The sequence below is a fragment of the Pantherophis guttatus genome, chromosome 2, assembly GCF_059756535.1.
Source record: "Pantherophis guttatus breed Tessera chromosome 2, ASM5975653v1, whole genome shotgun sequence".
NCBI lineage: Eukaryota > Metazoa > Chordata > Lepidosauria > Squamata > Colubridae > Pantherophis > Pantherophis guttatus.
In genome coordinates, this window is record NC_142064.1 from 133768665 (window position 1) to 133830212 (window position 61548).

The 61548-nt window shown below is 40.5% G+C and overlaps 1 protein-coding gene across 1 annotated transcript; it reads right to left on the reverse strand.

The window, feature by feature from the left end:
* Positions 1 to 885: 885 nt before the first annotated feature.
* AMHR2 (anti-Mullerian hormone receptor type 2) lies at positions 886 to 51758 on the reverse strand. The gene is made up of 10 exons (XM_034412170.3): positions 51217 to 51758; positions 42993 to 43133; positions 38769 to 38852; positions 34602 to 34741; positions 32906 to 33133; positions 29098 to 29212; positions 25395 to 25555; positions 24639 to 24786; positions 6196 to 6332; positions 886 to 3025 (listed from the first exon to the last, which is right to left on the reverse strand). The coding sequence occupies exons 1-10, from the start codon at positions 51458 to 51460 to the stop codon at positions 2897 to 2899; spliced, it is 1527 nt and encodes a 508-aa protein (XP_034268061.2). The 5' UTR covers positions 51461 to 51758; the 3' UTR covers positions 886 to 2896.
* Positions 51759 to 61548: the final 9790 nt, after the last annotated feature.

Consider the following 61548-nt stretch of genomic DNA (forward strand, 5'->3'; position numbering starts at 1 on the left):
TGACTTTTGATCACCTGACCATGGGGATGCTGCCACGGTAGTGTGAAAAATGGTAATATGTCACTTTTTTTTAGTACCATTGTAACTTCAAAAGGTCACTAAATGAACTGTCGTAAGCTGAGGACTTCCTGTACTGGGTGTGTCCTCTTGTTAAATCTGCTAGATGTTTGAATTCTGTTCATTTAGTTTATTATTGCATTCTCTGGATTCTCAAAGGCTCCATCACAGTTGCCCTGTTGAGTAACCCCAGTTGGTTAAACATGTCTCCCCATCCCATCTTTAATCCATGAACCGCTCCATTCCCCTGGCTCTCATATCTTTGGCTAGGAAACGGAAGAACATTCCCAATTTAGTGTATTCCCAAAACCTAGCTAGGAATTATGGAATTGGTAGTCCCAATATATCTGGAATGAGGCTGGCTTCCTAGAGGAATTCCTTCATCCCCTTCCTACCACACTTTCACCAACTGGTTTATCAAATTGCAAATGCCTTAAATTTCCTAATTTTTATTTTAAAAAAATGTGTGTGGGGGGGTTTGTTTTCTATGATTTTTATTATGTTTTATGCATTAAAATGGGCATACTTAAGTTGCTGTTATCCAGTGGTGGGTTGCCCCTGGTTCGCACCGGTTCTATAGAACCGGTAGTAAAACCGGCGGGAGGTTCCGCCCACTGACCCCGACATCATCAAAATGCTTCTACGGCTGCACGGCCCCGTTGTGAACTGGTAGTAAAGGTAAGTAGAACCCACTCCTGCTGTCATCTGCTTGTGAGCATCTGAATGCCAGAGAGGGATATGCATGTTTTAAATCAATGTAAAACCTAGATTACTAGCTGATATATTTGTTCAACACTGACCTCATATTACATTCTGGAGAGATAAAAATAAGCTAAAACACCCTTGGGTGAAGCTTTTAATTTTAAAACAAAGTTAGATGAAAAAGGGAACGGATCACAAAAGAATACATGACCAAAAAAAAAAAGAGTCACCAAACAACAAAAGAGAAAAGAAATATACATGTCTGCATGTGCTTCTTTATAAATCTGGATGAAAGCTAAGGAAAAAAAGATTTCTAATACAAATATAGGAGGTTTGAGGTCTCACTGCCTTATGGTGGTGATTAGGTGACTTGGTTCCCTCCTTCTGGATGGTCTGCTTGAAGACTCCCTTCCCTCCTTCTCTCCCTTTAAAACAGGTATAGACTGGACAGCCCATCAGATAAAAACTGCATCAAGTTAATGACTGTACCTCTTCAACTAGGACATTTAATCCCAAACAATCTTGAACACCAGGGCCTGGTGGCTCAGCAGACTGATAGCATTGTGATTAACACCAGCTGTCTGCAATTACTGTAAGTTCGAATCTCACCAGGCTCAAGGTTGACTCAGACTTCCATCCTTTCTAAGGTAGGTAAATTGAGGACCCAGTTTGTGGGGGCAATAAGCTGACTTTGTATAAATATACAAAAGTATGAAGGCTATTGCTTAACACATTGTAAGCCGCCCTGAGTCTCCTGAGAAGGGCGGCATATAAATCAAATTTAAAAAAACCCAAACAAACAATTTTTTGGTAACAAATTATTGCAAAGAGAGGTGTCAAACTCAAGGCCAGTGGGGTGCTTAAATGCGGCCCGTGGGGCTGGCCTGGAAATATCAAAGGACTGGCCCGCGGTGCTTCTGCTGTCCAAAAACGGCCCATTTTTCGGCTGGCAGAGTGCTGCAGGAGGCCATGGAAGGTGAAAACAAGGTTCAGGGGAGCTGCATGCAGCCCTCCCGTGCCAGTTTTGGCTGGTAGGGTGCTGCAGGAGGTGTCCGTCCTGTCTCCCCCCTCCCCTGCCTACCGGCCCGCAGAAAACTATAATGCTGATCTGGCCCTCGAAGAAATCCAGCTTGACACCCCTAGTGTAGAGGTACTGAGTTGGATGCAGACAGAAGAATGAATTTTTTTCAGTGGAAGAGAACAGCAATGACACTTAGTCTTATATACCGCTTCACAGTGCTTTACAGCCCTCTCTAAGCAGTTTACAGTGTCAACATATTGCCCCCCCCCAAACAATCTGGATCCTCGGTCTTTTCCAGTTGTATGTCCTTTAGATGTGTTGGGCTGCATCTCCATAATTTTCAGCAATTCCAGAGAAAAGTCTTTCTTAGGAATCTGAATTCTTCGTTTAAAACTAATTTTTGCATTCGGGTAACACATGCTATAAAACCAGGGGTGTCAAACTCAATTTCATTGAGGGCCACATCAGGATTGTGGTTGACCTCAGGGAGTGGGTGGGCATGGCCAACTTAGTGGGTATGGCTGACTGGGTGGGTGTGCTTGACGCCACTCCGCAAACTTGACGCCACTCCCCAAACTGCTGGCATGTTTCCTCTTCGCATTGGGTAGACCGGGCTGAAGCTACATTGTCCCGATCTTTCCTCTTCACACTGGGTAGACCAGGACAGCCCATGGGCCGGATCTGACCACACCGCATGCCAGATCTGGCCCGCAGGGCTTGAGTTTGACACCCCTGCTATAAACTATGCATCTAGTACCTGTTCAGAAATGTCCCATTGGGTTCACTTGGAGTTATTTTGAAGAAAGCGTACTTAAGGTTGCAGAAAGATATTGTGCTATATGGAGGAACTGAAGTGATGAAAATTCCAAGGTCAAAGGCTTGATATAGGATGGCCCCCAGGCTAACAGTAGTTAACAAATACAATTCAAGTTGATTCAGTGGATAGCACTTATAAAAACGCATCCACTCTGACAATGTCCCAGTAGGGTCCTATTGAGAAAATGGATCTGGATGGACTTCTCTCAAAGGCCTCTTGCTCTTCTCAGCCAAACATAAAGTTCTTCTAAGCAAAGAAGTCCAAGCAAATTTGAGTGGAAAGCCTAAAATGCTTTGACCTCAGTACTCGTTCACCAGATCCTCAGTGCCCAGTCTTTGCAGCCTTTGTAGAGCACACTCAGCTTGCAGACGAGCCTCTGGTTCAGGGTCCCAACAGTCTTCCAGGAGCTCTTGCAAGGAAATAGATACCTAGGGGACAGGAGAGAGAAGAGGAACAGCAATTGTCAGGAAGAGACAAGAGGAACTCCTACTAGAAGACTTAGAACCTTGAATAACAGAGTTGGAAGGGACCTTGGAGGTCTTCTATTGCAACCCTCTGCTTGAGCAGGAGAACCTATACCATTTCAGACAAATGGCTGTCCAGTCTCTTCTTGAAAGCCTCCAGTGTTGGGGCACCCATAACTTATGAAGGCAAGCCGTTCCACTGGTTAACTGTTCTGTCAGGAAATTTCTCCTTAGTTCTAGGTTGCTTCTCTCCTTGATTAGTTTCCATCCATTGTTTCTTGTCTTGCCTTCTGGTGCTTTGGAAAATAGGTTGAACCCCTCTTGTTTGTGGCAGCCCCTCAAATATTGGAATAGTGCTATCATGTCTCCCCTTGTCCTTCTTTTCACTAGACTAGACAAACCCAGTTCCTGCAACCGTTCATATGTTTTAGCCTCCAGACCTCTAATCATCTTTGGTGCTCTTCCCTGCACTCCTTCCAGAGTCTCAACATCTTTTTTGTATTCTACCATCTTTTTTGGTAGTATTCCAGTACTACCAAAACTGGAAGTACTATTCGAAGTGTGGTCTTACTAAGGCTTTATAAAGTGGTACTAGTACTTCACATGATCTTGATTTTCTCTCTCTCTATTAATGCAGCCTAGGATTGCATTGGCTTTTTTGGCTGCTGCCAATACATTGTTGGCTCATATTTAACTTCCTCCCTAGTGGTATGTGATACTGATATAGTTATATTGATATTGTTTCCTAATTGCTTATTTGTACCCTATGATTGGACACACAAGGAATTTGTCTTGGTGCATACGCTCTCAGTGTACATAAAAAGAAAAGATACATTGTCAAGAATCATAAGGTACAACACTTAATGATAAAGTCTTATACCTTATGATTCTTGACAAATGTATCTTTTCTTTTTATGTATACTGAGAACGTATGCACCAAGACAAATTCCTTCTGTGTCCAATCACACTTGGCCAATAAAAAATTCTAGTCTAGTCTAGTCTAGTCTAGTCTAGTCTAGTCTAGTGTCTTATTCTAGATGTTTGCCGTTTGCATCCTTCCCAGCCAGTGCTGATGAAGACCTGGGAATCCAATGCATCTGGAAGGCATAGCAAAAGCTGTTGCAGGAGGTGTGACACGGGGTGCAAATAAGCCTCCTGTATCTGGAATAAGGAATTTCAACAGAGCTTTTGTGGCTAGTCATTCTAGTGAGACCCCCATCTCTAATACAGATGTTGGGGAACGTGATTTCTCTGCGCATAACTAGGCAGACTTTGGACTTGAGAAAGCTAATTTTTTAAAAGAGAATTTTGACATCCACCCAGCTGCAAAGAGACATACAATTCTGAAATCAGGCTTTCATTTAGTGTATAAGAACCCTCCTTTTCAAAGCAAACTCTACCATTGGTTACTCCAAGCTCCTCCTCCTTCAACTATTTTTAGCACAAGGCAAGGGAGTTATTTTGTTCCTCTTGCCACTAATAAATAGGAAATGAAATTCTTAATGAACTAATGTAAAATACCCAGAGTTCTACCAGTGGATCCAGATTTAACTTCTATTCTCCTTGCTGTCATTAAAAGATCATGGTTCTGTTCACTGAGCCTCCCCTCTTGTCTTTAGCCCCAGATCTTTTCTCTCCATTAAAGTTCTCTAGGAGCTTGTTCCATCTTCTCCTGCGATAATCACCTGATGGATTTGTCCCCATGACAGTTGCTCCTGCAACATTCCTATCATTTTGGCTATCTTTTTTTTGTTAGATTAATCCAGAGGTGGGGAACTATGGCCCTTTTATGACTTGTGGACTTCAACTCCCAGAATTCACGGCTGGCTCAGGAATTCCAGGAGTTGAAGTCCACATGTCATAAAAGAGCCATAGTTCCCCACCCCTGGATTAATCCCTTTCATTCCTTTTACTGCATCTAGATTGGGTCCAAGGTTTTGTTGTGCTGCCCTAAGAGCAAAAGGGCATCAGGGCTCTTGCCATTTCCACCTCTCAATTAGGTAATACTCCCAAACCTCCATCAGCCATGCAGTATTTTTGTTCTCCTCAGCTTCTGCCTTGAACTCGGGCCACTATCTCAGGGCAGGAAAAATATTGCCCAAGGGTCAGTGGTGGAATTCAAACTTTTTACTACTGGTTCTGCGGGCGTGGCTTGGTGGGCGTGCTGTGATGTGGCTTGGTGGGTGTGGCAGGAAAAGGATCCTGCAAAATCTCCATTCCCTCCTCACTCCTGGGGAAGGATCCTGCAAAATCCCCATTTCCTCTCCACTCCTGGAGGAAGGATATTGCAAAATCTCCATTCCCTCCGCACTCTGGGGCCAGCCAGAGGTGGTATTTGCCAGTTCTCTGAACTACTCAAAATTTCCGCTACCGGTTCTCCAGAACCTGTAGAACCTGATGAATAGCACCCCTGCCAAGAGTCAAATACAGGCTTATCCTATGTGTGGCCTCCAGAACTGACAGGGCCGACTTTTCAACCTGTGTTCAATCCTTTTTCTCTTTTTTGGCAGAGGGACAGGGCTAAGGCACAAGCTGTGTTTCTTTAGCCTTGCATGGTTTAAGGGACCCAATTATATTTCTTAAACTCAACTGCTGGTCCATCCTCTTTAGGAATGTGGCTGACAACATATTGTCTAAAGCAGGGGTCACCAACCTTTCGGACCTCAGGGACCACTAAATTCATAATTTTAAATCCCGCGGACAACTAATACAAATCCAGCGTGCCGCTTGCTGAAGCGCCTGGACTCCCAGTGACAGGATGGGGTCCTTCAGGCACTTAGTTTGGCTGCCTGTTTGGACCTGTTTCCCACAGAAAACAAAACACCGCCCCCTCTTGCACCATTACCTCGTTCCAGCTGGCGAAGGCTGTGCTACTCCTTGTACATTGCACCACCTGCAAAATTACACGTACCTCCCTCTGTGGCAGAGATTTCCAACCCCACCATGAGCTGCCTGGCCGGTCCCATATTCCAGAGCTCTAGTCACAGGACTGGCCATTAATCATCCCGGAGCAGCTCCTCCACCCGGGTGCGCCACGGACCACCAAAATTTTCTCACGGACCACTGGTTGGTGACCTCTGGTCTAAAGCCTACTGCCCCATATTCAAGCCTACGTATGTTGTGGTTTAACGTACTTGCCCAAATGTTGTCCAAGTTGGTGGGACGATTGGTCTTCGTCTTTCCTCAACAGCCAACCTTCGCAGTTCACTGTACGTAGGGCTGCTGCCTAATTCTGCTTCATAGGCAAGCTGGAATGGGGGAATGTTGTTCTCTGAAGAGACAAAAATGTCCTGTCCTTTCAAAGCAGGGTTTGTGCAAACACACGTGTGGGCCAAGCATATCCAGTGCACGAAGAGCAAAGTTATTGCTTCAGCTGACTTCTTCACACTTCACAGTACCTACCCATCCCATAACAAAATTCCACTTTCAAATAATTGCGGCATTGCTGGACAGTGGTTATCCCTGGGCTCAGAGTCCCAATCTGTTAGTACAGGTAGTCCTCCATTTATGGCCACAACTGAGCCCAAGGTTTCTGTTGTTAAGCAAGACAACTGGGAATTTTGCTCCATTTTAGGACCTTTCTTGCCACAGGTGTTAAGTGAATCTCTGCAGTTGTTAAATTAATACCACAGTTGTTGAGTGACTCTGGCTTCCAACCAGTTGCCAAGCGTCTGAATTTTGATGAGGTGACTGGGGATAGTGTGCAACGGTCGTAAGTGTGAAAAATGGCCATAAGTCCCTTTTTTTTTAGTGCCTCTGTAACTTTGAATGGCCACTAAACAAATGGTTGCAAGTTGAAGACTACCAATAAAGGAGACTCGGCAGGTTGCACTGCTATTAGTGGTCACTGACACCCCCTGTGTACCGATATTGATTCACAAAAGGAAAGGCAGAAACTAGTTATCCGTTTACGGTTGTTGGTGCTGAAAATTATCAAGAGAAAGCGATTCGTAGGAGTTAATATACCAAAAGGAATCTTTAGTGTGTTGCTGCCTATTTTCATCCTGTCACCTTTTGGGGGGGTTGAGCCTTGCATGTGGGCAAAGAGCCTTGGTAGTACAGGGGTTTAAGGCACCCTGTTATTAAGCTGCTTAAGACCAGCTGCCTGCAATTACTGCAGGGTTCGAATCTCGCCAAGGCTCAAGGTTGACTCAGCCTTCCATCCTTTCTAAGGTAGGTGAAATGAGGACCCAGTTGTGGGGGCAATAAACTGACTTTGTATAAATATACAAAAGGATGAAGGCTATTGCTGAGCACATTGTAAGCCGCCCTGAGTCTCCGGAGAAGGGCGGCATATAAATCAAATTAAAAAAATGTTAGATATAAATGCCTCTTTCCCTACTCTGTAAATAATGTATATAAGGAATATCAAGGGTTAACTGACTCTCTGACTTATAATGTATTCATGACTCATCACTTGTACATATAGCTCCACCCATTGTGTATATAAGAAGCTGATCACCACTTTTACCTTGCTTCTATCTGTAAATATTCAGTGAATATAGAATGCCATCTGTGATTAAACAGAGCTTTATTTGAATATATAATTCTTATCTTAATTATTGAGTCTGATCCTGAAAATATTGCAACAATCTGGTAGCAGAGGATGGTTGGATAGACTCAATAAGGACTCGATAATGCCAAAAAGAGATAGACCCAACACCAGAGCATACAGTAAAGAGATGGAAGAAGATTCAGAAATAATAGATGAATCCACAAACGCTATTTCAAATGAACCTGAAGAATATACTACAGAAGATGAAGAAATAATAAATGAAGATGATGAACAAAGCGAAGTAGAAAACAACGAACTCAGGTCAGAAATATTAAAGATATTGAAAAGTCAAAAGAGTGATGAAAATCTCATCGCGAAACTCCAAGATGTAATAAAGAACAACGGAGCAGCGAAAGAGAAACACATCACCAATAAAAAGACTAAAGACCCAAAAACAGTAAGTGCTGAATTTGTAGACAAAAATACAACGAAGAGGGAGAACAGCGGTCCCGCGCGAAATTTTGAATGGCGGCCATCTTCATTGCAACTGACTCCCATAATGGATGAAGCTGAGCCAATCAGAAAGCCAGATTCAAAATGTCTGGCGCGAAAAACTCTGCACGACATGAAAAATGAGAAAGAAAAATCGCACACCTCTGAAGAATCAGAGACGGAAAATGAAGAAGACTCAATAAATTTACAAATAGAGTCTGCCATGAAAACGCTGTTTGCTGCATTTGGACCGAAATTAAAAATATCCAGAAAGTCACCGGAGAAGCAAGCAAGCAAACCAGCAAATCGAAGACTGCCTAACACTACCCAGAACTCGAGGACAGCGACGCCCGAGCCCAGAGAACCTTCTACGACGAAGCCACGAGCAAAATGAGAACTGCGCATGCGCGAAAACTCGAAGACAGCCCGGGAAGATTTGAATTTCTGGAAGAGCCACACAGACTTGTTGCTGACATCCCCACACCTTTCTGCAACTTTAGACATTTACAAGATCACGGACTGCCTCAAGTTGTGAGTAACGGTCAAAACAATATAGGGAACTTGCCCAGCGATTTTCCAAAATTGAAGGTGGATGGAAATAACCTGCAAGAATGGTATCAACAGCTTCAGGTTATTTTCATGAAAGAGAATCTGCTATTTTTCATTACCAATCCCCCAAGAAAACCTTGGGCTTTAAAGATAGATAACCTACACCATAGAGCCTTTTTTATAATAATAGCTAGTATATCTCCTGCAATGTATTATAGCATCAAATCAAATTTGACTGTCTCAGAAATCATTCAATATATGTTTAATTTGTTTCACAGCAACAGTGTAGCCACTACAACAAGGATGTCTAAAGATTTCTTTTCATCCAGAGTAAAACCAGGGGTTTCTATAAGTGAACATTTAATATATTTAAACAGAGTAAGAGCTGAACTACAGTTAAGAGGGGAAGTAATCTCTGACCAAACAATGAAAAGTGTTATTATCAATTCACTTGATTCATCATGGGACAATTTTATGTCACATTTAGATACCATTAACCTAGGATATCTATCAATAGAAAATCTATCCAATAAATTGATAACTGAGGATAACTACAGAAAAAGTCGCTCTAATAATCATACGGAACATAGAACTCTCAGGAAAGTAGCTTTCCAAGACAGACATAATGAATCATATAGATGTCATAATTGTGGATCCAGAGAACACAATAGAAGAGATTGTCCCAGATTTTCAAGAGAAAGGCGTAGACCAGAATACACAAACAGATATAATTATAGGCAATCTTCTGTAGACAGACACAGATATAGAAGCCCACCAAACCACAGAGAAAATAGAGGGGGCAGAGAAAATTCAAGAGATAGAAAATCTGGTTCACTAAATGGATTAAATAGACATGACAATACAAAAACAATGCGAAATGATAACAATAATTGGCTTATAGATTCTGGGGCCACAAATCACACCACCAATAATAAAAGTATATTGTCTTCTTTCACAGAAGATAAGTTTATAATAAAAGTAGCTAACCAAGAAAAGGTTCAAGTATTAGGCAAAGGAAATGTAACTTTACCTGGTTTAGGAGAAATAGAGGGGGTATTGCTAGTACCCAAAATACCACATAATATATTGAGTGCTTTAAAACTTAGCAGAGAATCTAACATTAATATTACTTTCTCAAAGGGAGAAGCAATCCTTGAGAAAAATAAATGCAACATAGGTACTGTAATGATTAAAGGGGGACTACCTTACTTCATAGCAAAGGAAGAATGGTTACATAATGTTGATTCAAATGTTGAAGAATGTATAGAAACTGATGATGAAAATGTCAGCAATAGTGACAATGATGATTGTAAAATAACCCATGATCATAATGATACACATAATTTAAAAAAACCAAAAATAGGAAAGCCTATTCATGATGAATGTGCTCATATATTGCACAGAAAGTTAGGACATGCCAGTTTTCCTGTAGTACAAAAAATGACTGAACACGCAGAAGGTATCAAAATAAAAAATTGTGAAAACTATTTAGAATGCTCAGTATGTAAATCTACAAAGCTGAAAACTAGTTCCAAACCAAAAAAATCTACTAGAACAACCAATAAAGTTTTTGACTTAGTACACATGGATCTAGTAGGACCGCTTACCCCATCAATCACATATAAGAAACGTTATTTTTTAACAATAGTGGATGATTATAGCCGCTATGGTTTTGTTTACACATTAAAACATAAAGATGAGACCTTTCAAAAATTTAAGGAATTTTATAAACGCATAGAGACACAACACAATATTAAAATAAAACAGATCATGACAGATAGAGGATGTGAATTCATGTCTCAAGAATTCTCTCAATGGTTAAAGGATAGAGGAATGCTACATTACACTTCCAGTCCATTTTCAGCATTCCAGAACGGAATTGCAGAAAGAAAGAATTCCACATTACAAACCATGATTAGATGTACATTAGAGGATGCTGGTTTAGGCAAACATTTTTGGTCAGAAGCCCTACACTATTCAAATTATACACAAAACAGGACATGGTCCAGCATCATAAATAAAACACCATACGAGGTGATGTATAATAGAAAACCAAAATTGGCACACATGCATATCTTTGGGGTCACCGCAGATGTACACATACCTAAACAATTGAGAAGGAAGGGAGAAAATGTGTCCAGAAGGCTTAAATTTATGGGATATGAAACTGGCACAAAAGGATATAGGTTCATTGATAGTAATAATAAGTTTATAGTTTCCAGATCAGCCGTGTTCCATGAACAGGCCAACTGGTCTAAATTACACCTTAATGAAATATTCCCAAACAAACACCTAGAAACAAAACACCATAAAGAAAGAACTGTAAACATACAAAATACTAACAAACATAAGAACAAAACAAAAACATGGACGAATAGCCAACACAAAATAAAAATTGATACATTAACAAAAAAGGAAGCAAGATATATGCATGACAACAATAGTAAACCAGAAAGAACTTTTAGAAGCAACAGAAATAAAATGCCAAACAAATATAAGGATTACATAATGAACATGAATAACGAACAAACAACTCCCAATACATATGATGAAGTTCTAAAACTTCCCCAGGAAGAAAAAGAAAAATGGGAGCTTGCTATGAAAAAAGAAATGGAAAGTTTGCAAGGATTAAATGTGTTTACACCCATAACTGCTCCTAAAGATAAAACTATTATTGGCACCAGGTGGATATATAAAATTAAAAATTTGGAAGGAGGCAATTCATTATATAAAGCTAGGTTAGTTGCTCAAGGCTACGCACAAAAATATCCAGAGGACTATACAGACACTTATTCCCCTACTGTAAGGACCGAGAGTGTCAAAACAGCTTTAGTGGTAGCATCAGCACTCAACCTTGATGTATTCCAATACGATATACAAACTGCGTACTTACACGCAAAATTAGATAAGGAAATATATGTAAGGGCCCCTCATAGTCAATACACTAATAGGAATGAGACTTGGTTGTTAAACAAAAGCTTATATGGATTAAAACAATCCGGTAAAAGATGGTATGATTGTTTAGTGAAAGTACTCAATACCATGGGTTTTAATGCAACCTCTGCTGATAACTGTTTCTTTATCAAAAGGAGTAATGATTGTATTGAATTTGTGTTAATTTACGTAGCTGATATATTAACAAAGCCTTTGCCCGGTAAACAACATAAATATCTAACTTCCAAACTGCATGTAATGTATAGTCCTGAACAAGAATGTAATTGGTGTCATACAACCAATCGGCATTTAGAGGGGGATTTGTTAGATATAAATGCCTCTTTCCCTACTCTGTAAATAATGTATATAAGGAATATCAAGGGTTAACTGACTCTCTGACTTATAATGTATTCATGACTCATCACTTGTACATATAGCTCCACCCATTGTGTATATAAGAAGCTGATCACCACTTTTACCTTGCTTCTATCTGTAAATATTCAGTGAATATAGAATGCCATCTGTGATTAAACAGAGCTTTATTTGAATATATAATTCTTATCTTAATTATTGAGTCTGATCCTGAAAATATTGCAACAAAAAAAAAAAAAAAAAGATTGTCTTTAGTCTTAAAAAATGTGCACTTTCTTGCTCTTACCTGCAGAGCAAGCAACCTTTCTCAGCCTTGTCAACTTTAAGATTTGTGGACTTAAACTTCAAGAATGCTGACCGGAGAATTCTGGGAGTTGAAGTCCACATATCTTAAAGTTGACAAGGTGGAGAAACACTTCTGTAGAGGGATAAAATCTTTCACATTGCTGACACATACTGCTATTAAACGTTGGTGGCCTCTCAGTAACACATGCTCAGCCAGTGTACAAGTAGTTCTCAACTTACAACAGTTCACTTAGTGACCGTTCAAAGTTACAGCGGCACCGAAAAAAGTGACCTACAACCATTTTTCACACTTACAACCATTGCAGCTTCCCCATGGTCACGTGTTCAAAATTCAGACTTGGCTTGGCAACTGACATATTTATGATGGTTTTGCACAGGGGAGAAATCTACTTTCCTTCCCTACCGGTTTGCCAATGTGCACGTGCCGTCATCTGCGCATGCACAAAGCCTTCTGCGCATGCGCAGAAGCTTAAAATGTCACAAAAAAGTGACGCCATGATGTCCGCATGGGTGGGCGGAGCTTCCCGCATCTGCTGCTACTGGTTCGCCTGAACCGGATGGAACCGGATGGATTTCACCCCTGGTTTTGCAGTGTCCCGGGGCCATGCAACCCCCTTTGGTGACTTTCTGACAAGCAAAGTCCATGGGAAAGTCAGATTCACTTAACAAATGTGTTACTCACTTAAGAGCTGCAGTGATTCACTCAACAACAGTGGCAAGAAAAGTCATAAAATGAGACAAAACTCACTTAACAAATGTTTCATTTAGCAACAGAAAACTTTGGACTCAATTATGGTTGTAAGTCAAGGACTACCTGTATTCCAATCCAGCCTCTACTCTTAAGAAAAATACTTTTTGCATGGAGGACTCTGCCCATTCCCTGGATACAAGCTCCAATTTATTGACTTGGAACATGCAATATTTTTCTCCTTCCACAATCTTTTCTCTTTAGCAATAGGTCTTGCTAGGAGACTAGGGGTCTGGCTAGCGCCCAGATAGCCTGGGGTGCTTTTGCTCATGCTGCTCCATCAATGACTCCATCTCATTGTACAGAGATGAGTCACTGTACTGCTGGAAATGATGTCTCGAAGCAACAGAAGCCTCTTGTCTCAAGTGATTTAAAAGGTCATACAAAATCTGAAGAAGAGAAGGGGGAAGAGGAAGCAGAATGAGACTGAGTTCAATAAGACCAAGATCATATAATCCCACCCCGGAAGTCTACGGTTCAGCTTTATCCTTTCAAGCTGAACGTGTCAGCATTTGTTGTTGATCAAGGGCAGGATGTGCTTCTAAATTGCCACCAGATGGCAGCATACCCCACACCATGATCACCGCTGCATGCTCTCCCTCTTTATATCTTGGCAGAGCTGGCTAGCCAAGGTAGGAGAAATTTGTCCTTCTGCAACAAAACAGGAATAACTATTGCCACTATCCGAAATCAGACCAAGCTATAATGTGGTGCCTCAAACAGGCAAGGGGTGGGCCATTCATGACTTCAGCATGTGAAACTGTTCTCGGTTATTAGTGCAACCGGTTGAGACCATAATAAAGGACGGAAATCAAGTTCTCTCCTGCCTCTTCAAAAGGAGATATGTGGGAATGGAAGAATACCAGGTTGTAGCAGCCCTTTGCTACCATACCCGTTATAGATTGGCCGCATTTGTGAAGAAGCGCAGGACTATGGATCAGTTTCTCTTTATCGATCAGAAGAACAGGGCACGATTTCTGTTAATAAACAAAAATAGGCTTACCAAGAATATTTGTAGATCAGGGTTGAAATGAGGGGTCCTTGGTGCTCTCTGAGCTTAGTTTTCTTGGGGGTGTTTCATTACCCAAACTAGGTAATATTGCTCATGATGTTATCTAGTTTGCGTAATGAAACACCCCAGTGGTGAAATCCAATTTTTTTTTTACTACTGGTTCTGCGGGCGTGGCTTGGTGGGCTTGGTGTGGCTTGGTGGACGTGGCAGGGGAAGGATACTGCAAAATCTCCATTCCCACCCCACTCTGGGGCCAGCCACAGGTGGTATTTGCTGGTTCTCCAAACCACTCAAAATTTCCGCTACTGGTTCTCCAGAACCTGTCAGAACCTGCTGGAAACACCCGCAAGAACACCAAACTCAGAGAGCACCAAGGACTCCTCAAAAATAGGCTTAATTTTATTTTTTTTTAACTTGCATACCAATGCAGGGGGTATACAAATAGTGAAGGCAAAGGTGACTGCATCTTGGAGGCTGCCAGCACAGGGGCTCTGGATTTCGACCTAGCCCCCCCTGTCCTTTTGCCTTAAATCTTGCAACAACAAATACACACACATAGTTGGGGGGGGGGGCTTGATAGCAGCAGCAGCAGGCAAGTAGCATGGAGGGAGAGAAGGAAGGAAGAGAAACTGCTGCTTCCCCCACAGCCAGCTGTCGCATCAATCGGCTATACGAGCACTGTAGCCTCATCTTATCAGCTCTTTTCGGGAAGACCTGGTCAAGAAACACAGACACTGTGAACTAATGGAACTCTACTGTATTATTATTATTATTATTACAGGGTATGTTAATCAAATATTGAAAACCTGAAGGAGATTCTCTTTTTCCCTTTTATATTAGCCTGGTGCAGCTATCTTGATTTCTTTCTTCCTGCCTGCATCCCCAATCTGGGCCAAGTTGATGTTTACAAAGTGGCCCTTGGATTTCTTCTTCAAAGCTATCTTCAAACTCCTCTGTACCTCTCCTCAGTCAGGAACAGGAGACTGAGAAGCCAGGTCAAGGGTGGGGGGTGGAGGGGGGAAGATAGCTATGGGGCTCAGACTTGCTACTATAGCCATAGCAGATAAACAGGGGCTGTAGGAACCCTGCCCCCTTCTCCTGCCCCTACTCAATGGTAGCAGTTGGGGCGAGAGGCCTGAGGCCTCTCACCCATTGGACAGTCAGTCTGAGACAGTGGTGAGTTGCTCCCGGTTCGGTCCGGTTCTATAGAACCGGTAGCAAAACCGGCGGGAGGCTCCACCCACCCGCCCCCACGTCATCAAGGGTGATACACGTGTTCCCATTGCGAACCGGTAGTAAAGGTAAGTAGAACCCACCCCTGGTCTGAGAGGTTTACTTTGGAGCCCAGCACAGCTCTGCCATCGTGTCTGCATCAAAAGGCATATGCACATGAAATAATAAAGGGGGTGCATTTATCTTCACTGTACTAGATTCGTGAAATCAAAACTTGTTAGGGGTGTAGCTCGTGATACAATCACGGGTGAAATTCTGGATTCAAATACAAATAAAAACTGTTTCAGTGCCAGATCCTTTATTAGCAATTCCCTCACACCCCATCGTAACAGCCTGTAATAAATATTTTTTTTTACTATGAATAGTAATAATTGAATTGATCCACTGTGAAGCGATATACAGTATGCGTAAGTTTAAGTGCTATTGCTATTGCTATTATTTAGGCCAATTTGGCCCTCAAACTGAATCTTATCAGATGTGATTTCAGCGTCTGGTTATGGTAAGGGCTCACCCAAAACAACCTGGAAGAAGTGAACAGATGTTTGCACATTCTTATTTCTGGGGGGAAAAAAATCAAAACTATTCTTATCCTTTAGGAAAAAAGAATCGACTATACCCTTCATATTAAGAAAATTGGATATCATTAGGACAGTGATGAAATCCAATTTTTTTCCCTACCGGTTCTGTGGGCGTAGCTTGGTGGGCGTGGCAAGGGAAGGATACTGCAAAATCTCCATTCCCACCCCACTCTGGGGCCAGCCAGAGGTGATATTTGCCGGGTATCCAAACTGCTCAAAATTTCTGCTACCGCTTCTCCAGAACCTGTTAGAACCTGCTGGATTTCACCCCTGCATTAGGACTATAATCCTAGTTAACAGTGGGAGGCAATAAACCCCAAAAGAACAATCAAAACATATTAATTATTGTGTCCTCCATGCAGGATCCCATTATAGGGTACAGGAAATGTCTACTTTAGCACAAACAATGAAGCTAAAGTTTATTTATTTGAGGCACATAATGAAGATACAAGTGTCTTTGAAGAAGACCCAATGCTTGGAAAATGTCCCGAGATCATATGATCCCTTTTGTGACTTTCTGACAAGCAAAATCAATGGGGGAAGCCAGATTCACTTAACAACTGTGTCACTAAGTTAACAACTGCAGTGATTCACGTAACAACTGTGGCAAGAAAGGTAATAAAATGGGGGAAAATTCACTCAACAACTGTCTTACTTAGCAACAAAATTTTGGGCTCAATTAAGCTCATAAGTGAACTACTTGTAAGATATATTTAATTTTTTTAAAATTCCCAAGTTTTTTATTTTATATTTGTTAGATGTAAATGCCTTATTCTCTAATGTGTAAATAGTGTATATAAGAACATCAAGGGTTAATTCATTCTTTGATTCCTAATGTATTCATGACTCATCACTCATTCTCATGACTCCACCCCCTTGTGTATATAAGGAGCTACCCTCCACAGTTTCCCTGCTTCTATCTGTGAATATTCAGTGAATATAGAATGCCTTTATGTAAATAAAAAGAGTTGTATTTGAACTCTTAATTCTCTAATGATTTATTGAGTCCGATCCAGAAAAACATCGCAACAATCTGGTAGCAGAGGATGGTTTGATTGACTCAATAAGAACTTAAACATGTCTAAAAGAGATAGGCCCAACACCAGGGCATACAGCAAAGAGATGGAAGAAGATCAAGAAATAATAGATGAACAAAAAGAAAAGGAATTGAAAAGCAGTCCTCTCGGGTCTGAGATATTAAAACTGCTAAGACTCAAAGCAAAAATCAAAAACGTCATAAAAAGCGAAGGAATGACAAAAGGAAAAGAAATTCACGCAAATGAAAATAAGGACTCGAAAACGGTGAGCGATTTACCTACAAATAAAATTACAACGAAAGAGAGAAACACTGATCCCGCGCAAAATTTTGAATGGCAGCCATCTTGTTCTCAACAGAATTCCAAGATGAGCGAAACTGAACCAATCAAAGGACAAAATTCAAAATCTCTGGCGCGAAAAGATCCTCTCGATGCTGAAAACAAAAAAGAAAGACTTTATAACTCAGAAGAATCAGACACGGAAATTGAAGAAACACCAACAGAGATACAAATAGAATCAGCAATAAAAACACTCCTTAATATATTTGGGCCAAAACTAAAAATCACCAGGGAATCGCCGAAGAAGCAAGCGAACGAACCGATGCCTCGGGACCTGCACGCCTACACCCCAACTTCAAGAGCGACGACACCAGAGCCCAGAGAACCTTGCCGATTCCGCCCTACACCAAGGACAGAAGCAAGCGACATAGCTCACAAGAGAAAGAAAAGAACAGCCGTCGTCACCAGGACCCCAAAGACCGAGCCAGAAACCGACTCATCCGAAGAGGAGACGAGCGAGCAAGCGGCGGTGGAGAGAACCTTCCACGACGGAGACAAAGAAAGAATGAGCAACGCGCATGCGCGAAGTCAAGAAAACAACCCGGGAAGATTCGAACTCATGAGGGAACCACACAGACTCGTTGCTGACATCCCTACACCATTCTGCAATTTTCTGCATTTGCAAGACCACGAACTGCCTCAGGTTGTAAGTAACGGCCAAAGTAATATAGGAAACTTGCCTAGTGACTTCCCAAAGTTAAGGGTTGATGGTATTAATCTACAAGAATGGTATCAGCAGCTTCAGGTTATTTTCATGAAAGAGAACTTATTATTTTTTATCACTAATCCTCCAAGAAGACCTTGGACTTTAAAAATAGATAGATTACACCATAGAGCCTTTTTTCTAATAATAGCCAGTATATCTCCTGCAATGTATTATAGCATCAAATCAAATCTGACTGTTTCAGAAATTATTCAATGTATGTTTAATTTGTTCCACAGCGACAGTGTAGCCACTACAACAAGAATGTCCAAAGAATTCTTTTCATCTAGAGTAAAACCAGGGGTTTCTATAAGTGAGCATTTAATATGTTTAAACAAAATAAGGGCTGAACTGCATTTAAGGGGAGAAGTTATTTCAGACCAAACAATGAAAAGTGTTATTATTAACTCACTTGACTCATCATGGGACAATTTCATGTCACATCTTGATACCATTAACTTAGGATATTTATCCATAGAAAGTCTATCCAACAAATTGATAGCTGAAGACAATTCGAGAAAAAATCGATCTAACAATCACACAGAACATAGACCTGTTAGGAAAATAGCTTTCCAAGAAAAATATAATGAAACATATAGATGCCATAATTGTGGGTCCAAAGAACATAATAGAAGAGATTGCCCCAGATTTTCAAAAGAAAGGCACAGACCAGAATACATGGACAGACACAATCATAGACAGCCTTCTATAGAAAGGCATAGATATAGGAGTCCACCAAATTATAGAGAAAATAGAGGGGGCAGAGAAAGCTCAAGAGATAAAAAATCTGGTTCACTGAATGGACTAAATAAACATGACAATACAAAACCCCAGCAAAATGAAAATAATAATTGGCTCATCGATTCTGGAGCTACAAACCATACCACTAACAATAAAGATATATTGTCTTCTTTTACAGAAGATAAGTTTGTAATAAAAGTAGCCAATCAAGAAAAGGTTCAAGTACTAGGCAGAGGGAATGTAATTTTATCTGGTTTAGGAAAAATAGAGGGGGTATTGTTAATACCCGAAATACCTCATAACATATTGAGTGCCATAAAACTAAGTAGGGACTCTGGTATTAATATAACTTTCTCAAAGGGAGAAGCAATCCTAGAGAAAAACAAAAGTAAAATAGGTACTGTGATAATTAAAGGGGGCTTGCCCTACCTCATAACAAAAGAAGAATGGCTACATAATATTGATTCAAATGTTGAAGAATGTATAGAAATAGATGATGAAAATATTAGCAATAGTGACGATGATGATTGTATAATATCACATGATCAGAATGATGCACCCAACATAAAAAAACCAAAGATAGGTAAACCAATCCATGATGAGTGTGCTCACATCTTACATAGGAAGTTAGGCCATGCCAGCTTTCCTGTAGTACAAAAAATGACTGAACACGCAGAAGGTGTCAAAATAAAAAATTGTGAAAACTATTTGGAATGCTCAGTATGTAAGTCTACAAAACTAAAAACTAGCCCCAGACCAAAAAAATCTGCCAGATCAACTAACAAAATTTTTGACTTAGTACACATGGACCTAGTAGGACCACTTACTCCATCAATCACATATAGAAAACGTTATTTTCTAACAATAGTGGATGATTATAGCCGTTATGGTTTTGTTTACACATTGAAACATAAAGATGAGACTTTTCAAAAATTTAAGGAATTTTATAAACGCATAGAGACACAACATAATATTAGAATAAAGCAAATTATGACAGATAGAGGATGTGAATTCATGTCTAAAGAATTCTCTCAATGGCTAAAGGATAGAGGAATGCTACATTACACTTCCAGTCCATTTTCTGCGTTCCAGAACGGAATTGCAGAAAGGAAAAATTCCACACTACAAACTATGATTAGATGTACATTAGAGGATGCTGGCTTAAGTAAACAATTTTGGTCAGAGGCATTACACTATTCAAATTATACACAAAATAGGACCTGGTCCAGTATTATAAATAAAACACCATACGAAGTGATGTATAATAGAAAACCAAAATTGGCACATATGCATATTTTTGGAGTCACTGCAGACGTACACATACCCAAACAATTGAGAAGAAAGGGAGAAAATGTATCCAGAAGACTTAGATTCATGGGATATGAAACTGGTACAAAAGGATATAGATTCATTGATGGCAATAATAAATTTATAGTTTCCAGAACAGCCGTGTTCCATGAACAGGCCAACTGGTCTAAATTACATTTAAATGAAATATTCCCAAATAAACACATAGAAACAAAATATCATAAGGAAGGAACTGTAGATAAACAAAATATTAACAAACATGAAAACAAGACCAAAACCTGGACAAATAGCCAGTACAAAATAAAAACTGATACACTAACAAAAAAGGAGGCAAGATATATGCATGACAACAATAGTAAACCAGAAAGAACAATTAGGAACAACAGGAACAAGATGCCAGATAAATATAAAGATTACGTAATGAATGTAAATAGTGAACCAATAACACCTAATACGTACGAGGAAGTACTGAAACTTCCTCGCGAAGAAAAAGAGAAATGGGAACTAGCCATGAAAAAGGAAATGGAAAGTTTGAAAGGATTAAATGTGTTTACTCCCACAACTGCACCTAAGGACAAAACTATTATTGGTACCAGGTGGATATATAAAATTAAAAATTTGGAAGGAGGCAATAACCTGTACAAAGCTAGATTAGTTGCCCAAGGTTACGCACAAAAATATCCAGAGGACTATACAGACACATATTCCCCTACTGTGAGGACAGAGAGTGTCAAAACAGCTTTGGTGGTAGCATCAGCACTTAACCTTGATGTATTTCAATATGATATACAGACTGCGTACCTACACGCAGAGTTAGATAAAGAAATCTATGTAAGGGCCCCTCACAGCCAATACACAAATAAAAATGAAACTTGGTTGTTAAACAAAAGCTTATATGGATTGAAACAATCCGGTAAAAGATGGTATGATTGTTTGGTAAAGGTGCTCAAGACTATGGATTTTAACACCACATCTGCTGATAATTGTTTTTTTGTCAAAAAGAATGATGACTGTATTGAGTTTGTATTGATTTATGTAGACGATATTTTATATATTGGAAAACATAAAGGAAGAAGAGAAATTTTTGTGAACAAGCTGAATGAACATTTTTCACTAAAATCTTTAGGTAAAGTAAATAAGTATCTTGGTGTACAGATCAGTAAAACAAAAAAAGGGTTCCAGCTTACTCAAAAGGATAAAATTGTAGAACTTCTAAACAAATGTAATTTGAACAATGCTAAAACATGTGATACCCCCATGCAAACTGACTTTCTCAGAAATACTGATGAATCATCTCCTGAATTTAAGGATAACACATTTTATAGATCAATCATAGGTTCACTTCTTTATATATCTAATTGGACTAGGCCAGATATAGCCTTACCACTTAATTTACTGTCCAGATATGTCAGTAAACCAACAATGTACCATTGGGAAGCTGTCAAAAGGATTTTGAGGTACCTGAAAGGCACTTTAGATTTTTGCCTTATATTAGAACCAAATGGCAACAAGGAACCAAGACTCATATGTTATGCAGATGCGGATTGGGCAGGAGACACATCTTGCAGAAAAAGTACATCAGGTTATATTTTCTTTTTAAATGATTGTCCAATTTATTGGTACACCGGCAAACAAGAACTGGTAGCTACTTCAACTACAGAAGCAGAATATGTCTGTTTATCCAAATCTGCAAATAACCTTGTGTGGTTTAATGACTTAATTTCAGAGGTTTGGAAGAAACCTATTTTACCTTTTATCATAAATGAGGATAACAAAGCAGCCATTGAAATCTCCAGATCTGATGCTATTGGACAAAGGTCCAGACATATAGATATAAAGTTTAAACATGTAAGACAATTATCTCAAGACGGTTTTATAAAAGCTGTGCATTGTGATACTTCGGAACAGATAGCTGACATTTTAACAAAGCCTTTACCATTCAAACAACATAAATATTTAACTTCCAAATTGCATGTATTGTATTGTCCCGAATCTGAATGTAATTGGTGTTGTGTAAATAATCGGCATTTAGAGGGGGATTTGTTAGATGTAAATGCCTTATTCTCTAATGTGTAAATAGTGTATATAAGAACATCAAGGGTTAATTCATTCTTTGATTCCTAATGTATTCATGACTCATCACTCATTCTCATGACTCCACCCCCTTGTGTATATAAGGAGCTACCCTCCACAGTTTCCCTGCTTCTATCTGTGAATATTCAGTGAATATAGAATGCCTTTATGTAAATAAAAAGAGTTGTATTTGAACTCTTAATTCTCTAATGATTTATTGAGTCCGATCCAGAAAAACATCGCAACAATATTATTTATACATATCAATGCATGAATAGTGTGATACCTGGGTATCATACATTTTGATACAAACAGACATAATATTACTACTCATAGTTATTACATTTCATTTTCATTGTTTCTTATTATTACATATATCTTGTTATATTAATATATCCATAATATTATTCCCCTCTTATTTCTATCTCTATTTTAACTTTTTTTCCATGTCACCATAATATTCAAAGACGTTTCTTTTCTATCTTCCATCTTTCACCTGCTTTGTTATTCATATTTCCCTTATTTAGCTCTTCACATCTATTTATATTAAAGTTTCATCCTTGTAAGGTATATTTAATGTTAGCCTTGGGTAAGTACAGAATCTGGGAAACTATGAGAGGAATTCGTACCCTCAGTTGTAGTGCATAAATTCAGGCCCAGTCTCTTTGAAGGGTTTGCAATGCTCACTCCCCCTATTTCTTGCCACCTGGACTAAGTTATTATTTACAAGATAAAGCTGCCAACTAAATTGCCTTCTCTTTGATTGTTTAGGTCTACTTTCCAACCTTTTTCTTTTCCAGCTTCTCCACAATCTCTCACACCCATCTGCCTAAGAATTATCCACTCTGGACTTGCTGCCTTATTTCTCTGCTATTTTCTAGTTATTTAATTGAGCAGCTAAAACAATGTTTTTCAAACTTGGTAACTTTAAGATATGTGGATGACAACTCCCAGAATTCCCCAGCCTTAAGTTTGAATAACACTAAGTTAAAAGATGATAGGGAGAACTGTTTTTTTCTGCTGATTAACTGAGTAAGGTTTGCAGGAGATTTCAATCATTCTTTGCCAGTTGTATTGCTCAGCTGAATAGCAGAAACAACTAAAAGGTAAACGGCACATGGCCCTGGATTTTCCTTTCTCTGCTACTTCCCTTTCCCGGTGACCTTGTCTCTTGAGATTCTAAGGTTGGGTTCAAACATCATGCTGCCCAGTCTCACTCTTTGTAAAGCATAGTATATAAGGTTACTGTATTGTTTGGACCCAGAAATTGTGCTTTATTCTAAAAAGTATGGCTAAACAAACCACGATTTTGCAGTTGCACCATATGTAAACTATGTGTGTCTACTTCTGAATGGAATGGAATAGAATAACTTTATTTGGCCAAGTGTGATTAGAGACCCAAGGAATTTGTCTCCAGTGCAGAAGCAGTCAGTATATATGGTAAAACAACAGAATAATCATAAGAAAGATACCAATAAGGGATAGAATATGATGCGGGAATGATTCAAATTCAGTCCCATACTTAGAATCTTACTTTAAGTTGTTTTACTAATAGTTTAATACAGAAAGGTTTGGCATTCTGAGCCTTCCAAGAATAAGGAAGAAAGGGGTTCGTCCTTTCTATTCTTCAAAGGACACTCCTGCATTCATCCATGGACTTTCTAAATTAAGAATCTATTTTACAGAGAATAGAGAGAAAATATCAAATTGGATTTAATTCCTGTTTTCTACATAGATATAGTTGCAATGTATGGCTGTGAAAGTTGGATGATAAGAAAGGCTGAGGGCCAAAGAATTAAGGCCTTTGAACTATGGTGCTGGAGAAGAGTCCTGTGAGTCCCTTGGACTACAAGGCGATCAAACTGGTCAGTCCTAGAGGAGATCAACCCTGACTGCTCTTTAGAAGGCCAGATCCTGAAGATGAAACTCAAATACTTTGGCCACCTAATGAGAAGGAAGGACTCACTGGAGAAGAGCCTAATGCTGGGAAAGATTGAGGGCAAAAGAAGAAAGGGACGGCAGAGAATGAGGTGGCTGGATGGAGTCACTGAAGCAGTAGGTGTGAGCTTAAATGGACTCCAGGGGATGGTAGAGGACAGGAAGGCCTGGAGGAACATTGTCCATGGGGTTGTGATGGGTCAGACACGACTTAGCAACTAACAACAAGGACTTTTTTTTACTGATTGTGCCACATAGATAAATTTTCTCCATGTGTTTTAATATAATAGAACATTTACACGCACATGTGCACACACACACACCACATTTTTATCCAAATAGCCAACAATAAGAATAAAGTGATATAGGCAATGATAGTTTACACTCTTTCTTCCAGCTTGCACTGAAACTTTCATTATACAGTGGTTTCCTCCTTCTGTTACGCAGCACACATTTACCTTTCTCTAAAATGCTAGACATGATTTCTCTTCTACATAAACCACAATTGCTTTTGGCATGAAGAGCAGGTTCCAGTTTACAGCCAACCAATTGCGGGAGCCAAGAATTCTCATCAAACTACAGCTCCCAACATTCTTTGGAAGAGACCTTGGCAATTAAATGATTGCAAAGGCAAACCTACTAGACATCATCTCCTGTAATTCTCAGCCAAGGTCTTTGGCCATGCAGGCTGGGAATTGTGGAATTCCATAAGTGTTTACCTGGGAAAAGTGCAGAGCATCTCATCAGGATCTCCCACAGTACCAGTGCCAGGGAATAGACATCCGCTTGCCTCAGTGCAGAGCCCACATCCTGCAGATTCAGGTTCTCATCCAAAATTTCAGGAGCTACGTAGCGTTGAGCTCCTGCCTAGAGAAAATACCAATGAAAGATGCAGGCAGCTTATGTATGATGCCTACTTGGAGCAAGAACTGGTTGTGCCCAAATTTTATATACAGTAGGTATATAAACAGTACAATATGAGAAAGAGCCATGGTTAGAATGCAGTATTGCAGGCTAATTCTGCCAACTGTCAGCAGTTCGATCCTGACCGGCTCAAGGTTGACTCAGCTTTTCATCCTTCAAGGTCGGTAAAATGAGGATCCAGATTATTGGGGGCAATATGCTGACTCTGTAAACCGTTTAGAGAGGGCTGAAAAGCACCGTGAAATGGTATGTAAGTGTAACGTGCTATTGATAAGTGCTATATGGAACTACCAGGATGCTGTCAGATCTCAAACACAATGCTGGAATCCGACATACTGATTCTGCATCTCTACTGGAATAAATATTATAGGGTAATCTCTTGTTGTTACTATTGTCTGAACTGTGCCCTGATGATTGTTCTCATTTTATGAGTTTTGATATTAGATGTCTGGGGCTTGAAGTTCAATGTAAATAAACGAATTTTAAAAGAGCTATTGATCACATTTCAACAATATGCATTTCTTTGGAACTTTCTATGTCAACTATGGTACCTTGTGCACGATGGCTTCTGCAGGATCTTTTCTTGAATGCTCGTGTCGCAGAGGGAGGGTCATAGCAAAGCCAAAATCAGTTATGACGCAAGTCCTGTCTTCCCGCACCAGCACATTCTGGCTACTGAGGTCACGATGGGCCACCCCAGGTTTATGCAGGCCTGGCATCATGGGAAAAAACCAAGTTTCAACAAAGTTGTCATCTTAACCACATATGACCTTATTAAACCATGAACAGGACAGTGAGAGTGGACAAAGGAAGACTGGATTCACACATCACACCATTGTTTGTTTAAACATGGCTTGTTGAATCATGAGAAGAAACTGCATGGTAAGGAAAGTTTGGTTAAAATCCATAATGCCTAGTATCACTTAGTAATAACTCAAACCAGATTATGACATTGTGTAATATGTCAGGTGAACTAAGCTAAAAGGAGCCTAGATAGGTTAACTGAAGAATAGATATTTCCCATTCATAAAGTTTAAGCCCAGATATTTCCAGTTAAAAGACATCAGGCAGAATAGTTTCTTTCTGCTTCGAACCCTAGAAAGCTGCTGGCAGTCAAATAACAGCCAGCGTGGCAAGTCTTTGGCACTATAAATATCACTGAATCTCAGTTCTCATTAACTCTGATTGTTTGCTCTGGTTGTATAGAACATCTGCATGATACCAAAGTAGTAAATTTTGACTAGGCTCAATAAAAAGTACAAAAGAGATATTTTGCTGTCTAATCATGTACCACATCTCAGTCACTGAAACTGATGTGGCAGGCACCTTCACAACTGACATTAACATTAGCCCTGGCATTATTTTATTTTAAATATTGATAGACTCCCGTTTGTGTTATTTATGAAAGTGGCCACTTCAAAATGCAACAATGGTCACTAAACAAAGTCAGAAAGGATCTCTGGATGCAATGCCAAAATGGGATTCATTCATGTCTGGCTGTAGAGCAGCTCAATTAAAAAACAAACAAACATCGAGAACCAAATAGACTTGACTGTGGCTTTCACCCCGACTTCTGAATCACATCTCTTGGATAACTGTTAGATTCCTCCCTTTATCCAAGAAGAAAACACATTTTCTCATTTAAACTTTTCCCAGGTTAATTTCAAAGTAGAGGAGGCTCTATGTAGAGTACCATATATCATGGTTAAAATGCAGGTTATTATTCAGAGAAACACCTATGACAAAGCCTCTCCCTCTCTTACAGTTCAGGTAGTCCTCAAATTACAATAATTCATTTAGTGATGGTTCGAACTTACAACGGCACTGAAAAAAGTGACTTATGACCGTTTTTCACACTTATGACTGTTGGGGATGGTCACATGGTCAAAATGTAGATGCTTGGCAACTGACTCACATTTATGATGATTGCAATGTCCCGGGATCATGTGATCACCTTTTGTAACCTTCTGACGAGCAAAGTCAAATGGGAAAACCAGATTCACTTAACAACCGTGTTCCTAATTTAACAACTGTAGTGATTCACTTAACAACTGTGGCAAGAAAGGTTGTAAAATGCAACAAAACTCACTTTTGTTAACTGTCTCACTTAACAATATAAATTTTGGGCTCAATTGTGATCATAAATCGAGGACTAACTGTACTTAAAAAATGCTAAAGTTTTGAAAGAGATTGGTTTTTTTTGTTTTTATTGTGAATAAAGGGGTACTGGAATATTCTTGCTTTGAATTCATATATCTACCTACATTTCTATGTAAAGAAATGTACACACACACTTAGGGAGTGTGATCAGGGAGAAGAAATTAAATTGGTAGTCCTTTTAAGATTAAAGCCAAACATTCAATTAATGTTCTATTTTTTGAGATTCAGAAATAAAGGAACAAAACAATCAAATGAAGGCAGCATCAGATTATCCTGAGTGCAAAAATTTGCATGGAGAAAACAAATACATCAGAGAGATTACCACCCTCCTTCCCTGTGGTTTAACTGAGGCAGGAACATTTTAACATGCATTCTCCCAAAGTGATCCTAAAAAGGATTTACTATCTCCATTTTTTTTTCTGATTCTAGTTAATCTCCCTCTCCTTGCAGGAGAAGTAACAATACATTTAGAAGGCTGACTTCTCTGCTAGCCTTAGAAGCAGATATATTTTACCCATATTCTCAGCATGATGTCTGCAGAGATATCAGAACTGTAGCATGTACTGAACATCACTATATATACAGCGCTCTGATTTTTAAAAAAGTAATCAAATCTGTATATACATGTTGTCCATAAATACAATAAAAATGCTAACTTTTTTTTTTTTTTAGTAGAATCTGAAGCCAGGTGCTAAATAATGTTTTGGGAGTGATAGTGGAGGAACACAGTTCTTAGAATTAAGGAATAAAAATGTCTCAGGTGGTGGTGGGTTGCCCCCAGTTCGGACCGGTTCACAAGAAAACCATCGGGAGGCTCCACCCACTGACCTGGACATCATTATAGGCAATCTGCGCATGCGCAGAAAAGCATGTAGGCATGATGCAAACAGGTAGTAAAGGTAAGTAGAACCCACCCCTGGTCTCAGCATATACTCCAGAGGTGGTATTCAGCAAGTTCTGACCAGTTCTGGAGAATCAGTAGTGGAAATTTTGAGAAATACCACCTCTGACTGGCCCCGCCCCCATCTATTCTCTGCCTCCCGAGTCCCAGCTGATCGGGAGGAAATGGGGATTTTGCAGTAACCTTCCCCTGGAGTGGGGAGGGAATGGAGATTTTACAGTATCCTTCCCCTGCCACGCCCACCAAGCCACGCCCACAGAACTGATAGTAAAAAATTTTGAATCCCACCACAGATATGCTCAGTCTGTGCTGCTTTCCTATCTACCTTTTCTCTTGTATCTCACCAGCCAAATTTTAAAAGGAGGAGGTTTTCTAGGTATTACTCTCTGAGTAATGTTATCTAGTAATTTAGTCTATTAGAATTGGATACTCTTTATGATCAAGACAGATCCCTTGGATATCCGTGCTGAATTCCAGTTTATTCTGGTAATTCTGGTAAAAAGCAAAAATTCTGATAAGAAATTTGATCCTTCTCCCGTGACACCCCCTCCCTGAGTGGTAGAGATATAATATAATATAAAAAAGAGCTCGTCCCTGCAGTTGCTATTCCCATTTTCATTATAAAATCCTCAATCCAATATAACGTTTACATATTGAATTGAGGGGTTTGTAAATACAGATAGTGCTCGACTTACGACCGTAATTGAGCCCAAAATTTACATTGCTAAGTGAGGTAGTTGTTAAGTGAGTTTTGCCCCCTTTTACGACCTTTCTTGCCACGGTTGTTAAGTGAATTACTGTAGTTGTTAAGTTAGCAACATGATTGTTAAATGAATCCAGTTTTCCTATTGGCTTTGCTTGTCAAACGGTCGTAATATTTGATCACATAACCCTGGGACACTGCAGTCGTCATAAATATGAGTCAGTTGCCAAGCATCTGAATTTTGATCACGTGACCATGGGGATGCTATAACAGTTGTAAGTGTGAAAAACAGCCATAAATTACTTTTTTCAATACCTTTGTAACTTCCAACAGTCACTAAATGAATTGTTGTAAATCGAAGACTACGTGTGGATGATACCCAGCCGGCTCCATCCTCTGATGCTGCCTCAGGAGTCACAAGTGGTCCATCAGGAAGTCTCCAGGACAAAAATCATCCTATGGCTTCTTGCTGAATATTCTGGCTGCCTACCTTCCTTCCGTTTCTCCTCATGTAAGAAAGCAAGGCCACTGGCAAGGGATGATCCGAGCTGGATGCTGATATCCCAGGAACAAATGTGATGGCTGAGGAAGTTCCGTAGGGATCCCTTTGAAGAAAATGCAACTGATTCAGTTTAGGTCCAAACCAGAGATGGTATTCAGCAGGTTCTGACCAGTTCTGGAGAACCGGTAATGGAAATTTTGAGTAGTTTGGAGAACCGGTAAATACCACCTCTGGCTGGCCCCACCTCCATCTATTCTTTGCCTCCCGAGTCCCAGCTGATTGGGAGGAAATGGGGATTTTGCAGTATCCTTCCCCTGGATTAGGGAGGGAATGGAGATTTTACAGTATCCTTCCCCTGCCACGCCCACCAAGCCACGCTCACAGAACCGGTAGTAAAATAATTTGAATCCCACCACTCGCCCAAACACAAGATGGTTGACATCAGCATTCAACTTGTCATGATTATGGTGAAGGATGTGTCCGGATTAAGCAAACTGACAGAATAATTTTGGATAATAGGCTCCTCCGATGCTCAGCTATAGCTTTTTTCCTTCATTTTTTTATTGTAGTGTTATAAATCTTGATAGGTTGTATTATTTCACAGCAGACTTCAGTGCAGCAATATTTATATACTATGATTAAAATGTATAAAACTACAAGTAGTCCTTGACTTACGACAGCATTGAGCGATAATTCAAAATCACAATAGCACTGAAAAAAGTGTCTTATGGCCGTTTTTCACACTTATGACCATTGCAAGTTCCTCGTGGTCATGCGATCAAAATTTGGATGCTTGGCAACTGGCTCATATTTATGACAGTTGCAGTGTCCCAGGGTCATGTGATCACCTTTTGTGACCTTCTGACAAACAAAGACAGTAGAGGAGCCAGATTCACTTAAGAACCGTGTTACTGACTGAACAACTGCAGTTATTCACTTAACAGTTGTGTCAAGGAAGATCATAAAAAAATGCTTCGCTTAGCAACTGAAATGTTGGGCTCTACTGTGGTCGTAAGTTGAGGACTACCTGTACTATTATCTAGAAAGCTTAAAAGTATTGAGGATAAAAAGAGAAAAATAAAAATTCTATCAGTATTAATTGCAATTGAGAATATCAATATTATAGACATAGGTTTATGTGGCTCTTCATCCAAAGTTAAGTATTGGTTTTTAAATAGGATTATTTATTTATATTCAAATTAAGGCTTTGAAGAATGGGAATGGAAGAGAAATTACTGGATCAGGGGTCAGCAATCTGCGGCTCTGGAGCCGCATGTGGCTCTTTCACCCCTCTGCTGAGGCTTGCTGTCACTCAAAATATGCGCCACAACCGCCAATGTGCGACACCCATCGGCACGCGATTTATTGAGCTTTTCCACTTCCAGTAGGCCAACCATGGATAAATCCAATAAAAGAAAAGTTTCAGAAGAAAACTGAATGTTTAATTCAATTACGAGCCTTGGTAGTACAGTGGTCTAAGCACCCTGTTATTAACACAGCTGCCTGCAATTTACTGCTGGTTCGAATCTCTCCAAGGCTCAAGGTTGACTCAGCCTTCCATCCTTTCTAAGGTAGGTGAAATGAGGACCCAGTTTGTGGGGGCAATAAGCTGACTTTGTATAAATATACAGAAAGTATGAAGGCTATTGCTTAACGCATTGTAAGCCGCCCTGAGTCTCCGGAGAAGGGCGGCATATAAATCAAATTTAAAAAAATAAATAAATTACATATGTTAGTTTTGTGGCCGCTCAAGAAATAGTCAGGCATGGGAAGGATTTTGTGGCTCCCAGTGTTTTCTTTTCTGTGGGAAAGGGGTCCAAATGGTTCTTTGAGTGTTTAAGGTTGCAGACCCCTGTACTGGATTGTAGGGAGAGGAACTGCAAACAGTGACCATCTGTTTCTGATTGGGCAATGAAAGGATGGCTCAAATTCTCATATCTTATTTGCTTATTAAATGTGTTATTGTAATACAAGTAGTCCTCGATTTACAACAGTTCATTTAGTGACCATTCAAAGTTACAATGGCACTGAAAAAAGGGACTTCTGATCATTTTTCACACTTATGACGGTGGCATCATCCTCATGGTCATGTGATTTACATTTGGATGCTTGACAACTAGTTCGTAGTTATGACGGTTGCAGTGTTCCAGGGTCATGTGATCGTTTTTTGCGACCTTCTGACAAGCAAAGTCAATAGGGAAGCCAGATTCACTTTAAAAACCCAAGTTACTAATTTAACAACTGCAGTGATTCGCTTCACAAATGTGGCAAGGAAAGTCGTAAAATGGGGCAAAAGAACTCACCAAATTTATCACTTAGCAGCATAAATTCTGGACTCAATTGTGGTCGCACGTCGAGGATTACCTGGATTATACTGCTGCCTATTGAAGTTAGTTTAGCAATTAACAATTCCTTTTCATCCCCATCACTCCACTCTACTATATGAAATTTTAATTTAGAAATAGAGCTGAAAACAAATCCTTCAGCAAAACCTTAAAATGTACTCTTTATCAAAACAAACAAACAAACAAACAAACCAGCTTGCAATCTGAGAATCTAGAAAAGTTGAATTTACTCCTAGAAATTCCACATCTATAATATCCATGGCAAAAAAAAATAAATTAAACATCTATTCCTCATGGTGATGTGATTATAATGACATTAATACCTATGTACCTTGGTACACACTGGTGAAAGTTTATCATGAATCATTTTTATTTATTTACCATATATCCCGCCTTTATTATTTTTACAAATTATTCAAGGCAGTGAACATATCCAACACACACCCCTATTTTCCCCACAACAACAATCCTGGAAAGTGAGTTGAATTGAGAAAGAGTGGCTGGTCCAAAATCACCCAGCTGGCTTTCAGGGCTAAGGCGGGACTAGAACTCCCAGTCTCCCTAACCTGGTGCCTTATCCCAGGGGTGAAATGCTCCCGGTTCAGACCGGATCACCCGATCCGGTAGTGATGGAGGCGGGTGGTTCGGAGAACCGGTAGCAAAAATCCCTGCCCCCCCCGCCCCCATGCCCAGCTGAGCCGCACAATCATCAGAGGCTTTTTTTTTACTTTTAAAAGCATTTTTTCTACACCCTCTTCAGCAGAAAAAAATGCTTTTAAAAGTAAAAAAAAAAAGGCTCTGATGATCGTGCGGCTCACCTGGGATCGTCAAAGGCTTTTAAATGCCTCTGACGATCCAAGCTGACTTTTTTAAAAAGCCTCTGACGATCAGGCAACTCAGCTTGGATCATCAGAGGCATTTAAAAGAAAAAAATCCCTATTTTTCTTTTTTTTAAAAGCCTCTGCCGATCAGGCAACTCAGCTTGGATCGTCAGAGGCATTTAAAAGAAAAAAACCCTATTTTTCTTTTTTAAAAAAGCCTCTGCTGATCAGGCAACTCAGCTTGGATCGTCAGAGGCATTTAAAAGAAAAAAAACCCTATTTTTCTTTTAAATGCCTCTGACGATCCAAGCTGAGTTTTTAAAAAAGCCGCTGCCGATCAGGCAAGGGATCGTCAGAGCCTTTTGAAAGCATTTTTTCACAACTCTTTGCCGAAGGGGTTGTAGAAAAAATCATTTTAAAAGTAAAAAAAAAAAAAAAAAGGCCACACCTACCCAGTCACATTACCCCACCACCACCAAGCCATACCCACAGAACCAGTAGTAACAAATTTTAGATTTCACCACTGCCTTATCCAAACTAGCTCCCTGCACCTAGACACATACAAGATCACTTTTATTTTTTAACACCTAATTCCAATCACTTTCACCCATTCTTGTCCATGGCTCTTACCAATGGGTACAGTGTCAGTACCAGGAGACCACAAGGTTCTTCACTTGGTCCCCCATATCCAGCAGTCACAAGTCGTGCCACATTTTCGTGGTTCATCAATGGGAGGCTGTACACGGCCCACTCAGATGCAAATTGTTGGTGGCACAAAGGAGGAAAGGCCTTGATGGCCACAGGTTGCTGGCCGAAGGTTCCTTGCCACAGTTTAGAAAGCTGCCCTTCGTGGAGAAGCTGTTCCGAAAAGGATTAGGGAAAAGGATTAGTTAAAATTCCTATCAATGCTTTAGGTAGGAGATTGTTGTTTTTCAACTGTACCAAGAAATTAAAAACTCTTTCCACATTGATCTTATTTTCTGTCCCTTATGATGTTCCCTCTGCTGGTTGGGGAATTCTGGGAGTTGAAATTCACAGCTTTTAAAGTTGCCAAGCTTGGAAACACCTGTTATAGATAAAGCCAGCTTCCAGCTGATACAGGTAGTCCTTGATTTACAACAGTTCATTTAGTGACTGCTCGAAGTTGCAACAGCACTGAATAAAGTGACTTATGTCCATTTTTCACATTTACAACCGTTGCAGCCTCAATGCAATGACGTGATCAAAATTCAGATGCTTGGCAGCTGACTCACATGAATGATGGTTGCATTGTTCCGGGGGTCATGTGATCCCCTTTTGCAATCTTCTGACAAGCAAAGTCAATGAGGAAGCCAGATTCATTTCACAAGCGTGTTACTAATTTAACAACTGCAGTGATTCACTTAATAACTATAAAAAAGGTTGTAAAATAGGGCAAAAGTCACTTAACAACTCTCACTTAGCAACATAAATATTGGGCTCAATTGTGGTCATAAATCAAGGACTACCTGTACTGGCAAGGACCTCACTCTAGTCCCATGTTGGCAAACTTATGGAACGCATGCCGGAAGTGGCACGCAGAACCATCCCGCAAGGAATGCGGGGCCTCGCTGGCTCCTCTTCTGCGTTCCTGTGCACACACGCGTGCCAGTCAGCTGGCCATCGCACGTGCGGGAGTGGCAAAACCTGGAAGAGGGGTGTTCCATCGCGCATGCGCAGGCCGGCACCCTAACTTCCGAAATTACATTGCATGCATGCGCGATGGCCAGTTGTTCATCAGGCGCATGTGCGTGCCAGAAACCAGAAGTTCGGGTGCCGGCTTGCGCATGCGCGATGGAACGCCGCTCTTCTGGGTATCGGTGCTCCTACATGCACGAAGGCCAGCGGGGACGCACATTCCTCACAGGATGGTTTCGCGTACCATTTCCAGTACGCAGGATGGCACGCGGTGACGTAAAAGGTTAGCCATCACTGCTCTAGTCAGTAGCACATGTTTTTAGAGCTTTATATTTTGGTCCCTGATTACTTCTTTAGGATCATCAGGTTGCCAAACTGAAGAACCTCCTTTATTTGGAATTGCATGTGAAGGAAACCTCTGGCCACCCCAATAACTGCTATCTTGGCATTGCCATTAAGATTGACCGGGGGGGGGGGGGTTTGAAGCAAATTTTGGTAGGACTACCACATCTGGCCTGCAGAGTTCCAGGTGACCTCTAGATGACAGCGGAGAGATACAGAAATTCCAATGCTTGCCATATAGGGGTCATCTGGTTTTTTTGCAGTGGATTTGGTAGACCTAGTGATGGTGACTCCTGGTGGCTTGGCTCCTCCCCAGACTGAATCATACCTGAATGAATTGGAGATCTGGAACCTCTAGCCTGGGCAGTTTTTTCTCATCCTTTAGTTCTGAGCCTGTCGTTACCTTGTTGAGTTCTCCAGTTTCTTTTGGTCTTAGTAGCACTGCATGAACTTTCCGATGCCTTAGAACTAAAAAGTCACATAAAGACATTTCCTCCTCAATGACATACTCTGTATTTTTTTCCCAATGTTATATACTCCCTAAATTAGGCAAATAGTAATCTATTTGAGAAAAAAAAATATTTTGCTATTCAAGGGAAAAGTAAAAGTACAGGGCAGAGAAGCTGTACCATGAACATATAAGAAACTCCCTTATATTTCAGCTAGAAAAACCCATTGAACAACTCAACAGTTTGCTAGTCATTCAGATTTTTGTGGCCCAGTTTTTAGTAGCCCTCTTTTATATTGAATCGGATCATTGATCCATTTAGCTCAGTGGTGTCAGCACTGATTGGCAAAAGTTTCCCAACATTTTCATCAGGTTTTTTTCAACTCTACTTGAGAAACTTGCTGAAATTTGAATCGGGGACCTTCTGCATGCCCAACAGCAGATCCATGACTAAATGCAATTTTACACTATACAGGTAGTCCTTGGCTTCTAACATTTCATTTAATGACTGCTCAAAGTTACATTGTCACTGAAAAAGTGACTTATGACCATTTTTCCAAGTTACGACCTTTGCAGCATCCCAGGATCACCTGATCAAAATTCAGATGCTTGGCAACTGGTTCATATTTATGACGGTTTTCAGTGTCGTCCTGTGATCAGGCTTTGCAACCTTTGGACAAGCAAAGTCAATGGGGAATCCAGATTCATTTAACAATCATGTTAGTAACTTAACAAATGCACTGATTCACTTAGCAACTGTGGCATGAAAAGTCATAAAAAATAGGGCAAAACTCACTTAACAAATGCTTCATTTAGCAACATAAATTTTGGCCTCAATTGTGATCATAACTCAAGGACTATCTGTATGCACAAAACTATGGCTCCCATGTGGTCCCGGGTTCTGCTTTAAAAAGTACATTTTCTTGCAAACAATCATGGGTATATTCATGATAATGTGGATTATAATTATGAGGTCCTGGTATAGGACAGCCTGAAAACAAGGTTGTAGTTATGTAGATGTATCTTGGATATCAGATTCTGATGGATCCTTGAGCAAGATTCCCTGTGTTGGCTACTTTTCTTTCTTTCTTTTTTTTTTAGAAATATTTTTATTCTACATTTTTAACCTTTAAAATCACAATTACACTATTACAGCTTTCTATTATCGGAATTTTTTCTTAATTTCAATTTATCCACAGGCCTATTGTTTTATAACATATATATTCTTATTTCATAGTTACTTATTTGTATGATGTATACAATATTTACATGTCTACTACACTCTAAAATATACATTTCTTCCAATTATTATTTTTCCTGTACATTCACTATACATTAATTTTAGACTTCTTTTCAAGCCAATTATACCACCTGTTCCACCTCTCATCATACACTGTTTCCTCTCTGTCCCTTAATTCCATCGTTAATTTGTCCATTTCTGCGTATTCTAGCACCTTTTTTATAATCAATGTGTTTGATGGAGTGTTTTCTTGCTTCCAGTTTTGGGCGGATGTGATTCTGGCTGCGGTGATTATATATGGAACATGATGTATTGAATTTCTTTGCATTACCTTTTATTATACCCAAAAGGAATAACTCTGGCTTCATATCAATTTTTTGTTCAATAATTTCCTCCTTTGGCTACCTTCCTTAGCACTGCCACCTTGTTCATTTGCCTGCTTCTTTCCTTTAGAGCAGGGGTGTCAAACACAAAGCCCGTGAGCCACATCTGGCCCTCAGAGTGCTTAGATCTGGCCCGTGGGGCTGCTCTGGAAACAGCAAAGGACCAGCCCACGGTGCCTCTGCCAGTGAAAACGGAGCTCAGGAGGGCCATGTGCGCCAGAGGTGGGTTCAAAATTTTTTTACTACCAGTTCTGTGGGCGTGGCTTATTTTGTGGGCATGGTTTGATAGTCATGTGACAAACAATTCTTTAGGATTTAGCAGAGGTACTGGTCTACCAGGCTTTTAACTGCTTGCAGAGCCGTACCAGTCTACCAATTTGTTCTTGGAGTGTTCCGGTCTACCCATTTGTTTTTGGAGCGCACTGGTCTACCATCACACTGCCTTTTACTGCTGATCAGCTGTAGGGCGGCCCTTTGACGCGACGTGGCAAGAGTTTAAACAGTTTTTTGCCACTCTGCCATCACCGAGAGCAGTGGTGGGATTCAGCCAGTTCGCACCACTTTGGGAGAACCGGTTGTTAACTTTCTGAGTAGTTTGGTGAACTGGTTGTTGGAAGAAATTATTAGGGCAGAGAACCGGTTGTTAAATTACTTGAATCCTACCACTGACCGAGAGCATTGAAAACTGCTTTCAGGCAGCTTGGCCTCAGTTGCCAATCTACCATCACCGAGCAGTTTACAAGGAGCGGATCGGTTCTAGCCGATCAGTTGGGAGGCTTCTTGGCTTCTCAATTTAAAGCTAAGATGTCTTGTTTTTTTTTTCCTCTTCTTTGTCAAGTGAGCCCTGATTTTTTCCTTCTAGCCGATCAGCTGGAACTCGGGAGGCAGCGAATAGATTGGGGGTGGGGCCAGGCAGAGGTGGTATTTACCGGTTCTCCGAACTACTCAAAATTTCCACTACCGGTTTGCAAGAACTGGGAAGAACCAATAGCAACCCACCACTGATGTGCGTCCTTCCAAGCTCTGTTTTTGCAGGCAGAAGGTTGCAGGGAGCCGTCACAGCCAGAAACAGAGCTTGGGAGCCTGTTTTCAGTGATAGATCACTCGGGCCACCACGGGTGCCCCTGACACAAGTGATATCAACCTGGCCACACTTACCCTGTCCATGCCCACCCTGGCCCCCTGAAGTCAAACACACAACCCTGATGAATTGAGTTTGACACCCCTGCTTTAGAGCCACCATACTTCATCACTACCAAAAAAGCAAGGGCAAAGCCAGTGGAATCTCTTGTCTGAATCTTATACAGGTAATCCTCAATTTACAACAGTTCATTTAGTGACTGTTTGAAGTTACATCATCAGTGAAAAAAGTGACTTACAGTCAGTTTTAAAAGTTTTTCACACTTACAACCGTCGTATCATCCCCGTGGTTGTATGATCAAAATCCAGATGCTTGGCAACTGAATCAATATTCATGATGGTTGCATCCTGGGATGATGTAATCCCCTTTTCCGACCTTCTGACAAGCAAAGTCAATGGGGAAGCCAGATTCACTTAACAACCAGGTTACTAACTTAACAGCTGCAGTGATTCACTTAATGATGGTGACAAGAAATGTCGTAAAACGGGGCAAAATTCATTTAACAACTCTCTCACTTAGCAGCATAAATTTTGGGCTCAATTGTGGTCGTAAGGCGAAGACTACCTGTAACAGTGATGACCAGTGGCCAGGAGGAGAGGAGAGGCACTGAGCGGTGGGTTCTTTGGTTTTTCTAGTGTGCCCCCAAATTTCACTCTGTGAGTCTGCTCAGTATTTATATCTTTTCCATATAATCAGGGGTGGGCTGTTGGGGGTTTGCAGGGGTTCGGAAGAACCTCTAGCTAAGACTCTGTGCAGTTCAGAGAATCCCCAAATCCCACTCCTGGCTGGCCCCGCCTACCCCTCCCTGCCCCTCCCAGGAGTCCCCATGCAGCCTGTTTTGGATGCAGGTAAGTGCAGGGCGCACGCAGAGGCTCGGGGAGGGCGAAAAATGGGCCTACCGGAAGTTTGAGAAGGCTGGAAACGGGCCCATTTCCGGCTTCCAGATCCTGGGGAGGCTGTTTTCGCCCTCCTGGAGGCTCGAGAAAAGCCTCCGGAGCCCGGAGAAGGCAAAATACCTCCCCCCACCCCCCCTGTGGTGCAGGAGACCAACTAGGCCATGCCCACCATGGTCACGCCCACCCGGGCAGTGAACCCCTTGCTAAAATTTTTGAAGCCCACCCCTGCATATAATGGAAATACATCATCTAAACATGCTGCTACCGTATTTTTCAGGAAATTCTCAGAGAGTAGGGGAGCTTTTCTTCACTTTCCCTATCTCAAATTCAGCCAACTTTTGTGCAGCCAACTCTTTTTTAAAAATACTTTCCTTGAAATTGCCATACCTGGAAATGCCGAGAAACATAGGAGGATCACTAGGCAGGTTACTGTGATCCAGGCAATCTTGGCGGGACTAGGCAAGGACTCGGCTGCAGGGATAAAACAAGAGAGCACAGATGTCATATTATCATGGGAGAAAAGGGAGGAGAGCATTTCAAGTTTCCGAGAAGGAAGAGCAATCTCTTTCAACCCATTTGCCATATGTAATAGCTGTATAAATTGCTAAGCCTCTTGGCTCAAAGTCTCGGGCCCTCCTCCACATCTCCAGGTGCCTATGGGCCTCTGCACGTCCATCTCCAAGCTCTCTGCCCATCCTCGATATCGGCTTCTTGCCATCCTCTCCTGGCCCTTTCCTCTGAAGTTTTAATTAAAATTAAAGCAGGGGAAAGGACATTTCCCTCCCTCTAAGAAGCAGCCCATACCTTCTCATCTCTGCAGCCAACATTCCTATGTCCTCCCCATAGGTTTTGAAGGTTTGAAGGCCATAATATGGCATCACAACACTAAGAAGGCTGTGCGGATGGGAGTGTGTGTTTGTGTGTAAGCGTTGGAGAGATGATAAAACAGCAGCGTGGGGAGTATATTTTTGTAAAAGGGGAAATGGGAACTATAAGGACTTTTGATTACAGAATCTAGTTCTTTTTTTTTTTTTCTTGAAATGTGCTCAGCCACCAAGAAAATGAACACGAATGACAGACAACGCTTACGTTGCCCAATGCTGAAATGAGAGATTAATATTTCTTTTTCTTGTAGGATTTGATGTAAAGCCCTAAAGAAGGCTGGAATAAGGAGAAAGTCCCAGGTGGAACTCCATTTTAATCGTTGTTCTACTTAATACTTTTGGAATCCGGGGCTAATTTAAATATCAGGGTGGGGGAATGTCAAGGGTGGTTGGAGATTGGTATCAGCAGAAGACAAGCAGCTTCAAAAGCACGGAGGTTGATGGAGATTGGCGGGAGAGGGGATAAGAAGAAAAGAGTGAAAATGTTCCTCAAGAGGTGAGAAGGTCCCTTTCTTCCTTTGCTAGGCTCCCTCTATCTTTGGATCGGGTTCTGTGTCAAATTAAAAACAGCAAGAAATATTACCCCAAATAAAGGAAGGTTCTTTAATTCACAAGACAAGAAAGAAAGGAGGGAGACAGGGGGATGTCATAGAATCTCTGATAAGTTGGCTTTGAGAAGTTACAGAATAGAATTCTTAGGTTGCCAGATCACGATAATCATCTTTTTAATATACAGACTTCCCAATCTCTTCTATGAAATTTAACCCCTTCAATTCATCCCAAATGAAAAGCCTAAACATAATATCCAATCAGATGTCCTCTAGAAGTGCAGGAATTCCAATTTCCAGAATTCCTAGTCAGCATAACTCACAGAGACCAGCAAATCGGAGAAAGCTGCATTAGTATGCATGAATGAATTTACTCCCGTTCATATTATTTTATTTTATTTTATTTTATTTTATTTTATTTTATTTTATTTTATTTTATTTTATTTTATTTTATTTTATTTTATTTTATTTTATTTTATTTTATTTTATTATTTTATTTTATTTTATTTTATTTTATTTTATTTTATTTTATTTTATTTTATTTATATACTGCCCTACTCCCGAAGGACTCAGGACTCATTAGCCCCTTGTCCCTCTTTCTTGCCTCAAAAAGTCCTACCGTCCTATAAATAAGATTACATGGCCTATTCTTGTTCCAGATATCTTTAGTTTTGCAAATGAACAGTTTTGTTGGTAGGTCTTCTCTACCTCAAGAGAAGGTATCATCATTCCCTGTGTATCCTTCACAGAGGAAACAAATATCCAAACTTTCTAGCTTCACAATAGAAAAACGACCATTTCTCTCCATGCTCTATTTTTTTTAAAAAAAAAAAATATTTTATTAGTTTTAAAAGTAAAACAATGGACATTGCTCAACGTCTCTGGTTTCTAACATTTGCGTCAAATTCAAGTTAATAAGTAATATATTCCTTAATCTATATACAAATTTACATATCTCCTATTTCATTATATATCAAGTATACAGTATTTTACTTCCTAAACAGCTATACAGGGGTGGATCCTACTTACCTTTATTACCGGTTCGCAATGGGGCCGCGCGCACAGTAAGTATATGCAATATTAAATAGGTTACATTTTTGTCATATTTGCCATCTGTCATGCCCAGTAAGAAAAATTCCGGCTTGACTTCTATTTTGAACATTAACATCTCTTCTAACCAGCTCCTTATTTGCTGCCAAAAACTTTTTGCTTTTGAGCACTCCCACCACATATGGTAGTATGTATACTACCATATGTGGTGGGAGTGTCTCCATGCTCTATTATTTGCTTCACCAAACTGATTACTTTTAGCAAAGTGATTGGATTATTATCTGGAAACTTTGGAAAATTGCAGTTGGGCAAAAGCTTCGTCTGAAAAGCACTCTAAATTTGAATATTCCCAAGGGAATAATCTAGAGAAGGAACAAAGCAAGAGGTAAAACCAAGGATCCCATTAGGAATCTGATATGAAGCAAAGAAAAGTGCCTGCCTTTATGATGAAATTCAGGCATTTAAAGTTGTATTTGTTGCCACAAGAGAGGAAGATAGATAGCTCTGCGGACAAGGCACTGTAATTTAACATCAGCTGTCTGCAATTAAAGTAAGTTTGAATCTTGCCAGGCTCAAGGTTGACTCAGCCTTCCATCCTTTCTAAGGTAGGTAAATTGAGGACCCAGTTTGTGGGGGCAATAAGCTGACTTTGTATAAATATACAAAAGTATGAAGGCTATTGCTTAACACACTGTAAGCCGCCCTGAGTCTCCGGAGAAGGGCGGCATATAAATCAAATTAAAAAAAAAAAAAAGATGATTTTTCTGCCTTGGCTGCTAAAATCATAGTTGGACTTTGCATTTTACAACAGTCCTCGATTTACAACAGTTCACTTAGTGACCATTCAAAGTTACAACGGCGCTGGAAAAAGTGACTTATGACTCTTTTTCATACTTAGCCATTGCAGTATCCCCACGGTCACGTGATCAAAATTCAAATGCTTGGCAACTGACTCATATTTACGACAGTTGCAGTGTTCCAGGGTCACGTGATTACCTTTTGCGATCTTCTGACAAGCAAAATCAATGGGGAAGCCAGATTCATTTAACAGCCATGTTACTAACTTAGCAACTGTAGCGATACACTTAACAACTGTGGCAAGAAAAGGTCGTTAAATGGGCAAAATTTGCTTAACAACTGTCTCACTTAGCAACAGACATTTTGGGCTCAATTGTAGTCATAAGGTGAGGACTATCTGTATTTAGGAAAATGAGAACATATACTGGTCAGCATATCCATGTGCTTTTATACTAATTTAGTTAACATATTTGTATCCTCCTTTTTAAACTTAAGACAGCATTAAAGCCGTCGCACTCTTGAAGTCAAAACTTGCCGTCATTTTTCACCCTTTACATTTTTAGTTGCAAGTTAAGAAATTAGAAATAACCTGCCTCTTATTATTGTATATGTAAAGTAGACTACGGTGATTTATGGCCGCAGAAACTCAAAACAACAATCTTTGATCCTAGCTTGCCTACCAGTTAAATACCACTGTACTTCCAGAACTGGAAAACCAAGGAAATCAAACCCATACCAACCCTTCCATGTCAGCCAAAGTGGAAGTCCCAAATTGGCTTAGCACATTTCTTTAAAGGGAAATTTTTGTTTGGGAGCAACAATTCTCCTTTTCACCTGAAGCCTCTCCTTAGAGCAGCCAGGCAGCTCCCCTTCTTTTGGTATGCAGTTATCAGCTTGACTCAGAGATCTGGCTGGCTTGGGCTTTCTCTCGGCATCCTCAAGGTCTCTCCTGAGTTAAGTGCTCTTCTCAAACAAAGGCAGCTCCCTTCCCTTCCCTCCCACCACCTATCCAGCTCTGCATCTCTTGGTGAGTTTGCTTGGGAAGGAAAAAAAAACCAAAGACTCTCAAGATTTGCAGGGCAAGGAGAAGAATAGATAAAAACAGGAAGGAGAAGAAAGAACTGTGAAAGAGCATCTGCATAATACTAGGGGCGGAGATGGGGGGGGTGAGTGGGCAGGAGGATTCTTCTATCCTGAATTTCCCTGCCACCTTAATTGTTCTGCTGTGACTTCCACTTGCGACCCATAAATCTTCCCCCATCCTTTCCCCCCCCACCCACCCCGTCCCATTCAGCATTTCCTCCCTGACCTCTGACCTCCAGATTTCTTACCAGGTCTGTTTCCAGGCTTGGCGTAGCTGATGTTCGCATTACACAGATCAGAGCGGCACCTACAGGACAAGGTGATGGCAGCCGAAGAGCGAAACTCACAAGCTGGGGAATCACAAGCTTCTTTTTCACTTATCCAGCAACCTGAATGGAGATTGGGGGGGGGGGGGGGGGAGGAAGAGAGGGAAAGAAGTGAGGAGAGGAGAGAATCAGGGGTGAAATCCAGCAGGTTCTAACAGATTCTGGAGAACCGGTAGCGGAAATTTTGAGTAGTTCAGAGAACCGGCATATACCACCTCTGGCTGGCCCCAGAGTGGAGTGGGAATGGAGATTTTGCAATATCCTTCCCCCTGGAATGGGGAGGGAATGGGGACTTTGCAGTATCCTTCCCCTGGAGTGGGGTGGGAATGGAGATTTTGCAGTATCCTTCCCATGCCACACCCACCAAGCCACGCCCACAGAACCGGTAGGGAAAAAAATTGAATTTTACCCCTGGAGGGGATTCAGGAGGACAAAGTTCATGAGAGCTTCTCTGCAAGGACTAAATCTTGCGTGTTGGAAAGGAAAACAGAACAGACCCAAAAGGGCTTTTCTTCAAGAGGCAACTAGACTTTCTTTGTTTTTCCTTGAAGACGTTTGGCTTCTCATCCAAGAAGCTTCTTCAGAACTTGGATGAGAAGCCAAACGTCTTCAAGGAAAAATAAAGAAAGTCCAGTTGCCTTTTGGGGGGAAAAAAGCATCTTTGGGATAACCATGACCTGGATGACTGAGAATTTCCGTAGACATTTAGAACAGAACAGAATAACAGAGTTGGAGGGGGCCTTGGAGGTCTTCTAGTCCAAACCCCTGCTCAAGCAGGAAACCCTATACCAGTGATGGCTAACCTTTTTGCCATCGTGTGCCAGGAGGGGGGGGCGGGGGAGGTTCGCACTCTCACGTGCCCACACCCATAATTCTATGTGCCCCGCCCCTGTGCATGCACACGTGACCCCCCCTCCTGGCACGTGATGGCCCTGTAGGCCCTGTAGAGAGGCTCTGGAGGCTGGGACAGCAAAAAAGTCACTTCCTGTCCAACCGGAAGTTGGGAAATGGGCCGTTTCTGGCCTCCGGAGGGCCTCCGAGGGGGTGGGGAAGGCTGTTTTCGTCCTCCCTAGACTCATAGAGAGGATCTGGAGCCAGGTGAGAAAGAAAAACGGGCCTTCCCCACCCCCTCCAGGCCCTCCGGAGGCAGGAAACAGCCTGTTTCCCTACTTCTGGTAGACCCAGAAAGCCTGAAAATCAGCTGGCTGGCGTGCGCATGCGTGCCAGAGCTGAGCTCACATGCGCACTGATATGGCTACACATGCCACCTGTGGCACACGTGCCATAGGTTCACCATCATTGCCGTATACCATTTCAGACAAATGATTGTCCAACCTCTTCTTAAAAACATACATTGTTGGAGCACCCACTGGAGACAAGCCACTTTCCATTCCAAAGAATTTGTGGGATTTGACCTGCCTTTTAGCTGAATCCCGATTTTTTTCATTTATTCAGCCTCCTAAATTTATTCAGCCTCCTAAATGGTTGAAATGTGTTGGTACAGTGTAACGGTATCCCCATGCCCTCCACCAAATTGTATTATTCGGTAACTTTTCTATAGTCATTGCTGCTTTTTCTTTCATTCTTCACTGTAGTTGCAACAAGCCCTAGGTTTCTAACATACTATGTTTTTTGTGCCAAATTAAAGATACAGAAATTTAAATTTTTGTCACCAGCATGCTCAGGGCCTCAAGATTGGAGATCTGTTCAAGTCTTAAATCTTGAATGAAATATGTACATTGGCACATATTTATTTAGGAAAGGGACTGAAGCAGAGAGGATGGGCTGTTTTGTTTTGTTGCAAAAACATACATAAAGGTACTCCTTGACTTACAACCATCCATTTAAGTGACCATTCGAAGTTATAATGGCATTGAAAAAAGTGACTTACAACTGGTCCTTGCATTTGTGATTGTTGCAGCATCCTGCTTGATTAAAATTCGGAGGATTGGCAACCAGCATCTATTTAAGGCAGTTGCAGCATTCCAGGGTCATGTGATCATCATTTGCATCTTTCCCAGCCAGCTTCCAACAAAGCAAAGTCAATGGAGGATGCCAGATTTACTTAACGACTGTGTGAGTCACTTAAGAACTCCAGTGATTCACTTAACAACCGTGGCAAAATAGGTTGTAAAATCAGGCCTGACTCACTTAAGAACTGCCTTGCTTAACAATGGAAATTCTGGTCCCAGTTGTGGTTGTAAATTGAGGACTACCTTTACCTACATACATTTCGGAGAGCCAGTTTGGTGTAGTGGTTAAGGCAGTGGTGACAAATCTTTTAATCACTGAGTGCTGAACAGGTACGCATGTTGCACGTGGACGTGCTATCCGCGCTAACACGCGGCTTCTTCCCGTGCGCTGTGCATGCAACTGTACCATCTGTGCATGCGCGCAGGTTTTGTCTGGCTCCCCCGTGCGCTGCATGTGCAATCACACCATTTGCACATGTGCACAGTTTATCGCACGCACAATGCATGCACACGAACGCCATCTACACATGCGCGCTGCACACAAGTACTCTTACGGGCATGCACAAACGAGCGCGCATGCACAGGAAAGCTCCGAAGACCACCTGGATCCCCTGAATTGCGCGCATGTGCACCAGAGGGCCGAACACTAGCTGGGACGTGGGCGCATGTGCAGCTGCAGGTGAGTTGGGAGAGAACTCATGTGCCCGGAAAGATGGCTCTGTGTGCCACCTCGGGCACACTTGCCATAGATTTGCTATCACGGGGTTAAGACATCAAGTTAGAAACCAGAAAACTGCATGAAGCGAGCTGGATGATCTTGGTCCAATCTCTCTCATCCCTAAGGAAGAGGCAATGGCAAACCACTTCTGGAAAACCTTGCCAAGAAAACTGCAGGGAACAGTCCAGGCAGTCTCCAGGAGTCAAAAATTGACTAAAGGCCCACATATATATACATACATATTTATGGAGTTAATATGCCTCTGCAATCATGCCTGACTCTCTGTGAGTTACAGACTTCCAAAACAGCAATAGGAACAATATATAAACAGCAAAATAAAAGAATACCAGCAGAATAAATAGCCGACCATGGCATTATAATTAGGAGACTGCCAACCAAGATTGAATAAATTGCACAAGTTGGGCACAGTCATGTTGTTATTCCCATTTTTGAATTTCTGGAACATCGTCTTAAAAATATAATTAACATACAGGTAGCCCTCAACTTACGACCACAATCGAGCCCACAATTTATGTTGCTTAAGTGAGACGTTTGTTAAGTGAGTTTTGCCCCATTGGATGACTTTTCTTGCCACATTTGTTAAGTGAATCACCGCAGTTGTTAAATTAGTAACACGGTGGTTAAGTGAATCTGGCTTCCCCCATTGACTTTGCTTGTCAGAAGAGCGCAAAAGGGGATCACATGACCCAGGGACACTGAAACCGTCATACATGTGAGTCAGTTGTCAAGCCTCTAAATCAGAGGTGGGTTTCAGCAGGTTCTGACCAGTTCTGGAGAACCAGTAGAGAAATTTTGAGTAGTTCGGAGAACCGATAGTAAAAACTCTGATTGGCCCCACCCCCATCTATTCTCTGCCTCCCGAGTCCCAGCTGATCGGGAGGGAATGGGGATTTTGCAGTATCCTTCCCCTGCCACGCCTACCAAGCCACACCCACAGAACCAGTAGTAAAAAATTTTGAAACCCACCACTGATCTAAATGTAAATCACGTGACCATGGGGATGCTGCAATAAGTGTGAAAATGGTCATAAGTCACTTTTTTCAGTGCCACTGTAACTTTGAATAGTCACTAAGTGAACTGTTTTAAATTGAGGACTACCTGTATCTAGTTCGATGTTCTCTCCGCTCCCCCCAGCCCCCAACCTCCCCCCCCCCAGCCGAATGCTTTAGGAACATTCTGATAAATCTGGAGATGTTACAATTGTGAACCTCATTTATGGAAATTTATGGCAGAGAGGTCCAAACAACCAGCTTCATCTTCTATTTTATTACTTTCCTGTATTTCCCCACTGCTTCTTTCCCTTTCATGCTTTCCATCAAGGAGGATAGCAATGAATAATGCACAAACCTCTTATGACTACCTCCCCTCTCCACATCTGGGAGTATTCCTTATTTCATCCCACCCTTAAAAGCATGGAAAGAGCCACGTGTTCAGTAACACAGAACACAAAATGGGAGAGGGGAGGATCATAAATCCCTCCGATCCACAAGATCTTAAAATAGGGCTGCCGCATGAAGGCCATGCAACATTCTCATTAAACATGGATAGGATTGGACTGTATTCTATGCTGAAGTTTATCCATTACTGTGCTTGTATTTAAGAGGCAGAAGAAAAAAAACCCGCACTGAGGCTGCAAAAGAGAGAGAGAAAAATTACATCCAAGGCCACTTTAGGGAGTCTACTGTTTTGCCCCGATCTGAGTTTGGCTGTTTGAGCAGAATCAAGAATCAATTGCAAACGGGTAACGTTTAAGATCTGATTTCTACAATTCATTCCTCCCTATCCCCAAAATCATCCCTCTTAAAATCTGGGATCCTTCCCAAATATACAGGAAAAAACAAAAACAAAACAGAAGACGGGAACACTGTTCATGCCATCTTGAGCTCCTGAATGAAAACCAATTTTAATAAATAAATAAATAAAATCAGCCTTCCACAATGTACTTATATCCATATGCATTGGGTCACGATATTAGTCATCTCAAATGAGACTATTCTGGATGGGCAATTCTGAAGTTATAATCCCAACACTTCTGGGCCAGGAAATAATAGATCCATTGTGCTAGGACCATGTTTCTTTCTCCCTGTTTGAGAGTATACAGATAGTCCTCGATTTACGACCACAATTGAGTCAAAAATTATTGTTGCTAAGTGAGACATTTGTCAAGTGAGTTTTGCCCCATTTTGCGACCTTACTTGCCACAATTGTTAAGTGACTCACTGCAGTTGTTAAATTAGTAACATTAAGCGAATCTGACTTCCTCATTGATTTTGTTTGTCAGAAGGTGGCAAAAGCGGATCCCATGACCCTGGGATACTGCAATCTTCATAAATACGAACCATTTGCCAAGCAGCCGAATTTTGACCACGTGACCACGGGGATGCTGCAAAGCTCATAAGTGTGGAAAAAAACAGCCATAAGTCACTTTTTTCAGTGCTGTTGTAACTTTGAGCAATTACTAAACGAACTATTTTATTATTATTATTATTATTATTATTATTATTATTATTATTATTATTATTTAATTAAATAAATTTATATACCGCCCTACTCCCGAAGGACTCAGAGCGGTGAACAGCCAAAAGATAAAATACACATAGTACAAATGTTAAAAACCATTTAAAATACATTAAATACTTTGGCCCAAAACAAATTTAAAACACCCCAATTTATAAAACAAATTTAAAAGCAATTAAAAGGGAGGTTAGGCCAGACCAGCCTGCTGGAATAAGAATGTTTTGAGGGCACGGCGGAAAGTGCGCAAATCCGGGATCCTCCGTATCTCCTCGGATATGTATGTCTCAACAGGATATACAGACCTGGGCATTTTACAGTCAGATCTTTTGGCTGTCCCTGTCTGATCTGCACTAGGTCAATCAGAAATTAGAAATCAAATGTAAATAAGATGTAATGTGTATTCCTACCAGAAGCAGCTAATCAAAACCGGTTCAGCCTATTGGTTCGGCCCTCCATAATAGTCCCAGTTTTGTATTAAAATAAAGGAAGGAGGTGGTAGAAGAGCAGACCCGAATAACTAATTAGCAAATGGAAGCTAAAGAACAAGATGAATGAATAATGATTAATGATGGACAAAAGACTGTACATTTGAATACGTTGATAAAAAATATAAAACTTTTATTAAAAAAAAAAACACCAGTCCCAGTTTCTCAAGTGGGAAAATTAATTGATTGCCCCTGGTATACAGTATATGTGCAAGTTAGTAGCTTGCCCCAAAGCAATATTCTGGAAAAAAGCCTCATACGAAGAAGAATCTACAGAATCGCGCAATGGAAACCTGGCAAAGTTTTCCAACCAAAAATGCTGCGCCTTCTCAGACCTCTTCAGATGACCTTGATCCTGTTTCCTTCAAACCAGATGCTCTCCTTAACCCCTGCTTCTCTAGAAGCATTGTGTGGTGTCAGACTTAGCATTCCTTGGGGAAATCATAGTCCAAAAGGAATCCCATGATAGAAAATAAGAGTATCGGTCTTTACATGGGAAAATCAGGAAATGCTAAGCTTTCCCGCTCAAATTTCTGGTAGCCAGCCCACTGCAAGCGTGGCTGTTAGACAAAGAAGGCAGGAATGTTGTTGTTTCTTTTTGCTACACACTTGCATAGTGCGTACTCTGACCTTATTTTCCTTGCTGCTCTCCATGGTAACTGCAGCTCGGGCGTGATTCAGTGTGGAGAACAGAGAAAGCTGTAGATATCTCCATAAGAAAAAGTCAGTTTGCAGTCTTTTTCTCAGGCAGGGATGGGCCAAAAATAGATTGGAATGTACTGGGCAAGATCTCTAGATGACTTGCAGAAGATGTGCAAACGATTGGCTTTTCAGTTTAACTCAAAAATCTTTTGCTGGTTTCTGAAATGAAGAGAACCTCGGGGGAGGGAGGGATTCAGGGGAAGAGGAAAATCAAGAACTTGAATATTTGGATGAAGCGGTTCTTCATATCTCTTAGGTTTGGGGAAGATGTGTTTAAGCAAGTAGTTTTGCTCTCGCTACTGTGAGAGATTCCCGAGTAGAGCAAATACTCATGCTTAATGTGTTTATCTGTTGTGCTATGTTTATCCCATTGTTCACCTCAGTGCATATTTGCTCAGTGAGCTATTAGTCAAAACACTTAAATCCTAAGTAGTGAATCTTAAGGATTTAAAGTTGGGGGGGGTGTTGTTTTGTTTTTTAAAGACCCTACAAACCTGGAATCCCTTTTCAATCTGCTGCTCTGCAGATATTTTGATGTATAATTCCCCAAATTCACAGATGAGAATTATAGCACAACATCCTTATTGGGGAACACATTTCTAGAGATGCAAACACCTCCTATATTTCCTGATCTCTCTTTCCTTCAAAGAGGTAAAGCTAAATATTATTAGAGTGACTGACACCTGGGTGATCGGAGCCAAAAGAATAGAAACCAGAGAGCAGCCGATTCAAATCTTCACTCGACTATGAAACTAATTGGGTGGACCTCAGCCAACTAACTAGGCGATATTTTCTTAGCCTACTTTACCTTTAAGGGTTGTTAGAAGGAGAAATAGACAAAAGTCCTACCAAAGTGACTTTCTTTCAGCACGAATTGAAATATAACAAATAAGCTCTCCAAATAATCTCACTATGTCTAATATAACATGACTGATATACCGCTGAACAAGACACTTCAGTATCTGAGTTGAAAGATAATAAAATGTGCCCACCTCGGAGATACAAGGTCTACTTACAACTCACCATATCTCTTAGGTTTAGGGAAGGTGAGCTTAAGCAAGCAGAAGCGTTAAGCTACCAATCTGGAAAGGTTCCGTTTGTTTTTGGCATGCATTTGCAAAGGTAAGTGAATACTTGATGAGTACAAATTTCAAGGGAAGAACATACATTTCGGTGAGGCAATCCCAAATTTTATCTCTTTACTTCCTATATTCTAACAAGGAGAATAGTTTAGCCATTCAGCTGGGAATCAGCCAGAGGTGGGACATCAATTGACTAAAATGCCTGTACAGATCAATCCTCAGAAACCATACCCACACATACAGTGTCTTTAAATTTGATGCATGTCAGACCAAAAAACCACAGAAATAGCAGTTGCATCTTGAATTTTTCCCCCTGCACTCAATCTCCATTTCCAATCTGGGCTAGTATGATTGGTTAGTAAAATTTTAAGCTGGCGAACCCTACTTGAAGAAAATAGCATGTGCTTTATGATCTCCTGCTTTAGGGCAAAAATATAAAAAAGATCCTGAAATTCATACTTTTGAATAGGAGCCGATGACAGAATTATTTCCCTAACTCACATATTCTTACATTAAAAAAAAAAAAATCCCACTACTCTTTGTTAGCAAGAAACAGAAAACACTCAATGTGCTTGCTGATATTCTGCTTCCATTTCACCCTCACTCCCCAGGGAAGAGTCCCTTGTTGCATCCATTTGTCCTCCTCACCTTGCATCTTGGCTTGAAGTTGTCCTTGGTTCAGGTCCCAGATGCCAAAACAGCACTGGTTGTGAGGACACTGGATTGTGCCATTGCGGCCATCTTCCAAGATTAAGCCCTGAAGATGCTCCAGTCCCTCAGTCAGAGCATTGGATCCATAGGAGACACAGCTACGGTTTTTACTCAGGGCGTCCACATACCTACTTTGCTTTGCCAGCATCAAAAGCCAAAGGAGAAAGCTGTGGAACCCCATCTATTTTCCAGCAGCACCTGGTCTGGGTATGCAAACCCAGCTTGCCCGCTTTGGTGTCTCTCCTCCAGGCCCAGGTGGGAAGGACTTGGCAAGCTCCAGTGTGTGGGATGGGACTGACTCCTGTCAGCTAGTGACCACAAGCGAACAGGGGAGGCAGGCAATGAATGTAGTCAAGGAAGGACAAAAATGAACCTCTACTAGATCTGTCTTTATTCCTATGTTTCTGAGATACCATAGAAAGAAAGAAAATCACCTCCCACAAGACAGCTGCGTTCATCCGAGGAAAAACAACTCCCCTGAAAACTCAAGGAAAGAATTTGAAATGCCCTAAGTTGAGATATCAACTATATAGGCCAAGGACATCTTTTCAGGTTTAGATACACATGTGAATGATGCTTGTGGGAGGCAGGCAGAATAGCATTTGGAGGTGGTTATCAGCAAACCTTAAAACCCATTTAGACAGATGTGTTTAATATGTCGCACAATGCACGTTTACAAGACTAGAATTTGGAGGAGAAGGAGTGTCATAAAAACCACAGAAGTGCAGTATTATCAATATGGAACAATCCACCTCCCGTATATTGTAACTTAGTTATCCATGTCTAGCGTATGTAGTTGTTTAGCTTTGTAGAACCAGTTAATTAGCTAGAAGTACAAATGACCCTGAGAAAGTATCCAGCTGCTTTGAAACACTGATTAGAATTGGGGATGTGTGTCCCCTCCCATCTTGATAGAGTTCTGACCATAGGAACATTTCAGCACTATAATAATACTGCACATTTCCATCTTATTCTTCTTCACATTTTAAATTTTTTTTCTATTTTCTAAATTTGGGGACAGATAATGGCTTTGGAAAGCAAGACAAGGAAACAATCTACCTAAGAATTTGGAGACCTCTTATCAGTCATAGAAGATTGTTCTAAGTTATTTGGCCAACTGTAGGCCAACTTAGCTCAGCTGCATATATGCAGACTTTGAGAAGCCTTGGGTTTCTCAACTCCAAGATAAATACTGTATCATGTGTAATAGGCTAGGCTAATGTCTGTCTAGAAACTAGATTAACAGATAAACAGATTTTAACAGAGTTGGAAGGGACCCTGTAGGTCATCTAGTCCAACCTCACCCCCACCCAAGCAGAAGACCCTACATCATTTCTGACAGATGGCAGTCCAGTCTCTTCATGAAAGCCTCCAGTGATGAAGCTCCCACAACTTCTGAAGGCAACTTCTGTTCCATTGGTTGATTGTTCTCACTGTCAAAAAATTCCTCCTTATTTCTAGGTTGAATCTTTCCTCAGTCTGTTTCCATCCATTATTCCTTGTCCGGCCTTTAGGTGCTTCGGAAAACAGGTTGACCCCTTCCTCTCTGTGACAGCCCCTTAAATATTGGAACACTGCTATCATGTCTCCCCTGGTCCTTCTCTTCCATTAGACTAGCATGCTCAGTTCCTGTAACCGTTCTTCATGTTTTAGCCTCCAGTCTCCTAATCATCTTTGTTGCTCTTCTCTGCACTCTTTCTAGAGTCTCAACATCTTTTTTATAGTGTGGTGACCAAAACTGGATGCAGTATTCTAGTTATCCTAGCATTGCCAGAATTGCTGTCTTTACAACTCCCTGGATTCTTGATCATTCTAGAACTTGGGAGATGTAGTTGGAGCTGGAGGGGTTGCAGGGGGCTGATCTGGGGAACTGAGGCACAAGGCCAATTGTGGCTCTGATCCAATTACTTTCTCCCAGGTTTTAGCTCATTTTCTGTATAACGGGAATCTCTCTGTATTAAAAAAATCAGGTACATAGACACATGCATAAAACTCTTTCGTAAAATAGGCACACCATACAAATGGACAGAGAATATAATGACTGTTATGACTATTATTCTAAAAAGCCATGTTCAGTTTTTAATTACTGTAGAGAGAAATGAATGTCCCTGTATTCATTACTGTTACAGTCAGAATGAAGTTTCAAGTGATGTGGAAAAAAATTATGGTCAGCTGCTACATACAACTGTCTCTGTACAGGTAGTCCTTGACTTATGACCACAATTGAGCCCAACATTTATGTTGCTAAGTGAGAAATTTGTTAAGTGAATTTTGCCTCATTTTAGGACTTTTCTTGCCACATTTGTTAAGCAAATCACTGCAATTGTTCAATTAGTAACACGGTTGTTAAGAAATCTGGCTTTCCTATTGACTTTGCTGGTCAGAAGATCACAAAAGATGATCACATGACCCCAGAACACGTCAACCGTCATAAATATGAGTCAGTTGCCAAGCATCTGAATTTTGATCACGTGACCATGGAGATACTGCAGTGGTCATAAGTGCAAAAAATGGTCATAAGTCACTTTTTTCAGTGCCATTGTAACTTTGAATGGTCATTAAATGAACTGTTGTAAATTGAGGATTACCTGTACATGAGGTCAGCTACAATGTAATGACAAAGGTTTTCTTATGGACAGGTTACTAAAAAGATTATTACTTGAATGGGCATCTGATTGCAAGCACTGTGCTCTAATCATGTACTACCATGAATAGACACTTGTGTAAAAAGAGAAACTATTTGCATAAAATTTATAATTAAAAATCTGCTTTTTGGCATTAGAATATGTCCTGTGGCAACTTTTAAAAGATAAAAAAGACACCTTAAGGCAGGACAAGAAATAACCGATGGAAACTTGTCAAGGAGAAATCCCATCTAAAACTAAGGAGAAATTTCCTGACTGAGAATAATTAATCAGTGAAACAACATGCCTCTACAAATTGTGGGTGCTCCATCACTAGAAATCTTTAGGAAGAGATTGGACAGCCATTTGTCTGAAATGGCATAGGGCCGTGATGGCGAACCTATGCCACGGGTGCCATAGGTGGCACGCGGAGCCATATTGGTGGGCACGCGAGTGTTGCCCTAGCTGAGCTCCAGCGCACATGTGCGCACTGGCCAACTGATTTTTAGGCCTTCCGGTCCCACCAGAAGTCGGGAAACTGGCTGTTTCCGGCCTCCGGAAGGCCTCCAGGGGAATGGGGAAGGCTGTTTTTGCCCTCCCCAGGCTCCTAGAAAGCCTCTGGAGCCTGGGGAGGGGGAAAAACGGGCCTACTGGGACTACCGGGCCCACCGTGTCATTGTGTGCCAAAAGCAGGGGGAAGTGTGTGGGGGTCATGTGTGCATGCACAGGAGGGCGGGGCACATTGAATTATGGATGGGGGCACACGTACCCGCGACCCTCCATGCTCCCCCCGCTTTTGGCACGCGATGGCAAAAAGGTTAGCCATCACTGGCATAGGGTCTCCTACTTGAGCAGGGGTTTGGACTAGATGACCTCCAAAGTCTCTTCCAACTCTTGTTATTCTGAAAGCCTAGGGACCTTTATACCACATACTTTTCCATTGAAATTCCCAAGTATTTAGAATTTTGTTGGAAATTAATCAACATTGCTGTGATAGCACGGGACAACAGTTTTTATGTGAGAATTTCCCATAAGAAACATGTATTTCCCAAGCTTGGTCATCTCCAAGAAATATGGAATACAACTCCCAGCATTCATAGCTACTTGGCCATTTGGTTAGACATCAGAGCTGCTCTTAAGCCTACATTTAAGCCATGATGCCTGGGAAGTAAAGTCCAAGTATACCCACAAAGATGAGGGAAGTCTGATCTATATCTGGTGATTGGCCTCTGGATGGTTTTATCCAAAGCTACATCTTAAAGAGTATATTTGTTTCAGTTACCTCAAATACCATTTCCCCATCCAATAGTACAGTATGCAAGGGTTTCTGTATTCTCCAATTTCCTTTTGGTTGCTTAAAAAACACAATCCCACAATGGCATAAATAGAGCTGAAGCACCTTTGGTTGGTGGTGTAAACACTTCTGCGGAATGCATCGATTTTTCCAGCTTCACTTCACTTTACTTTATGACCATCTCAATGCTCTACCATATTCAGGTTGATAAATAACTTTGCTGTAGACAAAGCATACTCCTCCCTTTTCAGTACTCAGCGCCGGTCCTTCCCAGTTTTGCCTGTATCTGCTCATGTTAAGAACAATAAATATTCCTCGAATAAGAACATGGGTGTCTATCAACTGCGGGCTCTTACTTTCTTTGCACTAGAGTTCTCAAGATTCTCATTTCGTGGGAAGTGGTGTAAAATGACAAAGAATCATCTCAAAATTGCAGAGCTTAGTTATGACAGCTCAGGGGGAAAGGAAACTGGTCTCCAGTTGTTATCTTTCCTCACCTGGCTGGAGCTGCTGAGACTGGTGATTAATCCAGAAGGCCATAGCTATCTCACCATAAGTAGTGGTTAAATGACCTTGATTATCTCAAGGGCTTGATCAATCCCCAAAATCTTTCAATAAATCCCAGCAAGCAGCAGACAGAAAACCCTGGGGGGAAAAAAGACAAATGATCTCTTGCTTCTAAGAATATCATCTGGATTATAAAGCCCGCTGTTTTATTTACAGTACATAAGCTACAAGCAGTGACAGATTTATCCAGGAAAGCCTCAAACAGGTTTTGCCCTTTGATCTGAGTTAAAATTACCATTTCGGCCAAGGCCTTGATCAAATTCTCTCCAAATACCTACAACTAATCTTTTTCTACAGATTTTTAAAAAATCGGTCCCCCTCTGTATACACTTTTTTCTGTCCTCATTTTTATTCTAGATTTCCAAAACTATTCATGGTGGTGAAAGGACAGCCAACTTTCCTACAGCCAATATAGCAATGCTGCCCTCTTGAGTTAATTGCAGTGTAAAAACAGCCATGTTTGGATAGGGCACTCTAATCATTACGGTATTCAGCTGGAAGCAGTGGTGGGATTCAGCCAGTTCGCATCTCTTCGGGAGAACCGGTTGTTAACTTTCTGAGCAGTTTGGAAAACTGGTTGTTGGAAGAAATCATGAGGGCAGAGAACCGGTTGTTAAATTACTTGAATCCCACCACTGGTTGGAAGTCATACCTGAAGCACTGGTCATAACTTGCTTTTAATCTTTATATATTTGTTTTTATCAAGTTTGTCACGTGAGAATTATCCTGTCTCCAAGTCGGATAATAAAGATATATTTATTATATATTTATTATATATTATATAATAAAGAGATAATAAAATATAACTGCTGTTAATGAAGATTGGTAGCATCTTATTTTTCCTCTTCTTTTCCTCTTTTTATTTCATTTTATTATGTTTCTTTCTATCTCCTACCCTTAACTTAAAATGTGTATTATTTTCACTCTGTGGAAAAATTAATACAGGTAGCACTCAATTTATGACAATTGGGTCCACAATGACTGTTGCTAAGCAAGACAGTTGTTCAATGAGTTTTGCCCCACTTTATGACTTTTCTTACCAGTTGTTAAATGAATCACTGCAATTGTTAAGTTAGTAACATGGTTCTTAAGTGAATCTGCCTTCCCCATTGGCTGGTTGTCAAAAGTTCGCAAAAAGTGATCACATGACCCCGGGACACTGCAACTGTCATAAACACATGCCAGTTGCCAAGCATCCAAATTTTGATCACGCGCTGCAACAATTGTGTGAAAGTGTGAAAAACGGTCAACTCACTTGAAATTTCCAATGCCATTGTTAACTTTGAATGGTTATTAAATGAATGGTTGTAAGTCAAGGGCTATCTGTACAGAGTAGGTCTCCCAGAAAATAGGGATAGGTGACAAAACTATTTGACTTAACGAATTGTTGCTTCTGTGTCTCAAAGTAGGAAGTCTCCAATCACTTATTGCATCACTTCCTCCTTTTGGGGATGGGAGCAGAAATCTTTCCCTTTCCAGAGTGCGTTGAGTCCTCTTCCTCACTTTTGTAGCGACTGCTTTTCAACCAGGGCTCCATTTAGAATCTCAATCCTAAATCAAATTAATCTGTTATGGACTCAATCAGCAATGGTTAATAATAAAATCAGCAACACAAGAAAGGGATGGATTTAAAAAGAAAATATTTTAATAGATTGGAAAAAATAACCCCCAAAAGAGAAGAAAAGGTGAGTGAGTGCTTCAAAGAATCAAAATTCCCATACTTTGGTACATTTAGAAGAAAATCCACACCCAAAGAGTTATGGGGACAGTTGGGTGTAGTGATGAAGGCATCAGGTTAGAAACCAGGAATTCATGATTTCTAGTTTCTAGGCCTGTCTTAGGCACAAAGCTTTACCAATAGGAGAGAATAAATGTAGCTCAGAATTGAACTGTGGAGTCCTTGGTGCTCTATGAGCTTGGTTGTTTGCTTGCAAACATTTCATCACCCAGCTAGGTAACACCATCTGTGTGGGTTAGCGTGGGGTTTGCTCCCTATATATTGGAGGGGAAGTGGCTTTCTCTTTGGTAAGTTGTCAATTAAAGAGTATTGTTTTACAGAAAACAAATCTTATGGCTTTGTTTATATTCATATGATTTCCTTTTATCAAATGCATTGAAGAACTTGATTGCTGACCTAAGATATAGCAGTAAAAACACTTCTAAAGGGACATATTTTGACCACATTCGGTCATCGTGTAATTTTTTTTACGCTATATAAATTTCTTACCCATGAAAATTTTTCACTTTTGTAATTGTATTCTAAGATAATGTTGCTTCAGCATCTCATTTGTTTTCAACAATGACTCTGAGCCTTATGTGGATCCTAGAAGTATCCTTAGAAAATCAAGGCAGACTGCAGTTCAGTATTGTATCTAAATGTTTAAGGAACACTATTAGATGTTTAATATTTGGCTATCAGTGTCCACATTAGTAAAATATGAAGCCAGCAATGTAAAATAACCAGAAACATGAAACAATATGAAACCACAATTTTTCAGCGAGTTATAGCAAAATACTGGGGCAAAGTAGAAGAGAAAAGACATACACAATCCATATGGCCAGCCAGATTAAATACAAACTCTGTAGATACTTGTTTATTCCTTTCATTTAAAAAATGTAATCAGTATACAAAGGAGGCAAACTATTTTAATCTTTGTACAAAAATAGCACTTTTTAAAAGTGTTTCAGACATCATTACATAGGTAATTGGATTTTTTTTTTAAAAAAAAAAGCATATACATTATTACAAGATAAAACAAACAGTCTTTTACATAGAATAGACAAAATTATTTTATTGCCAGTGTTACAGGTTGGCTTAAGTGACTGCAGAGCTGTGCTATAAGCACCAGGAAAACAAAAATAATAATTAAAAAAATGCATCCACCTTAGATCACTTCTCACTTCCTGGGAACAAATATCGAGGCAACCATGTTACTATGGAAGAGAATTACAAGCTATTGGAGATGATATAAAAGTACATGCATTATTTCATGGAATCTGAGCCGAAATTCCCTCCTGCCCAACCACAAAGTATGTGAAAAGCAAGTGCTCATCCTTTTGCCAGTGGATTAGTAAAATTAAATTAATTACTGGACACCTGTGGACCATTTAAACTAGATTGTGACAAGATTTTAATATAGAAAAGTCTGGCTCAAGGCACAAAATGCTACAGAGATCTCTTAAGGCTGATGGCATTGGCTTAACTATATACAATTCTTGTTTATAAAAGGAAAGGCACATTTTATTCCAAAAAACAGCATTGCAAGTAATTTTAAGATAATATAAAAATTAAACAGGTTTTACCATCTGGAAGAAGGAGGTTCCTTTTATGTACACATTTTATATTAAGGCCAGTTTGTATAAACTGAGGCTCAGTAAAGCTTTTCCAAGACCCAGCTTGCAACTACGTGCTTAAACGATCCTCAATTAATAATATTCTTGGAATTGAGACACACTCACACATGCAGCATGCGTCCAATTAATGGCTACCCTGCCCTCTCTCACTACACAGTCATTTTCAAAATTCATGAAGCCCTTCCAACTGTGATGGGAAAATATTCAGTAAGACAACAAACCTCACCCGAAAGAAATAGCCTCCGGAAAGGAATGCTCTTTTTTTCTTTTTTAACCAAACACAACTCAAGTCTGCCAATAGTGCTGATCATACAAATAACTGAGCTTTGTTCTGAGCATACACATACACAGCAAAGGATATTATTTTAGTTTTGTGTGTGTGTGAAAACTGAACGGTGCCCTTTGTAAGCAGAGGCCACCATTTGGAAGCACCAGACATTCTCAGCCCAGCAGATAACCAAGGATCACGCTATCATTCTGACCGGATCACAAGAACAGTCACTGCAAACAACGTTATAAAACGAAACTGAAAAATGAGGGGAAGATGGCACCAAATGGGGATGCCACTGCCACTTAAAAGTGTGGACAACACCTTTAAAAAAAAAATCTAAATGAGAAGACTTCAAAGGGAAACAGAAGCTAGGCCAGATCCTTCTGCACCAAAGACTTTCCTACATGGCTACCCATGCGGAGAGATCGCATTTCTCCAACAGTACTATTTCAAATGGCATACATCTCTTATATATCAAATAGCATATATCTCTTATAAACACTCGTGGTTACATTAAGACTTTAAAGATTCCGAGTTCTTGTCTGCTGAGCTAAAACCAAATGATGCAAGCAGACCTCTTTTGCGACAGAAGAAAAATCTAAGTGGTGCTACAGTACGGGTGGCAATTCATGTCTCAGGACATTAAAAAAAAAAAACCCTATCAGGAGTTTAAATGGAATGCAAAATTAGAACTTCAACACAGTGCTACCAAGTGTCACAGGCTTGCCAAAGAGGCAACCGAGGTGGTCTCAAGCCAATGATAATTTCCATAGAATATGTTTGATTTTGATGATTTTTTTTTTGAGTTCTAGGAAAGGCACTTACTGCATGTTTTTCTGACAATTTTTCTGTAACTGCTATTATGTTCAGTGATAGTACACATAAGAGCCTATTTCAGACAATATTATTTATACATGAAAGAAAGAGAGAAAAAAAATGACCTGAGTTAAATATTTCTCTCCTTGGTTGAAAACCAAGAGAGCATTTTTAGGTCAGAGTGGGGATGGGGGTGGGGAAATGAGGGACACATATGTAAGGAATTCAATGCTACCATGCAATATAATCTTTGTAAAGACCACTTTCCTCCATACTCTGCTAAATATTTGGCATATACCATGCATACATTTACTTTGGACGTTGCAGAAAATACCTTCAATTCTAGCAGAAACACAGAAAAAGCCTATGACAAAAAGAGGCACACACACAAAAAAATAGCAATTGTCACTGGGTGCTGCAATGAGATACTGTTTACACCACTTAGGAGAAATAAATACTGCCATCTTCCAAGGGACCTAAAATCCCCAGTATTCCCCAAACAGAATTCTTCCATGCACCTAGCTCATTTTCCAGATTTAGATTATTACAAATAAAAATGTTCACCTCTATCCTTATTTCTGCCCTTTGAAAGTAAAGAGATTTATAATAGCATCTTCCCTTTCCTTAAGGGTTCACACTTCACAGATTTATTGGATTTCTACCACTAACTAGGAACCCTCCTCCTGGCTTCCTGAGTTGTAGCAATAGCTGTAAACTAAATATTGCTCTTTAGAAAACAAACAGGAGCCGTGAAGAGAGACTCATAAATCTTCTGTGATGGCCAACCTGAGACACCAGACTCAGAAAGTCTGTCAAGACAAAAAAAAAAATTCATTTACAGATTATAGATGGATTCCTTCTACAAGTCACTGAACTGAGTGAGAAAGTAATGTTCAAAATAGCAAGAACTGTCCAGTGCATTTTTAAAAAGGATGCTATTTCCTCAGTTGTGAAAATGTGTAAATGTGAATAAAGACAGGCTTTTATACAGACCAGTGTAGCACTTGAGAAAATGCTAGTGGTATTTTCTGTAACAGAAGAAAAACGATGAGGTCATAACAGCATTCCATTAACACCACATCTGCTAGGAAAACAGATACTTGAGAATGGATGCCATTAACAAGAACAATCTGGCATTATAGGGAAGTTTAAAGGGGGGGAAAAAATCAGCTATTCTTTCAGAAAGTGGGAACTATCTATCCTGCAATCCTTCATAAGCATATACATATCGTGTGTATAATAAGTCTGTAGGTGTTTTGAGCGTATAAACAAAACTGTCATGAGATCTGGAGCATTTTTAGTTTTTTTCCTTAAGAACATATTTCTCCTTTCCCCAATTTGAA

Bases quoted from the DNA above. Each gene is read 5' to 3' on its own strand.
- AMHR2 (XM_034412170.3), bottom strand. From the start codon at position 51,460: ATGGGGTTCCACAGCTTTCTCCTTTGGCTTTTGATGCTGGCAAAGCAA. The intron at 34,742-38,768 runs GTATGGCAATTT...GTGACTTTTTAG, and splicing joins ATGTTTCTCGGCATTTCCAG to TTCTAAGGCATCGGAAAGTT. The intron at 6,333-24,638 runs GTAAACACTTAT...TTGTCTCTTCAG, and splicing joins ATGCTCTGCACTTTTCCCAG to AGAACAACATTCCCCCATTC.